Source organism: Cricetulus griseus, chromosome 2 (genome assembly GCF_003668045.3).
Source record: "Cricetulus griseus strain 17A/GY chromosome 2, alternate assembly CriGri-PICRH-1.0, whole genome shotgun sequence".
Lineage (NCBI taxonomy): Eukaryota > Metazoa > Chordata > Mammalia > Rodentia > Cricetidae > Cricetulus > Cricetulus griseus.
In genome coordinates this window covers 172,999,039-173,071,127 of record NC_048595.1, presented here as the reverse complement: position 1 = coordinate 173,071,127, position 72,089 = coordinate 172,999,039, and the positions used below count along the sequence as shown (strand labels likewise).

The 72,089-nt window shown below is 44.3% G+C and overlaps 1 protein-coding gene, 1 long non-coding RNA gene and 2 pseudogenes across 3 annotated transcripts in view; 1 reads left to right on the top strand and 3 right to left on the bottom strand.

Moving 5' to 3' along the window:
- Positions 1 to 28,518, bottom strand: part of Ccbe1 (collagen and calcium binding EGF domains 1) — a 222,269-nt gene extending 193,751 nt beyond the window's left edge. For both annotated transcript variants that reach the window (XM_027402710.2, XM_035440101.1), the window contains exons 1-2: positions 28,239 to 28,518; positions 27,726 to 27,806 (exon numbers count right to left, since the gene is read on the bottom strand). In XM_027402710.2, coding sequence (XP_027258511.1) covers positions 27,726 to 27,806; positions 28,239 to 28,372 — 215 coding nt within the window. In that variant the 5' untranslated portion in view covers positions 28,373 to 28,518. The remainder of the gene's footprint in view (positions 1 to 27,725; positions 27,807 to 28,238) is intronic.
- On the top strand, positions 18,729 to 19,591 carry LOC107979853 (annotated as a pseudogene).
- A 396-nt stretch (positions 28,519 to 28,914) lies between the features above and the next one.
- On the bottom strand, positions 28,915 to 33,339 carry LOC113834340 (annotated as a pseudogene).
- Positions 33,340 to 45,089: 11,750 nt separating this feature from the next.
- Positions 45,090 to 54,825, bottom strand: LOC118238338. Its single transcript, XR_004768326.1, has 2 exons — positions 54,245 to 54,825; positions 45,090 to 45,291 (listed from the first exon to the last, which is right to left on the bottom strand). It is a non-coding gene; the product is annotated as an uncharacterized LOC118238338 (long non-coding RNA).
- Between the last annotated feature and the right edge of the window lie 17,264 nt (positions 54,826 to 72,089).

Genomic DNA, 72,089 nt, shown 5'->3' with positions numbered 1-72,089 from the left:
GAAGGCACATCACACCCTTTTGTGTGCTTAGAAACACTGCTCAGAGATTCTGCACTACACTTAGGGGCTGTTTAAAACAGTGACATCATTGACAAACTACAAAAACACAAAAAGCATAGTTCTATACAGACTGCAAAAGGAGGGGCATTTTCACAGTGTGAGAGTTAAAATAAGAGAGAGCATTGTCTTCCTTCCTCCCTCCCTCAGCTGGAGACACATACACAGGCACACTCAAACCATCCCCTGCTACACATGTGTCCCTTAATAACTATAAAAGGACATCAGGTCATTACATGTTAAGTTCTCCAAGTGTATAAGTTTTGAAATGTACTATTTTGGATATGATTAGTAATCTATAAATAATGAAAATCAACTATGCTTTAATCACTATCCACAATCTCAATGTCACCACTGGGGTACAAAAGATATCCACAAATTTCCTCCCCTGTTATACTAATAGACAGACAAACATTGTTACATTGTTACTGAATATGACAGCAGCATGACATAAGTTATATAAACAGGGGCTGAAGACACAGTGCTTAAGAATACTGGCTGCTCTTGCAGAGGGTCCGGATTCAGTTCCCAAGATCCACAACACAGCTCATAAGCATTTGTAACTAGTTCCAGGGGATCTGGTGCCATTTTCTGGCCTTCTTAGGCACCAGGCACACACCTGGTACATATGTGCACATGCAGGCTAACACTCATACATATAAAATAAAAATACTTTGTAAGCTGTAAAAACACACAGCAGAGATCGTAGCATGGTATGTAAGGGCATAAATAGGCTGAAGGGCAATGGAGAAGGAGAGTCTAATTCATGAGGCTCTGGAGTAACAGGTAATCAACTTCATAGACATGGTGGAGATTGACAGACGAGGAAATAGTGAGTAACTCCAATGACTGTATTTGGGAGGCTGGGACTTTAAAAGAAGCCAGGAACCAAGACCTAGGGTGCAGAATGGACAGGCAACAGGATAAGGAAGAAGTGTATAAGATAGACGTGTATGTAGAGCCTTGGTGTTATCTCTGGCTGTTTGGCTGTTATCACAACATACTTTAAACAAGCAACTTGCAAACACCTAGAACTTGGGTATCTCAGTACTGGAGGCTACAAGGTCAATACCAGAGTCACAGCATGGTGAGGTTCGAGTGAGAGTCCTCTAGTTGCAGTGCTCACATGGGAAAGGAGAAGGACAGCCTCCAGGTTTCTTTGTGAGGACATTCACTAACCTCATCCATGAGGGTAAAGCATTGATCATCTCCCAAAAGTCCCATCTACTCATGTCATCCATCACCTTATAGACAGTTCCACCACCTGGATCTGGAACACATACTTAGACCTTAGCAGGGGCACCTAAAAAGAGACAAGCAGCAGGTGACTGGAGCATCAGAGAGGACATAGAACAGCCCCTCTGCATCTGCCAGCTGAGATAAAATAATGGAAACAAGGGTAATCACAGCTGAGATAAGAAGAGACCCTAATACCCTGAGCATTAGCTGTCCCCCAAGAACCCTCCAGCATGCAACCGTTAAAAGAACAGACATACAGCATAGCCAGAGCCTCGACCTGAACCCACTAGCCACCTCCACACCAGTCATTTAAGCCCTTATGCTGCTTGGAAGTTACTGATTCCTTGATTGAGCCTAACAGTCAAAGTGTGAGCTGAGGAAGAAGCAAGTGACAGACCAGCAATCAGATAAGGTAAGGTCAGTGTCTCAGTTACTTCTCTGTTGCTATGATGAGACACCATGCCCAAGGCAACTCATAGAAGACAGAGCTTATTTGGGGCTTAACAGTTTCAGAGGTCGAGTCCATGACCATCATGATGGGAAGCATGGCAGCAGGCAGACAGGCATGGTGCTGAAACAGTAGCTGAAAGCATACATCCTGATCTACAAGCACAAGGCAGAGAGAACTAGCTAGGCGTGGCATGGGCTTTTGAAACCTCAAACCCCACTTCCAGTGACACACCTCCTCCACAACTGGGGAAGGGGTATTCAAATATATGAGCCTACAGAGGACATTCTCACTCAAACCAACAGTTGGCCTTCTTGCTTACTCTCACAGACTACTGGTTTCCTCATGGCCTCACATTTCCTTCTGTACATCCAGGAGCAAAAGGCAGCCTTGACTCAGAGACATCACACTGCAGCTTCCTACTTATGCCACCTCCCCTTGTCTGTATGGAATGTTCACCAAGGCCAAAACAGCTAAATGTACCAGCTGGAATCTTTCTGCCGCACACGTGATCATCTGCTAACCCTGGTCAGCTCTCAGAGGCCTGCCCTCTGCTGTCCACCACAATCATTCAGGGTACTCTCCTGAAATAGAAACCTGGTCCTGGGGGCACAGGCAAACACCAGATGCAAGCTAGTAACTGCATCTTTAGGTGACAGAGAGGACTCGCCCCATAGCATCTCACTGCAGATTTCACTGGTGATGGCCTTTCTGTGTATAAGATTAAAGGCCCTGATAGTTAATGGCACACAAAGTGCTAGACTAAATGGCAGGACAAAGAATTGTTTTTAACCCATTTGATGTGTTAGGTAACCATTCCTGGGCTTACTCAAGCGAGCAATTGTACCGTGAAACTTCAAACTAAGAGTAAAGGATACAATCTGAATCACCAGTTCATATTTCCCAGCCCTGGTGGAGATGCTTGGTGTTCACGAAGAACAGCTTCACTGGATATGAACAGAAAGGCACGCTTATCCTCAGAAGGCAAAAAGAAAAGCTAACAGCATCTAGTGTCAGGAAGCATTAAACTCCAGAGCAGCATTGTTTACAGTTGATGCATAAACCGGAGGCCAACTTCTTGCTGATTAAGTGTTTCCCACCAAAAAGCAGTTTGCTCACCAGGCAGCAGAGCACATGCATGGAGTGAACATCTGCCTGTCTGTTTTGTGGCTATTGCTATCAGCTGAGGAACTTGGCTTTCACCAAGCAGGGAGCACCGTGGGAGCCCAGCTCAACTACCAGTGAGGCAGCATGGGTGGGATAGAGCCTGTGTTAAGCAGTCGTGAATGAGGTGTGGGGGTGGGGTGCAGTTCAAAGAATCAGGGAATGAATCTCCCAGACAAAAAGCACAAGTTAAGGGCTAATGACCTTCTGCATGAGAGAAATAGCCAGGCATCTTGACCAGCCACTGTGGTTAGTCAGCCCACAGAGCACATGGAGGATGCTTCGTCATATGGATGAAGAGGGTTTGCTACAGGAGCTGTGTCTCCCACAGTGCCACAAAAGCACATTTCTCGGCTCTGTAAGCAATATATGGTCATGGCAGAGAAATCAGAATCCACAGATGTGTTCCTCTGGGACCCAGGAGGAATGCTTTGTCACAGCTATTTACAAAGAGCTAGAGAAGCCAAGCCAGGGCATGAGGCACCTAGGGGTTTGCCACAGCAGGACATCGAGAAGAGCCAGCTTGGGGTTGGGAGTGTCTAGACAGGACAATGCTAAGGCCAGAGCTATCGGCACTCTTCACCATGACTTGTCTCACAGTCACACTCATACCAAATAACGAGACATAATCTTATTCAATAATGTTTATTCACATACACTGAACAACCCATAATAGTATACTCTTACTCAGCATGTACTGAATAACCCGTGTACTGGAGCAGAGCTTTCAAGACAATCCACAGATCACTCTTCCTAAGTGATCCCACCCCCACAATCCTACATCATTGTGGTCCTATAACTCCACTGGATAAGGTACTTTTTAAAAATTCATCAGAATAAGGTCTAAACCGGAAAGTGATTTTAAAAGCTGTGCCACAATTTGGCCTCAAGCAGGGCCCCAAGGCGGGGGGGGGGGGGGGGCCGCAACTAAATAATCCACTTTCATCATTAGATTGGGGCAGGCTCATGATTAGATTGAAGGAGACCCGCTGAGTTTGAGGGAAGCTGGCAGGGCCTGCATGCTTCAAGAGTTCAGGCTCCCAGGAGAGGAGGGGAGGAGAGGATCTCCCAGGAAAACAACAGGGTGTAGGTTCCTTCTTAGTGAAATTTCCTGAGGCCAGCTGCTGTGGAAAGACCAGGAGGAGCAGGAAGAGATAAGGCCTGGAGAGGGGCCGCTTTGAACAGTTGTGTCTTGTGAGGGATGAGGTTATACCCGCCTGAACATAGGGCTAAGGGAAGAGAGCTGTTTTGTGGAATTAGTCAGAAAGGTAATTTGGGGAAGGGGGAGTCAGCTTCACTCCAGGAGAGCATGGCAAATGAGCCAAAAGAGGATGATGAGGAAGAAGAGGAGGAGGAGAAAAAGGAAGGGGAGGGGAAAGGAGAAGGAGGAGGAGGGGAATGGGAGGAGGGAGAAGAGGAAGAGGAAGAGGGGGAAATAGTAGGAGAAGAGGAACAAGAGGAGGAAGAGGAGGAGGAGGAAGCAGCTGGTCCCATTGGCAATTACAAGCAGATTGGCAGAATGCTGGTTTCAAGACAATGAGCTCCTCACAGTAAGGACAAACTGTTCACTAACTTGATGAAAAGACAAAGGTAGGGCAAGGACATTAGTGGGATGTGGGAGGGGCATTTTTTTTTTTTTAACTATTTGAAAAGCACTGGAGTCAGTGAGATGGTGCAGCAAGTAAAGGCTGTTCAATCCCCAGGACCCACATAGTGGAAGAAGGAGAGAAGCGGCTCCTGCAAACTGTCCTCTGACCTCCACCCACATGCCGTGGTATATTTACCCCTCTCCACACACAAATAAAACGTAATTTAATATTTTACATGTATTGTGTGTGTGCACATGTGCACATGCATGCAATGGCATACTTGTGGAAGGTCAGAGGGCAACTTGAGAGGGTTGGTACTTTCCTACCATGTGGGTCCAAGGGTTCCAATCCAGGTTATTAATCTTGGCAGCAAGTACCTTTTTCTGCTGAGCCCTCTCCCTGGCCCCACAGATGGTCTTTATTCACATAAGGTGAGTTCATAGGTAGCACTGGACTACAACATAGAGATAAGGGCTCTAGAGCATGACCTACTGAAATAAAAGGAGAAAGAGGTGGGAGGGCTTCTTTTTAAAGTGATTAAAGTTGACTATTTGGAAAAGGAGATCAGCCCCATGAAACAAGAAGACAAGAAAGAGATCATGGGACTGGAGAGATGGCTCAGCAACTCAGAGTACCAGCTGCTCTTCCAAAGGTTCCATTCCCATTTCTGAACATGGCAGTTCAGAAATGTCTACAATTCCAATTCCAGGGGATCTGATACCCTCACACAGACATACATGCAAGCAAAATACCAATGCACATAAAATAAAAATAAGTAATGTTTTTAAAGAGAGAAAGGGTGATCACAACACTGATGTTGCTTATAATTCCAGTACTCAGGATACTGATGAAGGAGGTTCATGAGTTCAAAGCTAGCCTAGACTATATAGTGAGACTCTGTCTTTAAGAAAAAATGGAGCTTATGAGATGGCTTAACAAGTAAGCACTTGCTATAAAAGCATGAGGGCTAGAGTTCAAATCCCTAGAACCCATGAAAGTAGGGAATAGTAGTACAAGTATGTCATCCCAATGTGAGGTGAGAGGTAGCTCTTGGATCGTGTGTGTGTGTGTGTGTGTGTGTGTGTGTGTGTGTGTGTGTGTGTGTGTGTGTGTGTGTGTATTATAATCAGGATTCTCTAGAGTAACAAAATTTATAGAATGAATGAAATGTTTGTATAGGATTTATTGGAATGACTTCCAGGCTGCAGTCCAGCTAATCCAACAATGGCTGGCTGCAAATGGAAGGTTCAAGCATCCAGTAGTTGCTCAGTCCCCCATGGCTAGATGTCTCCCTGGTCTTCAGTTTATGATGGAATACTGAAGAAGTAGGCTCCAATACTGGTGAATGAATTGATGGTGCTTGCAAGATGAGGGCCAGCAGGCAAAGAGCAGAAGGTGTAACCCTTCCCATCTCAAGGTCTGCATTAGATGCACGTGTTTTCCTGCCTTGAGATCTGGATCAAAGGCATGTATCTTCTTAACTCAAAGGTCCAGACTAGAAGTGGATTCACCCACCTCAAACCAAGCAAAACATCTTTCACAGGGGTGCCCTTCATTTCTTGATTATAGTTCATGATAGATGTTGACAACCAAGAATATCCATCAGAGAGAGAGAGAGAGAGTGTTTACAAGAGGGTAGATAGATATACATGGAGGCCACAGGTTGTCAGATCCCCTGGAGCTGGAGTTACAGGCACTTATGAGCCAGACAACACGAGTCCTGAAACTCCAGTCCTCTGGAAGAACAGCAAGTTCTTAACCACTAAGCCATTTCTCCAGGCCACCTGCCACTTATTTTTGAGAGTAGTGCATAATGAAAGAGAGTGACCTATGCTAGTTTTTTGTTTTGTTTTGTTTTATTAGATTTTGAGGTAGAATCTCATGGATACCCAGCTGGCCTTTAAGCCTCTATGTAACCAACAATGACTTTAAACTTCTAAAATTGCTGCTCCTATCTGCCAAGAGTTAAGAATACAGGTCTGTGTTGCCACACCTGAAAACCTATGCTAGATCTGACCTTGAGAGTTTCAGGCCTTGAGAATTTCTACCTATCACAACTTCTATCTTGGAGTCTTGGATGGTTTGCACCACCATGAAAGGATGTCACACCCAGACTGCTGACACTGAGAGACAAGGCAGAAAAAAGGTCAGTCAGAGGAGAAGGTGACATCCTGTTAGCAACCAACACCAAAGCCAAAAATATTACAATGAGGCCAGTTTGGTTTCCCCTCCCCTGCCAGGCAAACCTTCCTCCTGGAGTCTGCCCAATGTGGAGACATCAGAAGTGTAAGAGACTAGTTTAAGCCATTACAGTATCAGAGAGCTGCAGATATGGGGACCAAATTCTAATGACAATGACTTAGAAATGAGCAAAGGTAACAAGTCCATTTGGGGACACACATCCACCAATGTGTAAGCTATAAGACTTTGAGAAAGCTGACTGACAAATCTGAGACAAAATGAGGATTAAAAATGGTTCCAGATTTGAGATGGCATTGTAATATATGTTGCTAACACATGGCCAGGGGCATAGCGAGTGTCCAATGTGTACATATTACTTACAACAATGATTATTAAAAGCAAAGTCAATAAGAGTATTTTTAGCCCAACCAAAATTGGTGATTTAGTACATGCTTCTTTGGCACTGTCCAGAAAAATTTAACAAGTATAATCTCTCTTGCTGTTACAAAATATTTGCACTTCTAAGGAACCTTGTGTAATTGGCAACAACATTATATAAATAACTACTTTCCTAGGGAAAGGGCGTTTAGGACCTATAAAGTTTTTGGATTTATCACAAAAGTTATTTTCTGCAGGAATTTAATAAACAACAATAGCCATAAAAGCTAAACATCCCTGGGCAAATCCAGCAGTTAATCATATCCAGGTTTTGCTCCAAAGCCTTTTCACTTTCTAGCTCCTCTAAGGCTAACCTTCACTCAGCTGCACACATCCTTATCTTCATCACCCATGGCTCGTCATAAAGGACAAAATAGAAACAGGATGGTCAATAAAAATCCCAGCGTTCAAATGAATTGTAGCTGGGAACAGAAGAGAGAACCTTAAGGAAGAACAAAAGCCTGTCTGTCAGCTGAGCGTCATGCCAGTGACCTCTGTTCCCTTGAGCAGTTCCAGTGCCCAGTGATGAAAGCCTTGTTATCAGTGAGGCAGCAGTGCTCGCTAATCTCCACCAGCTCCAAGTGGGAGAGGCAAGAGAGCTGGCTCTGCATGAGACATATGTACACCGTAGCCTAAGTGTGGTAAGAAAAGAATTGCGTGAGCTTGGATGTCTTCTTTAACTGTTACTGATGCATTCAATACTGCGGTTTTCCTATAGGAAAAACAAAGGAGTCATAGCTGAAGCTCTCACACACGCACACAGACAGAACCACTGTGCTGTCACGAAGGTGAGTGGTCTGTGGAGTCAGCTTTGCTCCAAGCAGCTCCTTTAGTGGACAGCGCTCAGAAAAAGAGTACATACGCAGCTAAGAAAGACAACTTGTGTCTCCTGGCTCCACTCTCTTAGAATTCTCAGTGACTGTGAACATGTACACATTATGGAATTAAAGGACACCTAAGTAGCATGCAGGAAATAAACAAGAAGCATTGGAGAGGTTAGAACTTCACCTATTTTAGCATTAAGAGACTGGGCCTGGTGGTGCACACCAGAAATCCCAACACTCAATAGTTTGAGGCAGGAGGATCATGAGTTCCAGCCAGGCTAAGTTACACATCAGGACCTTGTCTCCAGGAAGATAGAGAAAGAAAGAAAGGGTCTCAGACATAGAATCACAGACAGGCAAAGACAACACAGGCCCAGAGATGGAAACCAATTGACTAAAATGAGGACAGATTAGAATTCTCAAAATACTTCCTGGGAGTCTAACCCCCTTTACCTAGTAGTTGCTCATACAGGAAGAATATAGCAAACCTAGGGGAGGGGCAGAAGGGATTAACTCCAGAGTCTGAAAGGAAAAGCAGAATCTCTGAGATATTTGACAGCAGCAAGGAGAAACAACATGATGGTAAAAGGAGTATTGGATATAAGACAGAGATACAAGCTACATCAAAGGCCAAGAAGCATGCCTGCTCTGCCCATGCCCAGGTCTGCAAACTCTGAGAATAGGCAGTAGCACAGACAGCAGAAGCAATAACCATGTGCTGGACAGCACCTTACACCCCCCCACACACACACACTCCCACCCTGTACATCAGAATTAACCAGCCGCTCTTGGCAGGGTGCAGTCATATCCTAGAAGGTCACTGGAAAAATAGCTCCTGTGAGATTGGACATGTCTATTATGGTGTGATCTTCCCACTACATGTCATTCTTTTTACAGCCTCACTCAGGTAAAAAGTTTCTCTTTGTTCTCAAAGAGCAGTTGTTATTCTCAGGGGTATCGTTCTGTCTTTACCATATGGCTGTGTGTAACTGATCCTTCCTCACTGGATACTAGAAAATTTAGCACCAAACGGCCCACCCAGAGCGAGCCTATGGCTCTTTACAGTGTGCATTCTTAGCCTTGATCCTGGCTCTACTGATGTCTCCAGCCTTATTTAATCCTTCCCTACTTTTTTTTCTCCTGTTTAATTTATGCTACTTTACATTTGATATGTTACATGTCTGGAATAAATCCAAGCATAGATTTAAATAAATAAGATGTGTGGCTGTATGTCTTATTTCAGACAATCATCACACAGAGGGAACAGAATGGGCAACAGCTTGAGACAGGAAAGAGGCTGTTATTGGAAAATAGGGAGGGATAGCCTTCAAAGACAGTGGAGACGCAGCAGCAGCCAGGCTATACAGAGTCTCACAAAGCAGGTATAGGGTGTGGATTTTGTTTAAAGGGCATTGAGACAATTTTCTGTCTGGGTTAGGTATAGGACATCTATTGTTAAAGGTCAGGATTGCACATGCTGTCACATGGGAACAGATTGTAGGGACATCAGCAAACAAAGAGAACAATTGGTGTAAACCTGTTCAAAAGCCCATGGTTGAAGAGATTATAGGCCATGGGTGGGGTGGGGGCTTACTATTATTGTTTTGCTATTATTGTTGCTGCACAAGATCAAGCCAGGCAAAATTCTGATGGGAGAAAGGCTCATAAACCCCACCCCTAGCTGAGGAGCTATTGTCTATTGAAAATATATATATATATATATATATATATATATGTGTGTGTGTGTGTGTGTGTGTATTTATATATATATATGTATACTTTATATGTATATATACTTGAAGTATATATAAATACAGACATTTATAATGTTAATTGCTAATGTTAGCTTCTCTTTAAAATCTTAGAGGTGGTGGGGCAGTGGTGGCGCACACCTTTAGTGCTAGCACTGGATAGGCAAAGGCAGGCAGATCTCTGAATTCAAGGCCAGCCTGGACTACAGAGTGAATTCCAGAGTAACAAGGGCTACGCAGAGAAACCCTGTCTCAAGAAAACAAGCAAATCGTAGGGATGACCGTGAAGATTCATTACATTACATTACTTGAGCAAATTTGAAATCCTTATACTTAAAAGCTACACGTAGTATAAGAACACACCCATGTGGCAGTTTTGGCTTTGAGGTCAAAAGTGTGGGACTTCTATGTGCATGGGAATCTTATACTAACCTTGGGACCTCACACACATGTGCATGCATGTCTCCACACATGTGCATACACAAATACTGACCTACAAATGCATACATTAAAATTAAGTAGAAATAAAAATCTGCATTTTGAGAGAGAAAATATGGCCACCTTTTCTCTGCTGTCACAGTGGTTCTCATGACCATGATTCATTTAAGGGACACACCAAAAGCAAAGGCTGCTGGGGATTCACTGTCATCTATCGTGCAACCCCAAGCAGTGAAAATGCTTCCTGGAGAGAAGCCTGCTGACTGAGTGAGAAACTTGACTGAGAGTGCAGAGTGCTTAGAGGGAGTTGTTTTCAAAAAAGAAAAGAAAACCTGATAACTATCTGGGTAAGGCAAGGGTAGCCCTGTTCCATGTTTGCAGCCTGGGTGGGAGAAAGGGAGTTCTTTTTAAAACCCATGCAACAAAATGATATCGCTAACTGTCTTGTTTCACTGTTTCCCTTGAGGGCTCCAAAACCGTGGGCTGTGATGAAGAGCTGTGATGGAAGCAGGGACTCTGCAGGTTCCACTGTGTGGCCAGGCTTCTCCAAAGATCGGAAGAAACTTCAGGGCAGTTAATTTGCCCTATCAGGTAAATAAATTCAAAAGGTTTTACCCATGTTGAAATGTAAGTTTGCAATTTAAAACAATAGGAAAATACATAAGACATATATAGTAAGTCCAGGATGTTTGGATAAAGGACGGGAAGGGAATGTTACAAGGAAGCTCAGCGTGTGCAGCTTCCCACCTCAGTAGCTTCAGCTTTGCCAGATAGATCTGACTTTCTCCTTTAAGAAGCTGATGCTGACAGCAGGACATCTGAGAGGAGTTTCAGTGAGGGTCCAGAGATGACGGTATGCCAGAGGCCGTGAACCAGACCAATGGCTCATCGAAATGAACACTTTGTGGGTGGGGCTGATTGGAAAAAGGGTATACTATGTGTCACACCACAGCACCCAAAGCCTCTAGGATGAAGATGTGTTGGAAAGTTGGAGGAGTGAGGTAGCTGTGTGGCTCTGTGTGTGTGTGTGTGTGTGTGTGTGTGTGTGTGTGTGTTGTTTTATTTTTAATTGATTGGGGGGGTTCTTTTGGGTGGATACAGTAAGGGTGAGGGGAGGATATGGAGGGACTGGGAGGTGTGTGGCATTAGGGTGCATGATGTGAAATTCCCAGAGAATTAAAAAATAATTATGCTATATATTTTTTAAAGAAGTGGATGGCTGTGAGACAGCAGCTCAACCCTGAGCATGCTTCACTCTCCTCTCTCCCATGGGAGGGTGGAACAGCCTGGATATAACACAGCAGAGCTGTCCCTGTTGGCAGTAGTTGAGGAGGGGTGCTGATGAGCTGTACCTGAAGATGTGAGAGCGGGAAAGCTAGCCCCACTGGCTGTCACACAGTGGCATTGCACAAGGGAGATACACCCCCTGGCCCCTTGCTCCTGGTCCTGGGGTCACGAGAGTGGGAGAGCTGGTCCTGCCCCTCACCAGCTGTAGCACACAGGAAAGTGGGTCCTACACCTCACCCTGGCAGCACACTAGAGCTGACCCTGTTGGTGGGGACACGGGTGAGCCAGTCCTGTGGGCAGGAGAGCGGGAGAGCTGCCCCCACCCTAGTATGCCATGTGGTGGCAATGGTGAAGGAATTATGCCCTCCCCATCACCACCCCTTACCACCTGCAACAGGTGGGAAAGCTGGCCTTGAGGATATAAGAAGGTTAGAGTTGGCCCTGCCCTTCACCAAGTGCAGCAATCAGGAGCTGGCAGTAGGGTGAGAGAAGGATACAGTAGAGCAGTAGAGCTGGCCTTGGTGGTGTGAGTGTAGGTAGCTGGACCAGAGGGCATGAAAGCAGGAGAACTGGCCCCACCCCTTGCTGCCTGCTACACTGGGTGAGTTAGCTGGGGCAGTGCTGGAGAGCTCACCCAGGCCCACAACCAGAGTTATGAGCTAGTCCACCCCAACATCCCCCTCATCTATGAACTGCTGAAGTATGTGAAGGAGCTGGATATGCAGATCCAAAGCTACAGGATCTCCATGACACAAGGCAACAATAGGCTATCCAAGAGGAGTTCCAGTGAGGTCCTAGTATCAATAGTGTAGCAGAAGCCAGAGGCCTTGAGCCAGACCAATGACTCATTGTGATGAACACTTACAAGTAAAGATGTATGGAGTAAAGGGTATACTGTGTGACTCACTGGACCACACTACAGCTTCTACAATGAGATTTTGTTTGTTTGGTTTGGTTTTTTGTTTTAAATTTTGTGGGGTTTTGTGGGGGGGGGGAGTGTTTCAGGGGCAGAGGGTGGAAATGAGGGTGGAGGGGATGAGTGGGATCAGGATGCATGATGTGAAACCCACAAAGAATCAATAAAAAAATAAGACGAAGAAAGAGGAGGAGGAGAAGGGTAAGGGGGTAGGAGGGGAAGAAGGGAAGGGGAGGAGGAGGGGAAGGTACAAAGAGACAAAGAAAGAAAAAAGAAAGGTGAGTAGAGATGGGGAGCCCAGCATCCACACAGAGAGAAAGAGCTGAGCCTGTGTTCAGGAAGCACCAGCCTGCAGGAGGCATGGGCCTGGCAGCAAATGGAGCCTGCTGCAAACGCAGACGCCTGGGGAGTTAAATGGCTGCTTCGTTTTTGTTTCTGCTCTTGCTTTTGTTTTTCTCGACACAGCCTATTAGGGCAAGAAACTCTCAAAAGCATCCTAGAGTGCCCCAGATGGCATCTTGTTTTAAAGCCGATGAGAGATAACTGTGTCTGAGCTTCTTTCAATATCTTCACAGCCAAAGGGCTCATTCTGATGTCCAGCTAATCCCTGGTGCTGTAAACTCAGCCTGCTTCTGTTCACCTTGCTCTCTGAGAAGGAGCAAGTGATCAGTCACACTGCCAGCCCTAGAAAGAACTCTAAAGTTACACACACACACACACACACACACACACACACACACACACACACACACACACACATTCAGAGAGAGAGAGCCTAAGGATTTCAGAGGACCCAAAAAGCCACAAATTCCACAGTAGTGACAGGGAGGAACATAGGGATGTGCCTCACAAGAACTCAGCAAGCTGTGATCTGGGTATGCAGGACATCTCATAGCTCATCTTGATAAGGTTAGCATCCTTGCTCTAAGAGTCAAAAGCCATAGATGCTCAAGTTCCTTGCCAAGAAGTAACATGGTATTTGCATTTGAGGATAAGGCCATCTTCTGGTATGCATAAAGCATATTGTAAGTGATCTAGATAACTTATATTACCTAGTACAGTGAAAATGCTAAATAAATTGTTGTTCCAAGGAACAAAATTACATTTTCTGTACAGGTACAAATTCTTTTCTGAATTATCTTTGGCCCATGGTAATGCTAAACCTTTAGCTGTAACATTCTAACTATACATGAAATTGGCACTTAAGTTTAAAACCTAAACATGTATGAAATTCTCAAGGAATAAAAATATATTTTAAAATAATAATTTTTAAACTAAACATGATGAGGCATCAAGGATGGTGCCTTTAATATTTGCTGATCTCCTTACAATGAGCTCTCCACTAAACAGATGAATAACCATGGTGTTAGCAAAGGAGTGCCATGCTACAAAAACTTAGAGCTACTGCATACAGTAAGTAACCCCTCTTTATTATTAAAAGAAAATCCTGCAGAACAAAAACCACTCATAAGTAGCAACTAAGTACACCTGACCACATCCGAATAGGAAAGGTCAGGGAAAATCCACCAGATCCCTTGACAGCTCTTCACCGGGTGGGTTGAGATTGCAGAGGAGTCTCCATGCTAAGCTGCATGCCATGGCGTGCAAAATGTGCAATGAACAGACATCGTCATTAAAGAAGTAAATACAGTTCTCAGACAGGGAAGTGTGAAGAGGAGCATGAGACGGGAGAAGAGATCTGTGAGATGGGGAAAAGAACTCATGAGACATGGAAGCAGAAGGGGACTGTCAACATCAGGGAAGAGAGGCAGAGAGAAGGAACACAGGGTAATAGCCATCACAACCCCAGACTGTGCACCAAGAAACACTGATGTGCAAACATGTTGAGTCTGAGTCCTTTAGTTCAATACCGAGGAATGGTGCGGCTGGGTCACAGCATAGAGTTTTAGTTGTCTGAGAAACCACCACACTGATTGTCACCAACAGTGCACATGGTCCCTTTTTGGCTGCACCAGCACTTGTTGCTGTTTATTTCCTTAATGATTGAGTTAGTCAATCCTTTAAAGGCTAGACAACAAGAAACTGCTTTTTGTTTTTTAAACAGGCGGTATCTCAGTATGTTGATACATGTCTGTAGTTCCAGCAACTCACGAGACTGAGATATGAACATTGTTTGGTTTCTAGGGTTTAACACCACCCTGAGGAGCATAGTGACACTGTGTTTCTCAGGAGGGGTGAAGGAAGGAGTCACTGAGAATCAGGGACAAGAGATGTAGCTTGAATACACAGGTAAGTGAAAAATACTGGAGAGTCCACACTAGAAGAACACCAACTGAGACTCACAAATTTTCACCTCAACCCCTGCAATAGCCATAATACAGAAACAGCTACTGGTCCCCTGCCCCAGGATAGCAGGGTGGCAGCAGGACCTCCAGAGCCCTGCTCTCAGGCCAGGTGCCCTTTTCCATGGACCTCACTTGTAAGCTTTACTAACTATAATCTACACCTCTTTCAAGACTTGCAAATGTGCTTCCCTAAAGTTGAGGACCTCTGGGAAAGGACTCAGGAAGCTGGGAGGTTTTAACAAGGATACCCAGTAGACTGGCATTGTGGTGGCTATACTTAGTGATCAATTGACTACATCTAGAATTAACTAAAAGCCAAGTTGCTAGGCACACCTGTGAGGGATTTTTCTTTAATTGAATTATTTGAAGTGAAAAGATCCACCCTAAATCTGGGTCTTTCAAGGTGGGAAGATCCACCTTAAATCAAGGTCACATCTTCTGGTGGCAGCCTGTATAGGGGACATGGAAGAAGGACATGCTTGCTCTTTGCCTGCTTGCCCTAGTTATGGCTAATAAGTTCATTCACTTACTGGAATTACAGCATACTTTTTCAGGGTTCCAAAGTATACTGAAGACCAGCTGAGACACTCTGCCCTGTGGACAACTACTGGATTCTTGGACTTTCTGCTTGTAGATAGACATTGTTGGACAGCCTTAACAAACTCTAATAAATCTCAAATAGATAGATAGACAGACAGACAGACAGATTTATTCATTCATTCTACCAGTTCTGTTCCTCTAGAGAACCCTTACTAATACAGATGTTTTTGTTAACATAAATGTTTCTGGCCCAGCTCCACAGCCAACTTGTCCCAAATGAACACACAGATCTATATTAATTATGAAACTGTTGGCTGGTGACTAGGGTTTATTATTGGCTAACTCTGTCTTAATGTCCTAATTATTAACCTATTTCTATTAACCCATGTATTTCCACATGGTCGTGGCTTACCAGGGAATTCCAGACCTGCAACCCGTTTGCCTGCTACATGATGACTGCTCAGCATCTCCACAGAGAAGAGAGCAAGTTCCTGTTTGTCCCTGCTTATATCCTGATTCTGCCCAGCTATGTCACTTCCTGTCGGGCCAATCAGACACTCAGTGTTTTATTCATTAACCAATAAGAGAAACATATATACAGAAGAACATTCCCCATCACATTCACTTAGGTTCCTCCCTGTCTTTGCTTTATGCATTGGTTCTAATAATGCATTGTATATAATACCAAACTCTGAAACTGTATCAAAACTCAGAGGTCACTCCCTTAGGAGCCAATCCACATTTATCCAGCCATAAATTCAAAGAAATCCCTCATGAAGACCCTCAGACACCTCTATCACAAAGTACAACCAAATTTATTTCTTAACTTATAGTCATTTTATTTCTATGGCTTTGTCAGGAATAATCACTGGTAGAACACTCAGAAAAGACCATGCAGTTGTACATACCTAACCACTTGCTGTAGCTGTGGATTTGAGCACTGTCTTCGAGAACAAGGGTAAATAGAGCTTGCATTTGAAATACCCAGTCAAAGTGAAAATGTATTGCTTCAGGTTGCAGGATGTTAAAGCCCATAGCCAGTTCTGTGTTCACTGGGGTTGAGGGCCTTGCATTCTGTTGTAAGAAGGGAGGGCTTCGGAGTAGAGTGGCTACAGATGAGTGGGAGGAGAATCTCAGTGGCATGGACTTTGTGGAAGAAAGCGATTGTGTTTTATTCTCACAAGGAAAGAATAACACAGCTTGACACTACAGCTTTCATTTATAATACTCTTGAGTTGTGTTTACATCTTGAGAGAGTTCATGCAGCTCAGCAACAAAGCAAAACTTTTTTAATGCACCACAGGTCACCAAGTAGCTGCAGACACCAAGCCAAAAGCCACAGAACAAAATGGAAAGGGGTGGAATCTGAAGCATGGGATTTGGATCTGATCAGCTTAAACTCAAAAGATCTCACTAGGAATGCTCTCCGGTTGATCCATCTCAACCTAATGCACAGCCCAACTACCCTCAAACCTTCCAGCAAATGGTAGAAAGTGGATGCAAGGGGTAACAGAGCAGAACCAATGGTTAAGGATGAGTGACTCCAGCATAGTGACACTAACACATGTTGTAGCCTATGTTTCCACCAAGGGCTCTGGACCTTTCAGTCATTGCTAACATTATGAAAGGGACCTGGACATCATGCCCACAAAAATGAGAAATAGACCCTTTCCCAAGCTTCCACTGAGGTAGGTTTGCCATTCCTTTACCCTTGAAGCTCCATGGTGGTCAAAGTGTGGTATGCACTGGATTATACCTGGTACCCACCTCCAGAGTTTATGCAAGAAAGTATCTTCTGTGGGCCACAGCCTAAATGCTGGGATCCTCCCTCATCTCCTTGAGTCTTTCCAATGTGCAGTCAGAACCATTCATGTGTTGCTAGAAGTTGGCAGCCAAGTGAGAGATGGGACTACAGTGATGCAGTAAGGCTTAGCATCTTAAAGCCTCATTGGGGACACCAGGGAACTTTGCCCAAATACAAACTATGGTTCAGTGGGTAGAGTCAGGATTCCAGTGTCTGCATCTCTAGGAGTGATATCTTGTTGACACTTTCTAGAATAGATTATACCCTCCAACATCTGGCACCATCTGGACAGGGTCCATAGAAACAAAATCTATAAACACCACAGTTTACACCATTTTGGGTCACAGTCCAATCCTTTTTTTTTTTTCCCAGTGATATTGCTAAAAGTGAATTCGTTGTATGGATAACCTGAAGCCACCATGTTGCACAGTAATAACCATGAAAATCAAAGAGTATTTGGTGCCCTTTTATTAAAGGGCACCAAAGAGGTATGGAATTTTGTTTTTTAGTTTTGCTGACAGAGTTCTGATATATGTTTAGACAGTAACCAAAAGCTCTCTAATTGGACTTAAGACCCAGTTAACAAGAGGGAAATCATTCCTGGTACAAGGAACCTAGCTAACCATTCAAGGCTAGTGAAATTATGGTATTGAAAGAGAATCTACAACCTCTAATTTACTAAACCAGCATAATCCCTAATAATAATCTATAAACATTCTTTCTTTATGCCCACAGACAAATGTACTTTTTCAGCCTTTCATCAAGGAAACTTCTCATTGCAACAGACAGAGACCACTAAAGAAAACCACACAATCAAAATGCAGAGTTGTGGAGCCCAGTTCTAGTGGATACATGTACAAAACATTCCCACACCTAAGGCTCAGGGGTCATTGAGGAAATGGAGCAGAAAAGATTTTTAAGAACCAGAGGATCAGAAAGTTTGCTGTGAGAATGTGTCTCCTAGTAACATCCATGTGACTGCCAATATGCATACCAATATGACTGCCCAAACATGAGCTGAATGGGGATGACACCAATGAACACAACAAATTGAACTGGGAAAAGCCCATGAAGCCTCAACCCTACACAAAGGACTATAGGCAACTCTACACAAAGGACTATAGAGCAGGAGAGGTGGTCCACCTCAGAGAAAATTGGTATTAGTTGTCCAGTGATAAATGGTCAGCTCTGAAAACATACACACAAGTAACATTATGCAAACTAAGCAAGTTATATTAAGGAGTATGACGTATGAGTGTGTGTGTGTGTGTGTGTGTGTGTGTTTAATATCAGTGGAAAGGGGGCCATGAATGTGAAGAAGAGTCGGGAGAGGTATATGGGAGCATTGGAAGGGAGGAAAGGGAAGACAGAAATGTAATTATATTATATTATAATCTCAAAAATAAAAATAATTAAACACACCAAAAAAAAAAAGATTTTGGTATTCTTCAATTGCCAACAGTACAAAAACAAGCCATGAACTAGTTGCCAATCTCGGGTGTATCCCAAACCCCTTAACTAGGTTCTACATGCAAAGAAAGCTCCAGCTGTCACCCCCTCACCAGCATCTTCTGGATCAGCCACAAAGGCTTACAGGTTGAGTCCCCTGCTATTCCCAGAGAACTAAGGAAGCTTCCTTCCAGATGGGACAAACAGATCATCCCACAGTTTCAGAGAAGAGGACAGATACAAACAAATGTACAGGCTAAGAATGTGTGTGTGTCTTCTACTTCAGGAAAACACCAAATGGTGTATGACGCCAGTGCAGCAGGAGGGCCTGGAGGGCCCGGGGGCGGGGGCAGGATTAGGAGGCCGCGGAGGCAGTGGTCTCAGGGGGCCAAGGTGGTGATTGTGGTCGAGGATATGGTGGCCGTGGGGCTCTTGGAGGCAAAGCCAAAGACAAGGAGTGGATCCCTGTCACCTAGCTGGGCCGTCTGGTTAAGGACATGAAGATCAAGTCCCTGGAGATCTACCTGTTCTCCCTGCCCATTAAGGAATCCGAGATTGATTTCTGCCTGGGCGCATCCCTAAATGATGAGGTTCTAAAGATCATGCCAGTACAGAAGCAGACTTGGGCTGGCCAGCGGACCAGGTTCAAGGCTTTTGTCCTATTGGGGACGACAATGGTCATGTTGGTCTTAGTGTTAAGTGCTCCAAGGAAGTAGCCACTGCCATCAGAGGGGCCATCATCCTGGCCAAGCTTTCCATTGTCCCTGTGTGGAGAGGCTACTGGAGGAACAAGATTAGCAAGCCCCACACTGTTGTAAAGTGGCAGGCCAGTGTGGCTCTGTGTTGGTGCATATCATCCCTGCCCCCAGAGGCACTGACATCATCTCTGCTCCCGTGCCCAAGAAGCTACTGATGATGGCTGATATTGATGACCGCTACACATCAGCCAGGGGCTGCACTGCCACCCTGGGCAACTTTGCCAAGGCCATCTTTGATGCCATCTCCAAGACCTACAGCTACCTAACCCCAGACCTCTGGAAAAAGACTGTGTTCACCAAGTCTCCTTATCAGGAATTCACTGACCATCTTGTGAAAGCCCACACCAGAGTCTCTGTTCAGAGAACTCAGGCTGCAGCTGTGGCCACCACATAAGGGTTTTTGTACAAGAAAAATAAAGTGAATTAAGTCTGTTAAAAAGAAGAAGAAGAAGAAGAATGTGTGTGTTCCTGGTCCCTGAACTCAAATGGATACAGTGAGATGACCTATTAGGCCCAAACTTCTGACACTGTGAAATGACATCATCTACAAAGTTTGTGCTTTAGACCTGTACAATGTAGTTTAGGAAAAGAAAAAAAAAAAGAGGAAGAGAGAACAAAAAACAAACAAAAACCTTCTGTTTTAAGCAAATTCATGACCTTGTTGAGCCAAATTTAAGCTGTCCCTGTTTGAAAGTGGCCTGCAGGCTGCAGGTTGGACACACCTGAGTCTAGCTTGGGTTTCACCAAAACAGACAAGGTAACAATGTACTGATTTGCCCCGGATGCTGCTATCCACCTGTCAGTCACATGGCCCAGAATTAGCTTTCCCATTTTTGTAATTTTTAGAAACAAGAAGCTTATAGTGTATGCTAACGTCTAACAGGACAGAGGGGAAAAACCAAAGCCATGTTTGATCATCGCCATATGTGGATTTTCCTGTATCTGCTTCCAGCTGCAAGAGTTGCTTTATTTGTTGTTTTTCTGAAAATATACATTTTGGCTACAAGAAACTTTAAGATATTAGTCCTAGAAATATGACATTACTCAGATGTGTACCAAAAAAAATTAAAATGTCTTTTCCCGAAGATAAATGAAAATCTGTAAATCCCAGCAGAACAGAAGTTTGCCTGCTCCCTTCAAATGTATTTTACATGGGAAGAATGAAGCTTGGCACACTGTAAGCACCCCACAGACATGTGCTGACTAAATGAAAAGTGCTAAGACTTTAAAATTAGCAAACAGATTCATGGGAAAGGGGGCTAACTTGGCAGAAGAGGACTTGCAGATGTTATAGCTGTTCGCTTTTTCATCCCCCAAAATAAAAGCGAGAAAGTGGAACAGAATGAGAGCTTTGTTCTCAGCCCCACAACACAGCCCTAACAATGCAGCAGTCCCTCTCATTCATAAGGGCATCCTGGTCCAGCTGAGCAGGAAGCAGAAGATCTAGGAAAGCCGAATGTGGATGAGGAAACAGTGAAATGAAAACCTTCTCCCTAGAAAACACAGCAGCTAGAATAAAGAGGGTGCGTCACCCCAACTTCATTTAGAAAAGATGAAGTGATGCAAACTGCAGGAAGCCAGGGAGCAACCGTTTCAGTGACAATCAGTAGTAAGTAGATCGGATCTCCAAGGACACAGCGACAGCGGTGAAAGCATAGCCATGAGGCTGGCTAGTTCGATTGTGAACTGAGGAGGCGTGAAAAGCGATACAGAATCTCAGTTTGGCCATCATTCTCACCTCACCCTTGCCTCCCCTCTTCTGACACCTCTTCCTGTGAGAAGGAAAGAGACTCTCAGAACTACCTCCCTTCCCTTCAAACCATTGTCTGCATCAAAGTATGGGCAGGAGCCCATGTGTCATTTTCAGGAGTAATTTAGCATAGCAAGTGGGAGAAGCAGACCGTAACCACCAGGCAAGAACACACAGGCAAGAACAGAGAAGCAGGTCTGGTTGGGAAGCACTGAAGACAATAGTATCACTTAACTGGGGCAACTAAATCTCCTTCCTACAGCAGCCTTCTTCCTATTGGGTCTGGCGCAGCACACCTGTAATTCCAGAACTTGGAAGGCAGGGGTGTGAAGATGGAGAGTTCAATGTCAGCCTGAGATAAATACAGTAGGACCTCCTTTAAAAGATTAAATAAGACAAAGTGTTTTCTCATTTCTCTGCTTTTAGAAATTTAAACCTTTTTATACTATGTATACATGTAGCGAGTGCTCGTGTTACAACATATGTGTGGCTGTCAGAAAACAACTTGCAGGAGTTGGTTCTCTCATACTATGTGGGTCCCAATAAATGAACTCAGGTCAAAAGGGTGCACAGCCGTCATATTCACCTACTGAGACATCTCACCAGCCCCTTGCTCAGCTTTTAAAGGACACAGGACCCATACATGAGTAACGGAAATCCTAAAATGCTTAACACTTTAAGTTTTGTCTTTTCCTCTTCACACTAACAGACATTCACTTGGTCATTTAACAAATGTATGTGGATTGGGCACTCATTTCCAAATCTGGAGCTAACCTGTGAGGTCAAGGCCACATGAGTGAGTGAGAGAACAGATGATGCACAGTCGAGGAGTGTTGACAGTCTGGAGCTAGAGGGAGACTGTCTTCCCTGGATGGGATTCAAACCCTGATGTACTCTCTCTCCATTTTGCTCTTTACTGGTTCCCACTTCCTCCCTTCTGACGGCTCACAGACAGACAGTTGTGGAAGCATGCTTCCTGAAAGGGAGACCTGTGTCCTGAATGCAACACAGTCATTCAAAGAGGTGTCCTGCGTCCCACTCCTCCAGCTATGCAGGCCATAGGATGGAGGCAGCAGAAGGAAGAAACAGAAAAAGGGAAAAAACAAAAACAAAACCAGACTGAGGATCTCAAGTCTTATTTCTGCAATGACCACCATCCATGGCCCTGGAAAAAAGCAGCAAACTTCTCTGGTCCTCCTAAATGGAATCAGCATCCAATTTAAGCTGGCTATGATGTCCACCACTCTGCTGTGATAGGTAGAGAATCTTCCGTGGTCAGGAAGGAGGCCTCAACATGTAAAGATGCTCAGTGTCATCCCACACCACATTTCTGGGTTACTCTACACTTGGAAAAGCATCTAGAAACATGGCATGCTGAGAAAACACCGCTGGCATGTCTGGTCTAGGTTTATGCTCAAAAAATCTCTACTGGGCTCTCCTGGAAGCCATAAATACCAAATAAAATCCCACTGCCAAATGTTGTTGGTCAGGAGTATCCTGAGGACACCCCAGAACAACACAGCTCTTATCATTGCTCTTACTTCTCCTCTAGAACTTGATAATTAAGCCCCAATTAATTAAAACACCAAACATTTTGGCCACAGGAAATCAAGAATTAATAAAAATATTATATATTTGAAACTAGACGGTGGTGGTGGTGACACACGCCTTTAATCCCAGCACTCGGGAGGCAGAGGCAGGAGGATCTCTGTGAGTTTGAGACCAGTCTGGTCTACAAAACTACACAGAGAAACCCTGTCATAAAAAAAAAAAATACTTTGGGCTGGAGAGATGGCTCAGCAGTTAAGAGCACTGCCTGCTCTTCCAAAGGTCCTGAGTTCAATTCCCAGCAACCACATGGCGGCTCACAACCATCAGTTATGAGACCTGGTGTCCTCTTCTGGTGTGCAGATATACATGGAAGCAGAATGTTGTGTACATAATAAATAAATAAGATCTAAAAAAAATACTTTATATTTTTTAAATCTCAATTTAAAAATTCACAGAAGTCACTGTGTATCCACTGTGCAACTTCTGCAAGCCACCGCCAGGCTACACTTGAGGTACAGGGGTGATGGGGAGTGATGTTGACTCAGCTCTTCCTGGCAGCATCTTGAACTTCTCAAAGTACATCACACATGCTAACTCATTTGCAATGCTCACAGCCAACTCTAAACATCATTAATGTGATCCTTAGATTCCTCCAAAGCAGAAAATGAAAGCCTGGATCTTAAGAAGCCAGTTCAAGGTCAAAAAAACCGAAGGAATAGAGCTGAGATTCAGAGAGGAGCAAAGCGTATGTGACTGTGTGCTCTGACATTACTAAAGCCCTCAATGGGAAATCGGCAACCTGCCAGGACATTGCTCCCCTCAGAAGCATCCTCAGCCAAAAGCCCAGGATTGTCAATCCCTGGTTGTTAGCCTAATTAAGTGGCCCTCTTGCTCTACAAGTCCTAAGTAAACACATCTGCAGAAATATCACATCAACCTCCACATTCCCACAGGGTTTGGTGGCATAGTTGCACTATCTTGAGTGAAACTGGAAGTTCCTGCATCCTATGTCATTTTTCCCATGGGAACATGAGCCACCTTGAGCTAGAGCACTCCCCAGTGAGAAGGCAATGACAGGGTGAGAGTGTGGGGAGCGAGGCATCTGTGTCACTTCTCTTCTGTGTGGAGACTCAGGGACTAAGACCAAAACCACAGGTGTTTTTCTCAACTGTGTTCACTAATACAGTCTGTGGTGAAGAGCCACCTTGAATAACAAGGTCAAGTCTGCACTTGCCTGAGTCATCATTCCTAGCTGCTCTCATCCCCATCATTAGTACTGTGTGAACCACACAGCTTTGGATCCCATCATAGCCACTACTACACACTGGCTCCCCTTACAAAGGCTTTTGTCCAAAATCAAGCCCTTAGACTATTTGTATCTTATTCTTTTATGTGTGAATATCCTCTAGAAGGATTCTAAGTTTTTAATAGATATGTAAATCTTTTGACCAAAGAATCAAAAGAGTTCATGTTTGTTAGGCATAGACTCACCCAATAAAACTGGATTGTTTATCTACGTATAAATATTTTAACACTCCATTTTACTGATGTAAAACACGATAAAAGGAAGATAAGCAAAACTTCTAACTACGTGGTTGGAAAGGGGAAAATCAACTTGGGGGTGGGGGCTCAGGGAGGGTGATAATGGTAGTTCCAGAAGAGTAATGCCATAATGGCTTTCTGTGCCTGTTTTATATGCTTGCCCTGGCTGTCATGAATCCTTGCTTCAGATAAATCATACCCAGGCTCTGCTATCTTAACTACTGGTAAGAGAATGTCCTATGCTGATTATAATGCTGGGCAAATGTTAGTTTTAGACTCATTAAGCTGTCACTGGCACTCATGCAAACAGTATTTAAACTTCAGGTACTTGGCAGTATGCATGCATGTTGGCAGCAGAGATTCTAGAGACATGAACCCAGGATTGAGATAAGGAAGGAAAGCTCTACATGCATGAGCCCTTCTGTATATATTATGATCATTTAAATTCAAATGTTTGAAACAGACCTCAAAGGCAATGACTCCAAAGGATGAGCAAGGTCACTGTGGGTCTCAGCATTCTCCTGAACTGTCTGAAACATCCAAACATCTGAGTTTCCTTTTTCTACCCCTGGATCTAGAACATTCTCCAGTCCAGTAGGTTTTTCTGAGATAACGAAAGACTTCAGGGCTTAACAGTCAGACAAACCGGAGTTCAAATCCTGGTGATTGTGTGTATGAGAGCTTGGGCATGGCACCTTCAATCTTTCTGATCATTTTGCTCCCACTCCACAAAACTGAGATAATAGAAATGTTCCAGGTGGCTCTATGCATCAGAGACAATGTAAACTAAGTTCCCAGAATCGTGCCAACTCTAAAGTAAGTCTTCATACTATTGTTATTTAATATCTGGCATCAAGTGCTGAAAACCAGACAAGAGCTGCTTAGGAAAGTATCCAGGGGAAAAAAAAAACAAAACGATTCTAACCCAGCTCCTCTCTAAATTTCACAGTGACAAAGCAGGGTTTCCTCACCCCTCTGTTTGTTTTACATACATTCAGATCCACGCCAACAATGACCTTTTGAGGAAAAAAAAAAAAAAAAGAATCCCTTCAGCAAGTTCTGAATCCTTTCATATGCTAAAAAACGTTCACTACACGTCTGGGAGATAGTATTTTCCCAGCTCGGAAGCCATTTTCCGACAGGTGCCACAGTGCTGATAGCTTGAGAGAACCCCCAGAAGAATGGTCTTTCCCCATGGGGTGGTGGTGGCTCCCCTTTTAGGATAATGTGCTGAAAGCTCCTTGCTCAACCACAGAGGCCTCCCTGCCTCTGAGGATCTAGCAAAAGGGTTTACACCATGTCTGGGGTCTGAAGACCCTGGTTTTCATGTGATGTTCCACAGACTCCAACACACATCTCATTAATACACAGTTGAGGGGGTCTCAGGAGGGTCTGGTAGTCTACCCAATCCCCAGGAAATGTCATAAGAGTTGGTGAGCAATACTTGAAAGAGAAAAGGACTTCAGGGCCATACCAGGGTCTCACAGCATTCTGTCATTCTTGAACTTCAAGAACCAATTAGGCAATTATCAACTAACTTTAAGTACAAAACTATCTGGCTACAGTGGCACACACACACACACACACACACCAGGAAGGCTGGAAAAGGATGATAGTATGAATTTGAAGCCAGAGGCTAACCTGAGCTACAGAGTGAGAGACCCTGTCTCAAACACTGAAACAAAATAAAAATAATACAAGGCTAACAGAATATGCCCAGAACTCTTGACTTCCATAAAGAAATCAGCAAATTTATAAACTGTACTAGCCGGGCATAGTACTTGGGGAGGGGAGGGTTTCACCTCAATCCCAGTAGGATTTTGAGTTCGAGACTAGACTAGACTTTATAAATGAGTCCCTGTCTCAAGAAACTAAAACAACAACAATGCTATTAGCGTACTTGGAGACTGATGTCACTTTCTCAAGCTAAAAGAGCCCTTCCCATCATACAAATTAAAATTCTTTACTTTTTCTTGTTAGAGCTGTAGATCCAGCAGGCTGCTTCACTGAGTAACTGGTTAGTGAGAACACATGTGCCAAGACACACTGTTAATGCCTCTGAATGAGATAGGGTAAGCAAAATGCCACACTACTTTAAGAAATCTGGAAAAGTTGGCTAAAAAGAGCGTAACAAATAGAATAATCAGGCACTGATGGTTTCTGAAAGCCTGACATGCGTTCTGTAACTGTCACTGATTTATGTGACGTCTGACCTTTAAGGGACTGAACAAATGAGCAAACCATTTCAGGAACACGGTCCATGTTAAATTAGAAGCTTTATATGGCAGTGATAGGAAAACAACATGTCCTAGGAAATATTGTGGCCACATGGATGAAACACAGGACTGGAACCAGGCAAGCAACCCTGCAGCCAGTACTACCAAGTCGTTTCACCAGCTGGATGACCTCGCTCATCCAGCACACCTCCTAGAGTCTCTGCCTGCCGACTGAACATGTCCCTCACACGTAGACTACAGCTCAACCCTCCTAACCATTTCACACAGGAGCCGTAGCCCCTTCTGGAACTCACATAAGTGAAACAGCTGACACCCATCATCCTCATTGTCAATAGATAATCTAAAAGCACAGTACAACTGATGGTTCGTACTTTCATATAAGCCAACTGACCTGCCCATGGAAGCACTTCACACCTGAGCCCTGTGAGTGAGGCAGAGCATTTCCTGCATAAAAAGCACTGGAATTTGCTGGTTGGCCACAGGATAGGTGAGACAAACTCTTCTTTGAGTTCATTTCTGGGATTTGTCTTATCTTATACCACCCAAGTTGTTCCTCAGGCTGGTACAAGTGCGTTAACCCAGTTCCTTGTATAGATAGGGTCTTTAAAATAAAATCAGACAAACAATAAACATTTAGGGATATGTGCCCCCTCCATCCTGAGAGACTGGAACGGAAGTCAAGAATTCGATGATGCAAAAACCAAGTCACTTGTTACTTCCAAAAGGCTTCAAACAGAGAACCTTGGTCCTCTCCTTTGGGGACGGGAGCCACCTGTTCTTGTTCCCTGATTGCACAGGGAATCACCTAGGAAGCACTTCAAAACCACGTTTCTTGGCCCTGTGTGTGATTCATTTTAACAAGCACCCACGTGGCTGCCAACAACCCCCCCCCCGCCGGGCTGTAGAACATGTTTTCTTAAAGATCATTGCTTTTCTTGAATCTCAAACAATCTTGACGTTTGTTTTCACTCAAAGCAACCATCCCGTCTACCCACAATTCTCTCCGCCACTACTTTGCCCACAGAGACCGTGACAGTTGTACACTCTGTCCCAACACAAGGTCAAAAGCAAGCCAAGTGCCAAGTGTTTCCTTGTTGCCGGCTGTATTTTCAAAACAAAACGCAAATGAGAAGGAAGCCATTCCTCTCCATTAAGTTTACATCCACAATCCAATCCATTCTCATCAACTCGCAAACTTTTTCATTTCATCCTCTGCCACCCAAGTTTTTCGCGGAACAGTACATGTTCTCAGATCTTCCGGCACACACTGGTAGCAAACTCAGTTGCTCGGCTTTGCTCGTGGCTCACGAACACAGTTGTTGGCACTGAGGAGCGCAGCACCCAATACCACCCCCACCCGGCCACAGACACAGCCCGGGCTCCACCAGGGCGACTCCAAAACCCTGCTTCACAGCGGCTTCTGTCCCTCCAGAGACTCCGCAGGGCCCAGCTTTACCTGAAGCACGTGGTGAGCTCGCCCGAAGACTTCAGACACGGGTATTTGGTCGTGGCGATCTTGTTTTCCGAGCACACTTCTCTATGAGGGAAAAAGTTGGAGAGGAAACTCTGTTGAAGGTCAGAGCGAGAGTGGAGAGCTGTATGCGCTGCGCTCTGCCTCCAGACGCACTGGCTGCTACTTGTCCCGGGCGGACTCGGTGGCAGAAAAGAACCAGGAGAGCTTCCCAGAACCGGGCGACCCTGGTCCCAAGTGACTAGAAAAGCCAAAGAAGTCGACACCGGAGCGCGACGGGAAAGCCGGGCGGAGGGCATCCAAGCGTCCCGACCCACAGCTGGGAGCAGAGCGCAGAGGCGGTTCCGTAAGAGATGAAAGTCACCTGGGCCAGCTAAACGCCCTGCTAGTGGCCCAGAGAACAGGGACCTCTGGGTCTGCCACCTGGGACAATCTACACCCCGCCAGCCAGCCCTGAGCGCACCCAGCGCGTCCTCCGCAGGGGCAGGTGGCCCTTACCTGTCGCGGTCCTCTGGCTCCTCTCTGTAGGTCCACGTGTGTCCCAGTGCCAGGAGTAGCAGCAGCGGCCCCAGGCTCTTGCCCAGCTGCCCCTTGGCTGCTCCTCCCCGGCACGGAGGAGGCGGCGGCACCATCGGGGAAGCTCGCGGCTTCTTCTCGGCTCCTGAGCTCTCTCCCTGCGCTGTGCCCAAAGGCTCCGCGACTGCGGCCGCCTTCCCTCTCGCCAGCAGGGGGTGCCGGAGAGCTGGGGCGTTTGCACCACCTGAGGGCCGTACTCAAACTTGGGGCGAGAAGGGGAGAATCAAGCTGTCACAGGGGTGCCTGCCTTGTGCGGCCAGCAGGAGGATGCTGGAGTCCTAGGAGTCTCTTCTGGACGTTCAGGCTTGAGTCACAAACTGGCTGAAATTGGCTTCAGGCTGCACCCTCCTCTCTTCCCTCTTCCTCTACTGGGAGAAACGCGCGCGGAGTTGCGGCAACCAGGCGCTCCTTTGCATTTTTTGCTCCAAGGTCTCAGCCTGGGAGGAGGAGTTGTTGGCTGTCACCAGGGCGAGAGGAGGAGAAGAGCGGGGTTAATAGCTTCCTTCCTGTTGTCAGTTAACTTCCATAGCGAAGGGTCAAGCCAGTGTTTGCCTTTCGCCCGTGAGGGCCTTCTTACATGCTTTTCTTCTATCCCGGGTTTTCTCTTATAACATGAAAGAGTGGGCAGAGGCTACAGGGGGTCTCCTATATCGCCCTTTCAAACGTGAAATAGCCCAATCAAGAAAGTGTAGTCAGTTTTCATCCATCCCACTCCTTTTGGAGGAAATTCTGTCATTTCATTCGTCCACATCCCTTGCTGTGATTTTCTTGGAAAGTGCAGTTCAGGACCAGTGAGGTCTCAGCTGAGGGGTCCAAGACGTTTTGAACATCCTGTCTCTAGTACCCAGTAGGGGTCTTGACTAGATTCGTTTTCTCGGCCAATTAAGGAACGAAATGGCAGGAAGGATGTCTGGGGCAGGCAGCAATGGTTGTTAAAACTGAAGAAGCACTCACGCTCCCACAGAGGGGCGACTCCCAAGTGCAGATCCTCAGAACCGCTCCAAGCGTCAGGGGTGAGGAGGGGAAGTGTGTGTGTGAGGGGGGTCCTGGTCTTCCTCTCATGATTTCCAACTGGCAAACTTAAAAGGGGGAGGTGTGGTTGACAGGTAAGCCTGTCTTCACGAAAACTGAGAGATAACCAAGTCAGCCAGAACAGGGATCCCTATACATGTGGGGGTGGGGGTGTCTTGATTCTAGGTGATGAAGAAGCAGGGAGTTTGCCATCTGGTTGTTTACCTATGCCTGCCAAGATATTTGTCTGCTTTCCTAACCTTTGCAGGACCCAGCGTCAGAGCTGGAAATACCTTGGGGGAAATCACTGAAGACACCTGGGTCCATGTGTCTCCTTGATCAGGGAGATCACCTGGCACTGCATAGAAGATGAGCAAATCCCTGGTGTCACCTGCTAGTTCATGGTGCCCTGTTCACCACAACCCCATCAGTTCTTGTCAAAGAAAGATCCAGAAAGTTGTGACCCAAAAAATAAGTCAGAAAAACAAGAAGTTAAATGTGGAATCACTAACATTGATCAGTTCTGGAGCTCAGGCCTGAGAAGGTAGCTCATTCACAAGCTACAGGTATGCCCTGTACTGGCTAGATAAATAGGTATTGCGAGTTACATAATAGCCTGCTCTGCTGAGAAATGTCGCACATAGCACCTATACAACGCCATTTTTATAGCAGTGGCATTCTTATTCCTCTGTTGAATATTTTGCATTCCTCAGAGGTCTTCTATGGCCATGATTTTATTTGACCTTCACAATACAACCCTACACATTATGCTGGTTATATTAGCCAGGTAGGCTTTTTTCCCCTATAAAACATTCCTAGAAATGAAGAGCATGAAGCACCCTGAACAGTAAAATTCAGCGGTGCTACTCCCTCGCTGACACAAGTGTATTTCCAGGTGGTCTTCGGGGGACTCTCACATCCTTTGGAACTTGAGGGTGACTTCCGTGGATTCAAACTCAGGTGATGGTTTGTAGGTGGGTGGTCCCAGCTAGCATTCTAAAACCATGTTTTCTTGTCTTTAGACTGGGGAGTGGCGGGAGTACATCTCCACAGGTATTAAGATGAAGTGAATTGTGCAAAACATCTCTTGAGAGTTCTCTGGGCATCATCTTAGCACAAATTATTCATTGCACAGACAGATTTTTAGTTTTCAGGGGTTTTTTTGCTTTCTAGATATATAGGAGCCTATTTGCAGCAGTTATCTGAGTTCTTCAGGTGAGACCTTGATAAGCGCATGAAAAATGGACTTCAACTGTGCCGTAGAGGTATTGGATGCCATCTTGGAAGGAAGAGGACCAAGATGCAGATGAGGGTTTACAGTTTTATTTTCTTACCAGTGCCTCTGTTTTGATAACTTGTTTTGTTTTCTTTCCCATCTTTATTCATTTTAGATTTCTACTGTTTCATCGTGGATGCCATTCTATAAGCATTAGACCATGATGCAGGAGATTACTCATCTGCTGTATTCAATAGCACTTACTAAGCCATGTGTGTAGGCAAGTCACTTTTCAAGGAAGGTAATGAATGATGGAACGACAAAGAAACCAGACATGGTGGTGCACACCTGTAATCCCTGCACAGGGGCAGATGGATGGAGAGTTTGAGGGCAGCCTGGGTTATACAGTAGTACCAGGATAGCCTGAGCTGCAGAGTGAAATCCTGTCTCAAATCTAGAAACCAAGGATTTAGAAAAAATTTAAGGCCATGTCCTGGGAAAAGATTTTCAAACTACCATCCGGGTTCTGGACAAGATAGGAGAGCCTGCTGATATCCAGTCCTTGTTGGCATCCTCGTGTTTTTCCTAACTTAAAAAGCCAAAGCCTTTGGATTTCTCACTGGGATCTCTCATCACCTTGACACTGGAGTTTTACCAAACTGGCTGAATAGTTCTTTCAGATCATCATCATCCACTTCCTCCTCAAAGTTTTTGATATAAACATTGGTGAATTTCTCGGCCTTGTTCTTGAGCTCTGCTTCCCCCTGTTTTCAAGACTTGAATCTGCCCACAAACACTTTGCAGTCATTGAGGAGCACGCCATCCATCTTCTCGATGGCAGCCTCCTGGGTCTTGAAGTGGACAAAGCCATAACCCTGAGAGCCATTCTCATCACACACCACCTTACCGGACAGGATGTTTCCAAAGGCTGAAAAAGTATCATAAAGTGCCTTGTTGTCGATAGATTTGTCCACGTTCTGGATGAAGACATTCCTTCCACCAGACTTTCCCAAAGAGGGATCCCTCTGAGACCACATGATCGGGACTGGCTTTCCCTTAACCACATCAATGTTCATCGTGTCCAAGTCTCTGTCGGGGTCAGCTGGATGCTGGAAGTTGATGTAGGCAGTAACCCAGAGATCCGCAGGTGATCATATCACGGTAGACCCGGAATGACAGCGCAGGCCACGCCGGAATGAATTTTCATAAATTACAGCTTCGGTGAAGTCCTAGTGCAGCGTTCATCTCCCCACCGCACACCCACCCTCCAGGCCCACCACTAGGACTTCTTACAGGACCCACAGCAGGACAAACAGGGCTCCAAGGAGCCATGGCGCCTGCAGCAGTGCACCGGTGCCACCAGAGAAGCTGGGAGAGGCCGAAGCAGGCTCTATGGTGCCTGCTTGCAATGGAACCGCAAAAACCCCAAGATAAAAGGCTTTCAAAAACAATAAGGCCCTCTCCTGGAGTTTGTACTCTCTGGCTTTCCTAGCTTGGAGCTTAAAAATAGAAAAGTAAAATAGGGAATCCCTTTGCGAAGGGGGCAAATTTTTTCAAGAGGCAGACAGATGCTGCACTCACTATGGCCTGAGGGGACCCACTTTCTCGAGAGATATTGGCCCTTGCTCTTGTATCAGACTGGATCAATCTGGTTTCGAACAGTTCCAATCGGTTCAGACCGGTTCAATCTGGTTCAGACCTGTTCAATCCGGTTTTGACCTGCTCCAACTGGCTCAGACAGGTTCAAGCCTGTTTTAATTGGTTCAATCAGGTTCAGACGCGTTCAATCCAGTTTTGACTGGTTCAATCCGGTTTTGAGCAGTTCAAACGGGTTCAATTTGGTTTTGACCAATTAAAACTGGTTCAGACCAGTTAATTGCAGTTAAAACTGGTTCAGACCAGTTAAATCCGGGTTTTGACCAGTTAAAACTGGTTCAGACCAGATAAATCCGGTTTTGACCTGTTCAAACGGGTTCATACCGGTTCAATCCGGTTTTGACCGGTTCAGACCAGTTCTGACTGGTTCCAACCGGTTAGACTGGTTCAATCCGGCTTTGAGCAGTTCAAACGGGTTCAATTTGGTTTTGACCAGTTAAAACTGGTTCAGACCAGTTAAATGCAGTTAAAACTGGTTCAGACCAGTTAAATCCGGGTTTTGACCAGTTAAAACTGGTTCAGACCAGATAAATCCGGTTTTGACCTGTTCAAACGGGTTCATAACGGTTCAATCCGGTTTTGACTGGTCAGACCAGTTCAGACTGGTTCAATGTGGTTTTGACCAGTTCAAACCGGCTCAGACCCGTTCAATCACTTGGACATTTTGTATTCCTGCACTTGAGTCTCAGGATCCCTTGGAAACAATCTGACAGTTTCTTATTGCTGACTATGTGCCCTTCAGTCCCCCAAAGGAGGACAGCACTGTCTTCTGAATACCCATATGCCTAGGGGCAATCTGTGAATGGAAACCCAGGTAACATCCAGGCCCCTGGGTATCTATGCAGAGAAGACAGGGACTATAGAATGTTAGGAGAGCTGCACAGATTTTGGACAGCCCACATAGGGAGAGGGGGGGTTGGAAATAGTTGCAAACAATGAGGTAAGAATCTAAGTGTCCTTTGGGGACACTGTAGCCATGCCTGCGAGGGCATAGTCAGGGTGACATGGGAAAGGTTTAATAGTGAGGGTGCTCACATGGCTGGTCCCTTTTTCTGTTTCGTCTTCAGCTTGCTGTACTTACTGCAGTCCTGCTGGCTGGCTAGGTCTCTCTGTAGGTAAGGCTTTTCCCTAATAAATTCCCTTGTATTTAAAAAAAAATCTAGAAACCAAAACAGTAGTAACAACAAAGAAAAAGCCAAAGGTGAAAGCAGAACCATGTCGGCTGTGTGCACTTGTGTGAGCCACCACCTCTTTGGCCCATCCACTAAGCATCTGTGGGGATAAGTGTCCTGAGAAGATGCCAGCCAAGCAAACAGTCCATATTGGCCTAGGAAAGAATGTCATGGTATGTGGCCAGAACACTTCTGTAAGAGAAGAGCTGTAGCTGAGACTTTTTAAACCCTCCTTTTTGGGGGGGAGGGGGGCTGAAATTCATCCAGCTTGGTGTGCTGCGCTAAGCAGGAAGAACACGTGGATGGTCATGTATGAATACCAGTCTGTGAAAGTTGAACAGTCCCGCCAAAGTCAAGCCTGCCTTTGTGCAGGCTGCAGTCTGCATGGGAGTTTCCAGAACTGCATTTGCAAGTGGCAGGAACCTCAGGAGTTTAGGTTTTTCTCTCCTCAGATTCATACTCTCCACCACCCTACACAACACAGGCCTGTTGACCTGCCCTATCCCCGCATCTGCAAACAGCTGGCATGAGAGAACTTGCCCATAGTCTCTTACACAGGAGTGTCGAAGAGATTAATGATAGGGACCTTGCATACCTTAGAGGAGGCTGTGTGGTTGTTTCTTTCAGTTCACCATTTGGCAGGGTTTCCCATTCAGACCTGTCAACTTCCCTGAAACAAACCAGAGAGGGGAGAGTTATACAATTTACCATATCCTAGGGGCCTGGGCTGTGAGGGAACTTGAGAGTACACTGTGTGCTGTAGGTCAGAACCCAGGAGGGACAGGTATCTTAGCAGCAAGGCTTAGAGCTTCCTGGGAGCCAATGCGGTAACTGTAGAATAGAGGCCAGCACTCTAAAAGCAAAGGAAAAAGGAAAAAGAAAAGTTAGGCAGAGTACACATTTTCAGAGGAAGCCTCAGTAGTCAGTTTTCAAGAATCCCCACATCTTATGGAGACAAAACTAACATACAATTAGAAACAGGAAGTTGCTATTGAAGATACTTTCCTCCAGAGGATAGGTTGCCACTATTGGATAGATTTGTGTGCCTAGTCTATTCCTGCATATGCTAGAGCAGCTCAGGAAAAGGAAAAACCAGGACTAAAACTGAAGCTGGATGGACATTGCCTGGCAGGCTATTACTGCAGAGGGCCCTGCATTACATTAGACCACAGGTCAGCTCTTGGACCCTCAGGAACCAAGTCAGGATGTTTACATGATCGGTTACAAGAGTCAAGGAAAGGAAAAGCTCATAAACTTGGTTTTTTTAGAAAATGACAGGGCTGGAGAGATGGCTCATGGGATAAAGGCACTTACTATTCAATCCTGGAGACGTGAGTTTGTTCCCTAGAACCCATGTAAAGGTGGAAGGAAAGAACCTACTCCACAAAATTGTCTACTGAATTCCACCAATGAAGAGACAAAATAATAACAAATTTTAATTTTAAAATAATGGAATACACACACACACTGGTCTCCCTGAAATGTAGCCAGAATGGCTTCACAGAAACAAGACAGAATAAAAATAAGGAAAATAAAGTTCACCATGTAGTGTGATCAGTTGGCCTAGGATGAGGTGTCCCTAGAATAAGCACATTTGCCTAAGAACTGTCTTTCAGTTTCAGTTTTGATTGACATGCAGCCAGGTCTGCTTAGAGAATTGGAGTTACACCCTAAAAGTGTAAAAGTGTTCTTGTCTACACGCCATTGTGAGGGACTGCTTGAGGCAAGAACAGCTAGAATACATTTAATACTGAAGCCCTGGTCTGGGGTGTGTTCATTATCTCTGTTTAAGCCAGCCTTGGTTTTAACTTGCACTGGCTCTAAAGGTTTACTGAAGCTCTAGCGCTGGAATCTCCTCCAAAACTAGGAAGAAATATCAGCTTCCCCATCCATAATGGAACCAACTGCTGGCCAATTTTGAAGTAAACTGTTAAAAAGATGAATTAAGCCACTGGGAAAAAAATTGTAGACACTTAAAAAAGAGAGAAACAAATTACACCTTAGTCTTCAGAATGCAAAGAACATAATTTGTGTGATTCAGGTGTCATGTTTGTTCGTGTATGTATCTATGCACACACAAACACACACACATGCATGTTCACATACATGTACATATATTCTGTTCAGTCTCATATCTAGGAGCCCAAAGCTTCTCTCACAAGACGACCTCCTTGCAGAGGGAGAAATCAACAGTCTCTTCATCTATAAGATTAGACCTAGGAGTTTGTGTTGGAGAAGTGTGTTCTCATTATTCCAGTCTGCAACTCTTTTCTCCTCTAATGGTGGCTGCAGGATGCATAGCTAGGATGAGGATGACACTTTATCTTGCTGCCCCCCATGAGTACAAACAAGGAGGAGTAAGGAGGCAATAGCAGAGCCAGGCTGTACACTCCCTGGTGATGGGGGAAGTCCTTCTGTGTATATGTTTGTCTTACTGGTTGATAAATAAAGCACTGTTGGCCAATAGAGAAGCAAGTTAGGCTGGACTAGGAGTCAAGGACGATTCTGGGGAATGTAGTAAAGACAGAGTCTCGATGTGAGCCCAGTTAGAGAGGACACATGCCTTGATCAGATAAGTCTTTAGATCCTTTAGATCTGATCCTTGATCAGATAAGTCTTTAGAAAATATATAGATTAATAATTATGGTTAATAATTAAGACTGAGATGGCAAGTAAGAAGTCCTAGTCATTGGCCAGCAGCATTGTACCTAATATAAGTCTCTGTGTGTTATTTGGGGGCCCACGTGGCTGCGGGGCTCAGGCGGCTGATGGAAAGATTTATTGTTACACCCTGTTTTCTAGAAAACAGCATTAAGGTCACACCAGGCTCTGCCATGCTAATCCCAACGACTCTGCTTCATTCTTACAGATCTGATCCCCTTTATGTTCTTTCACTCATGAAAAAGTATTTAGTACTTCCTGAGTCCTATGAGATTCTCAAAGTCAACTTGACAGCTAATAAGAGCAGTGATCTAATGTTTTCATATCTGAGGGGTTGGGTAAATAACCCCATTAGTAGAGTGCTTGCCTAGAATGCATGAAATCCCAGGTTTGATCCCTCACACTGCAAAAATCAATCACTGTTGCACACACCTGAAATCCCAGCATGTAGAAGGTAAAGGCTGGAAGAGCAGGCATTCAAGGTCATCCTTGACTCTAAGACAAGTTCAAGGCCAGTCTGGGCCACATGAGAACCTGTTTCAAACCAAAAAACACAAAACTTTTCTGATGTGAACAAATATGTCCACTCCCATGTTTCTGAGGATTGAACCCAAGACCTTGTTCATACTAGGCAAGTCTACTATCACTGAGCTACATTACTAGCCCACCAAGACATCTTTTATAGTAGAATAAATATAGGGACTAGAGAGATAGCTTAGCAGTTAAGAATGCTTGTTGTTCAATTGTGAGGACCAGAGTTTGAAATTCCAGCACCCACATCAGGTAGTTCACAATCACATGTAACTCCAGTTCCAAGGGATCTTATGTCCTCTTCTGGTCTCCAAAGGCACACACACACATGCACACACACACACACACACACACACACACACACACACACACACACACACACACACACAGAAACTCACACAGAAACACACATACACACAATCAAAAATCTATATATTATATAACTATAAAAATCATAGCAGCACAGTATGCATATTTGCTACAAAATAAAAAATATTGTTTCCTTCTGGATATGGAATTGACCTTGTTTCACTTCACTTTAAAAAATTGCTTAGATAAATGGCATTATAGATGGGTGGATGGATGAACAGACCCTTGATATACAACTCAGATACGCATTTTACTCTCTATGTGACCCTGATCACCTTGCTTAAGCCTCCTGAGACTCAGTCTATCTGTAAATACAAATAGCACTGTCTAGCTCAAAGCATTGTTGTGAGGGCACATATTAAGCCTATGGTGCCAGAGATCACAAATGAAACTTAGTCTTATCTTGATCATGTTTTTCAGTCCACCTGCCTCACATAATTTGCTTCCCATAAGAAATTTGCTTTGACAAATATATGGCTATGAACAGAGACACCCTGTCACAGGACTGCCTAATCTAAGTAACAGAATTGACACTGATGTCATTAATACTATGCTTTATCAGATCACACAGAATGACTATGGCCCTGAGTAAGTCAAGCACAATAACAATTACTAGAAAATAAACTATAATACTTCCCCTTTGAGAATAGCTGTGCTTCTGAGCTCTGTCTGCCTGAGTTTGTATATTTCAAATCAAATCATGGTTCTGGAAATGAATAGTTTAAACCATCTATAACCAGTTCCATCCCCAATGTCTCCAGTATCAGGGGTTGAACCTTGATCAGCATGCATGACTGGGCAAGAGTTCTACCCCTGAGCTACAGCCCCAGCCTTAGGATACTCTCTTCAAACCTACACACTAGTCATTTTTTATTATTCTCTGTTAAGCTGGGGGTGGGGCATCAATAGGGGATGAAGCTCCTGGCCTCATGCATGCTGACCATCTATTCCACTTCTAGCTTAATGCAGCTCTTTTGACTGAAAGAACCCTAGAGAGTTTGCAGCAAGGGTAAAGGGCCTTGTCTAAGGAGTCCACTGACCTCCAGAAGAGCACTTGTGCTTAATGGAAATACAGAAATTGGCTCAGGTTTGGAATCCCAGCTACTACAAAGGCTGAGCCAGGAAAGCAGCAAATTTAAGAGCAGCTTGGGCTACTGATTGAGTTCAAGGCCAACCTAGGAACTTAGTGTCTCGCTATGAAAAGTAAAAAAGAGAGCTGTGCATAAAGCCCACTGGTTTAGCATTTGTCTAACATACACAAGACTCTGGGTTCAATCCCTAGATCTCCAAACAAACCAAACATTTTTTTAAGCCATAGTCATACTTTGTAGAAAATCTTAGCATTCATATTGAAGGTTGTCTAGTGAAGTATCAAACCCATTTCTTAACAAAATGGAGGCATATTCATGATGACGCCAAGAATGCTGCATTCCTGCAAGCTGTTAATAGGGAGTGATATTTTTAGAAGAATTTGGCATAAAGAACAGTAACAACAAATAGTTCTGGGGGACTTGGTAGTGTAGACGTTGTTCTGTGTGTCTTATAATTATTGCCTCATTTAATCCTTGTTGCAATCTTATGTTCATGGCTCTATTATTTCCTGCATGTTAGAAGTGAAGAAACTGAAGCAGCAGTTTTAATTGAATGCCCGAGGCATAGAACTGTAAAGATGATGTGGGCTGTACATACTATGTTCTCAATCGCACACCAAACTACTTCCTGGAAAAGTGAGCCTAGGGGTAGTTTGATCATACCCCCTATGTTTGCCTGGGGAAAATGTCCAGTACTGTGGCTGTAAACCTAAGAATCTGGTCCTTCTTCTGTGGCTTTGTGTCACTCACCTGGACTGGTTAATTTCTTACCTTTGTGTCCTAGCTAACCTCTCTTTAAAGAAAAGCTGAGCTGCATGCAGGGGGCTCACCCTTGGGGGTAGGAAGCATGACTGGGGCACTGGCTGCTGAAGAATGGAGATCAGGTCTCAGTGCATTTGAACTACAGGTGCTTTGGCAAAGGATCTTTCCAGGCCCATCCCAGACTCAAAAAGAAAAAAAAAAAAAAAAAAAAAAAAAGGCTTTGTCAGACCTAGAATTCTCTCTGAAGCACAGAGATTATACAAGCAACCAGGACAGATTTTTTTTATAGAAAGAAATAACCAGAAAAAATGTCTTGAACATTTCAAGAGTCTGGCATACTCCTGTGAGTATACTTGGGGCTGGAGAGATGGCTCAGAGATTAAGAGCACTGATTGCTCTTCCGGAGGTACTGAGATCAATTCCCAGCAACCACATGATGGCTCATGACCATCTGTTATGAGATCTGGTGCCATCTCCTGGTGTGCAGATATACATGGAAGCAGAATGTTGTATACATAATTAATAAATAAAATCTTTTAAAAAAGAAAAGAAAAGAAACTGATACTTGGAAATTCATAAAGGAGGGTGAGCAATCAAAACCCAAACTGACAATAGATAGTTGTTTTGAATCACCCTCCTCTCTCTCTGTCTCTCTCCCTTTCTCTATCTCTCTCTCTCTCTCTCTACACACACACACACACACACACACACACACACACACACACACACAAAACCTTTCTCTCCTTTCATCTCTCCTGTCTGTATCCCCCAAGCCCAGTCTCAAGAATGCACACCCCCAACTCTCTCTGCAGTAGATGGTTTGAAGTCCTCCAGTCCTCAATTTTACCAACAGTGCAGAACTCCAAAGGAATGCCAGATAAAATAATCTGACTTCGTTTATTCCACTCGTTGCACGATCGGGAAAGTGTTTACCTTCTTTCTGCTTCAGAGATGTTTAGACCTGAGTGTGTGTCTCTGAGATGTTTACTCAGTTTCAAACCTCTGCTGAACATCAAGATCATTAATCAGAAAGTGAGCCCTTTGGAAGCTTCTTTCAGTTCCAACATTTATCTGTTGTCTAATTATAATGAGCCTGAAAGTTGTGCATAGGCAATTTGACATGGATTTGGCTCTAGCATCTTCACATACTGAGAGAAGACTGATGAGCCCTGACCCTGTATGTCAGTAACCCATCATTGAACCCTCCCAGTGACCCATTCTCAAACAGATCCCTTCTCAAGCCGGCATCATCTTTTGGACAGTGGTTCCTCATATCCATTGGGGTCTTTTTCTCCCCTTGTCTGCTTGTCTCTCTGCCCATTCTCCATCATTGATCATCTTAGCTGTTATCCCCCATGTTGTCAGAGATTCTTAAATCTTTTAGGTCCAAGTTTTACTGGGTTTTTTTGTATGGTCTATTCTTTCTGCTATTTTCCCCTAAAGTACCCTCCCCCCTGCCACTATGAATTTCTTTCTCCAAATCATCAGTTATTGACGGGGGGGGGGACGGGAGGGGGGACGGGGGGACGGGGACGGGGACGACAAGCAGTGGGGGTTTGGTCATCTCTAGAGGCATTTGTTGCTGTCCCCTAGGGCTGGGGAAGATGCCTTTACCTCAGGCATCTTGTAGGTAGAAATAGGCTGCTCACAGTCTCCAGCCATGCCCAGGGCTGCCCCTTCCACACACGCGCGCACACACACACACACACACACACACACACACACGCACACGCACACGCACACGCACACATGCACACGCATGCACACGCACACGCACACGCGCGCGCACACACACGCACGCGCACACACACACACGCACACGCACACGCACACGCGCGCACACGCACACGCATGCATGCACGCACATGCACACACACACACACACACACACACACAGACGCACGCGCGCACACGCACACGCACACGCACACACACTGAGGAAGCTGGTTCATGATGTTGGTAAAGATGAGTTTGAGAAATCTGTTAATGGCCTACACATCCGCCTCTGCACTCTTATCACCTGTTTCTGATTCACAGCTGCTTAAGGCTTTTCCTTGGCAAGCCTGCCTTTTATCTCTGCTTTCATTTATCCACCTTCTTTGCCTCATGTTCATCTTCTGGACCCTGTCTCCCTCCACCCCCCATCTTGGTCGGATCGCCCCCCTGAGGTTTCTCCTTGTCTTTCTGCCTCTTTTCAAGGCTTAGTTGAGCAACCACCTTATCTTGCTGCTGTCCTGGAGTGACCTCAGGATCAGTGAAAATATTTTTCTTAGAACTCTTGTTTATTTTCCAAGCCTTCACAAATCCAAAACAGCCCACAAGCTCCATGCTTCTGGTTTCAAAGTCTGAACAGGTCCCATGGGCCTGACCTGTGCAACTGCACTGGCCCTCAGATCTGATCCCCACTTCACCCCATCCCCTTGATCCTTCCTGCTGTGTCTCCCCTGCTCACCTGCTGCAGGCAGCTCTGTCTTTTCTTCATGATGATGATGTGCATGTGGGGATTGCATTGATTGACATGGTAGTACCAGCTCTTCTCCCACTTAAGACTTTCTTTAGGGAAAGTGATGAAGGCCGAGCAAATGCTAAGTGTTTGGAGTAACTAAAATGAGACCGAAACTGATGGCTAGTCTTCACTGTCAACCTGACTTGATCTGGAATCACCTGGGGGATATACTTTCCAGTGATGTTTAACAGAGGAAAGAAGAACCGCACTGCATGTGTGTGGTAATAAAAGGGGGGAAGAGAGAAATCAGCTGAGCATCAGCCTTCACACATCTCTGCTCCCTGACCATAGATACGATATGACCACCACCCCTTGTGCTCTGGGTACCATGCCTTCCCTGCCATGATGCATTGTTCCTCAAATAAACAAAACAACCCCCTTTTTTGAGTTGCTTTTGTCAGTTCTGTTTTTCACAGCCACCATAAAAGCAAACTAATATAGAAACTGACCCCCAAAGTTATCTTCAAGAGGTAATGGATGTGGGAGCTAGGGAGATAAAGCCTCCTGTCTCCTACAGTGGCTGTAACAAGTTTCAACAGCAGCTTTCATAGTGCTGGAAAGTGCTAGGCTTGCCTCCGTAGGAGAAAAGTAATCACTAATCTTACCTAGCTAGTTGGGAATAAGACTATGCTAAAGGCCAAGCTTTCATAATTAATAAATAAGTCTCTGCGTCATTATTTGTCAGCTGGCAGCCCAAAGGAAAGTCGGACTACACAACTCCTAATGACTTATCATATCCATAGTTTAATGCATCTTCCAACCCTCACCAAAGGTTATTTCTATTGGCAGTAGTTGAATATTGACAGAAACCAGCAACTGGCCAAGGTGCAGAGGGGAAAACAAAAGACTTCAGAATATTTGCCTAAATAGAACATTTCTATCCCATTGTAGAAGAGGGAGGAGAAAGAGTGTGAGAGCCAGAGTGTAGATGACCACAGGGGAAAAGTGTCTTCTGGGCACAGCAAAGAAGCTTTGCATATGAATGCACAGTGATTGTGATAATATGCACAAATCTTGTGCAAATCAGATCAAAGCAGCAAGGAGAGGAGAGAGGGACATGAAGTCTCACTCCTAGGCAAGGGGCTAGGCAATTTCTAGCTGCTGAGAGAGGGAGAGACAATTTTCTCTAGGAATGTGTAGCCCTGGTATGTTGACCACTCTCTAGTAGAAGACCATATATTCAAGAGCATTTAAGCAACATGAAGTGGTGTTGATAGAAAAAAAGGGGGCATAGAGTTGGGTGAAAGAGAAAGGAATAGATCTGGAAAGAGTTTAGGGAAGGGGTGACTATGATCAAAACATGTATAAAATTCTCAAAGAACTAATAGAAGTATATGAAAGTGAAAAAAGTTATAACCAGCTTAGCGGATGATTAAACAAAATGGTTTACAGTTCTACAAGCCAATAGTCTGAAACCAGTCTCATGGGGCTAAAATCAAGACATCACAGTTCCTTCCGCAGACTCTGGGGAAGAATCACTGCTTCAGAAGGCTGCTTGGAATCCATGACTCCTGGCTGCTTCTTTTAAACACAGCTACAGAACTTTTGGCCTCATTTCCTATTTCCTTCATTGTATCTCTTTCTTGGCCTCTATATGTCCTTCTATTTATTAGACGGCATCATGACAATGGCTTGGTAATGTAAGAGTCCCTTTGCCATGTAATGACATATTGGCATGCTGTCAGGAGTTGTTCATACCTGTCTTAGAAGACAGAATTCAGCCTGCCTCACACCTCTCTTTGGTTGGGGTAGAGGGGTAGGGAGGAAGCTTCAGGGAGTTAGAGATCCCAGTGGAAGATAAAGAATAAGACATTCAAAAGGCACAATGTCAAGTCTGGCATAGGCTGGGCCCCACTAGAAGCTTATTTTGGTAGGAATAGAGGGTGTGTCTGTATAGAGATGGGGCATCCCAACACTGAGTTGTAAAGAGAAGTTTGAGACCTCTTTTAGACATTAGGAGTGTGGGGTTTTGTCATGGAGAGACTCTGAAAGAGTCTCAGGTGCTGAACTATACAGAGCTGTGCAAGGTAGTCTGAAACACTGAGCACACGCAGTGAGGTCAGTCCAAAATGAGGGATGAGGAACACCTGCAAGATTTCAAAGACTCAGCATGGAAAAATCCATGCAGTACCTGATTACATTTATACATGGACGGTGCTGTAGATATATTTGATTCAATACAGTTTGTTCAGATTAACATCACTTGTTTCTTTTTGCTTAAAAAAAAGCAGGGAGGCTGATGGCAAATTAAAGCATGATATGTGGCTCATGTTATAATTCCTTCGTGTCCTGCTGATCACAAGGCTCAAGAGGAAAACAGATTGAGGGGTTAAAACTGAAAAACAATCTGGACATGAAGTGATATGAGGGGGCTGGAGAGATGGCTCAGAGGTTAAGAGCATTGACTGCTCTTCCAGAGGACCCGGGTTCAATTCCCAGCAACCACATGGTGGCTCACAACCACCTTGAATGAGATCTGTTGCCCTCTTCTGGTGTGCAGATATACATGGAAGCAGAATGTTGTATACATAATAAATAAATAAAATCTTTAAATAAATAAATAAAATCTTTAAATAAATAAATAAAATCTTAAAAAAAAGAAGTGATATGAACTAGTGTTGTGTCCCTGGTATAGAGGATGGGAGGGTAACCAGAGAATTCTGGGAGCCATGAACAGGTCTAGGTGGCTGATGGAGCAAGTAAGAGAAAGGACACTTGCCTAGCCTTCCATGGCTGAGTGTAGGATGGAAAAGACAGGTTCTTTTTAAGCAGAGAACCTGTCAGGTCATTAGTATACAACAGCATCCATTCACTGGGCATCTGTGGGGATATAGCCAATGGCTAGCGACCCACTCAACCCCATTATGAAGTTTTTTCAACCTGATCTGATCTTCCAGTATTAGAACCTGACACACATGTACCTAGGGTGGTGAACTGGCTAGTTTTATGTCAACTTGACACAAGCTAAAATCATCAGAAAGGAGTGAGCCTCAGTTGAGAAAACGCTTCCATAGAGCCACTGGGAGGTGTTTTCTTAATTTGTGGTCTCAGACTGAGCAAGCCATAAGGAGCAAGCCAGTAAGCAGCACCCTTCCATGTCCTCTGCATCAGCTTCTGCCTTCAGGTTCCTGCCCTCACTGCTTTTGATGATGAACTGTGAGCAAAATAAACACTTACCTCCCCGAGTTGCTTTTGGTCTTGGTGTTTCATCACAGCAAATAGTAACCCTAATGAAGACAGGTGGGGACTGGGATCGATGTGAGTAACACCCTTCTCTGTCACAGTAAAACACTACCCTCCCTTATAGTCTGTCCTTGCTTCCCACTCTAAGCATCCTTCTTTGACCAGTACACAGCCCAGGCCAGAGCTGTGGGGATGCTGAGCAGTTATAGTATTGTAAACCATCTTATCTCCATCCCATATATCAGGGGCTTCTAGGAAAAAAACAGTCTTTTAGGCTGTGTTTGGATGTATCCAGGTCTTCTGAGTCCAGTTTCTAGAAACATACTTGATGTGTTGAGTGTAAAGAAGCAGTAAAATAACTGGGCATTGTTATTTTAAATTTAGAACTATCCCAACTTCAGCCATACCTCCCCCCAAAAAAAAATCACATCACATATTAATTGATACAGGGAAATAGAACTCAGAATTCCTGCTTCCAGACCAGGGCTTTTGTTAGTTAAGTTTTGAGCTTGTTTTTGTTGTTGTTGTTGTTGTTGTTTGCTTGTCTGTTTTCTTCTCTGCTTGCAATACTTGTTTCCCTCTCTGTCTCTGTATAGAATGACAATGAAGACACAATGCCCTTCAAGAATTTTACATCTGTTCTTGATATCTATTTATACCTAAACTCTGACACCATTCAAGAAATTGGAGTACTGTGGCATACACCTTTAATTTCAGCACTCAAGGGACAGAAGCAAGCAAATCTCTGTGGGTTCCAGGCCATCGTGGTCTGCATATAGAGTACTAGTCCAGCCAGGGCTACATAGTGAGACCCGATCTAGAAAAGAGAGAGAAAATAGTCATCTATTGTAGGATTTCATGGGGAAAGACAGCTGCTAGAGAGATTCATGGATTCTGATTGCTGTGCACGGCATTAGAAGCTACTGAAGCTCCAAGAGTGATCACAGAGCATATCTGTGGTTCTGACTCAGAGCCTCGGGGTCTGACTCACACCTGAGTTACCACCCAAAGGAGCCTAAATGCATTTAGATCAGTGGTTATCTTTAACATGTTGTCAAACAGAAAGAGAAAAGTTGTGCAAAATGGTTCTAATTCTGTCGGGAGACTCCAGAAGAGAAAGGACCCTGCTGTCTTTGAGATGTCTAAGTGGATAAGCCTGGTGACCTGAATTTAGTCCCCAGAACTCGCATGGTGGAAAGAGAGCAAGAGAGTACCAACTCTCACAGACTTTCCTCTGACCTACACACACACACACACACACACACACACACACACACACACAAGCACACACGAATGTTAAAATTTTTTAAAGAAAGAAGCAAAGGAAGGACGAGAGGAAGGGAGGGAGGGAGGAAAAGAGAGATCTTGAAGGAAATTTGGATTTAAAAAGGAAAGGGCCAGGAAGTGTATTCATTTTCCTTGAAGCATCTAGTCTGGGGCTTGCGCTCTGGTGTTGGCAAAGTGGTCTAAGTCAAATGCACGAGTGAAGGGCTGCATGGTGGATGGCCATTCCATGGTGGGGGCACAGCGCAGCACAGAAGAGAAGTCAGGCTTCCAAAGGCTCCCAATCAGCGATGGCTCCAGCCTCAGCCTCCTGTCTAGGATGCCTCTGTTACAGATGAACTGTGAAGTGAGGTGATGCAGTTGTATGCAAGTGCAGTTTGGTCGACTCACCACAAGAATCCGGGCATGCCACATGACTTCCCCTCCCCTAATACTGACATGAAAGACAAGCATTCAGAAAAGACCACAGTAACCAGAGACTCCTGCGTGTGGCCCCAACACGCTCCAAGGAGTGCTGCACTGCTGTGAAAGCCCTGGAACTCCAACTTTTATGTCTTTTTCACAGCTTGAGGGAAAAAAAAAAAAAAAAACTTGCAATGTTCAATCAAGTCTCAAAGACGAGGGGTCAGAAAGCAAGTGGTTTGAACTTCCTAAGCGTCCTTTCCTGCACAAACCATTCCCTTTCTCTTGAGAGACCAAATTGTTGTTCTCAGATCTGTGAGTAGTTAATAAATCGAGATGGGCCGAGTAGCATTGTAGCCATGGGAAACTACCGTTGGGCAATGTCAGATGAGCTCTCTGGAAATGAAAGTGCCTGTGAAAGTAGAAAAAATGTCTTTTTTTCTCAGTGACAAGTGTCCCCTCAACACTATGAAACTGGCAGCTGTGGCCTGTCACACCTATTTAGGGGCTGATGGCTTCTCTTTTACCTTGACGTCTCTGAAATACAAGGTCAAGAGCTACAACAAGCAAACAGCAGCGCTGGCTGTAGGTCTAGGATGCTGTAGTTTCTTAAGAGGAACTTTGGTATAGAAAAAAATATCCCATGTTAGAAAGAGCTTTAGCTTCCCTGAGAGCAAATGGAGCTCAAAATACATTGCAAGTCCTCCTCCCAGCCTTTGCTGATCTGTTTCCCCAGAAGAGGGGCCTTTCCCTACAGAGGTCTGGATGTCCCCCCACCCCAAGGACCATTATCTTGCTTGTGATACGCTATCTAGAGCCAGGCCAAGGATTGCCCTCCCAGTCTTCATGCTCTGGGAAGTTAATGTGCTCTGTCTTCCCAGTACTACTCTTAAGGATGAGCTTGTGACTCAGCAAGCTTGTGGCAACCTGTAACTCGCTTTTCACTGTGTCCTAGCACTGTGCCAAATGATCTTCTGTCTTCTGTGTCAGTTCTCAAAATAATCTTATGAGGTAAGAAACAGAAGCCCCATCGTCCAGATGAGGAAGTAGAAGCATGGGAAGGACAACTCCTTTGAGCAGTGGAGCCTGGACTGAAGGCAAGCCATCTATTCCAGGAAAGGCCAGGATCAGTCCTACCCTATCTGGATGCCTCAGTCTCTTATCTGAGGTAGCTCTTTAGCAGGGTCACTGCCCAGGCCCTGCAGAAATCTCCCGTAGACCTCACAGTGCTATTTCACTGGTAGGTTCTGTTTCTGTCATTGGTGTCTTATAGTGGCCTGAGTCACCCACTGAAAAGCCTATGTTTTTTTGCCTCAAATAAGCTGTGGGTTTCCCTGAGAAAGAGGGAATGGTCTAAAGTTCATTCAGCCATGAGTCCTTCAGAGATCACTCAAAACAGATTAGCCAAGTGGGTTGAATCATGGCACCAAAGCTCAAAAGGTTGTCCCTACATGACCAGATAATTTGGCCAAGCTCTGTGGCCAAAGGCTGTGTACATAATTACAGGCAGCCATGTTGCAGATTCCTAGAGCTAAGAGATCTTGGAGGGCAAATGGAAATGGATGGCCACAAGCATTTTCACACTCACAACAGCCTCAAACACATGCAGAGGGGAGGGAAGTGTGTGTAAATAAATCTGGTCTGAGTTTAAGATTTAGGAACAAGTCTTTATAGTGAGCTGCAGAATAACCAGGGCTCATAGTAAGGCCCTGTCTCAAAAAGCAAAAGAGAAAACAAACAACAACACAGAAAATCTAGGAGAGGGGACCTTATATGCACCTTTTAATATTTTACATGGGCCTTTTGCAATATATGTTTCCAATGAGTGGCCTTTGTTGTATAGGATGCACTTTCCCTCATTGTTAAATGTCTCTACCTTCACTGTAATCAAAGAAAAGGATCATATTATATGAAGCTACCTGCAGAAGCTCCCTCCAGTTTATTACTAGCATCACTATAGAAGCAGTAAGGGAGGCCCGCTGTCCTGGGTATCACAGCTGAGGGACCAGATGCAATGCTCCCTCTCTGCTAGTCTCATCTCTTCTAGAGCTATGTGCCCCCCTCCCCGCTGTGCTAGAGGCCATAATACAGACCACTGTCCTGACCCACCCTCTGGGTTTTACCTTCTTATTCTTTGCTATCAACTCAGCCTCTGGGAGTTTCAGGCTACACTGGAAAAGAAACCCAGACAGCAAAAGCTTGAGTGGGTATGGAGCTGCCCTACTACTAAGAACTTAACAGAATCCCAGAGATAGATCAAAGTAACTCAGAGAAAGAACTCTCAATGTTCTTATCACAAAAAAATGATTAGTGTTTAATATCATAGGTAGCTCAAATATCCTGCATTGGTTGTGACTCATGTAATCTATACATGAGCCAGAATATTATTATCCCAGTATGTACAATTTTTATGGGTCAATTAAATATATATTTTAAAAAAACAGGTGGTAAGCTAGAAAAAGAACTGACCACAACTGGAACAGAGGCTGGGAAAGCTGATTCACTGATGGGCAAAGAACTGAGCATAAACAGAGAGCTAAAGGGTCATAGCTAACTGTAGGACCAGAAATAATGATTATACAAAGTAAGGGACTCAACACCCTCCTCGTGAATCTGGACTAGCTAGCTCTCATGGCCCAGCCCCTCTGAATTACAAGTCTCCTTGAAGCTGTTTACTGCTCAGCTGCCTCACCAGACATTCTCAAGGAGGGAAAGGAAATAGAATTAAAAATCTATCAGTGGCTTTCCGTATTGGCACAGTTCCACTAGAAGCCTGAGTGGGAGAGGACTTTGGAAGCGAGGGCTTAATGAGGAGTTGTGATTGTTGGAGGTGGCCTGTCCCCCCACTGGGAAGTTACTGTAATCTGGGAGAGGTCTGCCAGAGGTGATGGTGAGCACCCTGGAGGAGAACCGATGGAGAGGGAGACTCCTGTGTTCTTGGGCTCTGTAGTGACTGTCCCTTTGCAGGGAGTGCCTCTTCTTGGGGTTGCCACTTCTCATTTTTAAGGATGGAAATCACCCATAGAACAGTGGCCCTCCCCCATTCCCCAAGGACAACAAGGGGCAGAACATCATCCCTTGCCCTTCTAGCTGAAAGGCTTGACAAGCTGTTTGGAGGTGATACGTAGCAACCCTTCCTCATCTCCCTATCTAGGAATGCAATCCAAAGTTTTTCCTAACACTTCATATAATTCAGCTGTGAGAGCCAGATGATCTGTTCTTTTGTTTTGCTGTTAAAGAGAGTATTTGTGAATGTGCGCAATATATTTTCAGAACAAAGCTGAAACAGTGATCCTCATAGCAGCTCACTGGCACAGGGAAAAACTTCCACAGTGGGGCCTGAGACGCCTGTTTTCGCAGTTACCAGAGCTGGCCAAGGTTGCTTCTGCTTACTCATCTTCCTCTAGGCTCCCAGTGTTTTCCTGGAATATGCTCATGGTGTGTGTGGGGAGTGGGGGGTGTCTGGGGATGTTATTTATAATCTCACATAATCCTCATTCTCATACAGAACACATGCAGATTTGCTTTGCACGGGGAGAGTAATGGCCCATGTGAGAAGGAAAGAATGCAAGGGAGGCACTTGGCACTCCTGGCCCCCAACCTGAATCCAATTTAGAAGTCTTGGCCTTCTGACTGTGGGCAAGGAGGTGATGGACCCATGACACAGTCGAGTGTCTGCCTGTCTTTGGAAGATGAAGCTCAGTCTGGACCCAACCTTCAGTAACGACATCATGGCCAATCTATAGTGAAAGCAGTAACAGGGACACAGGCTCCGGATGATGAGGGCAGGGGGCTCTTCTGGCACGCTTTCTCCTTAACAGTTCACACAGCAGAATTTACCTTTGCATCATTGATAAATTCTGAAATGGTCACCAGCTGAAACATAGCTACAGACTGTCTTTGGAAAAGAGAGAAGAAACAATTTTAGGCTGTAATTCAAATAAGCAAGACCTAGGAATAGCCCAGCTTCTGGAATTAGCCATTGTTCATACTGATGCTATGACACTATCCTGGGGTTACAGGCAGGCAGCATAACCTAGCTGTCCTCTCATTATCAAGATAGAAAAAACAATTCCCATGGCCATGTGGAGCTGGATAGTACACAGGAATCCAATAGGACAAGCTACTCGGTATGGAAAATGGGCTCAGACTAGAAAAATAATCAAAGTATATAAAGTTCTTGCTACACAAATGTGATAAAGTGAGCTCAGATGATTTGAGAACTGCAAAGCTGTTTGGAAGCCACTTGATGTGAGAGCCACAAAGATTATATATATATATATATATATATATATATATATATTATATATATGTGTGTGTGTGTGTGTGTGTGTGTGTGTGTATGTGTGTGTACACATACACACACACACACAACACACACAACACATATATAATATATATATATATATTATATATATATATATATATATTCAACTTATTAAGGGATGCTATAGGGAAAACAGTCGAAGACTCACAGAACTGGGACCAAGGAAGTTGGGGACCAACTACATGCCACTTCACACCATCTGACCCAGTCTTCACAATCTAAGAAAGTGCACTGAGTGACCTCTGTCTCCTTTTAAGAGATCACATCTGCAGACAAGAAGCCACACTCTAAGACTGGTACCCAAAGCTGTTGGCAGAATGAATTCCCATAACACTCAGGTCCCCAGAACCCACACACCACTGGATTTGGTAGTGTACATTTATAAACCCAGGGCTCATCTGGTGAGATGAAAGGTGGTAACCTTAGAGTTCTTGAAGTTCACAGACCAGCTAGCAATGGTAAACCAGAAATCTTGTTTCAAAAAATATGGGATGTGAGAACCAACATTTGGGGTTGCCTCTAAACTACACATATGTGACATGACACATGTGTTGTGGCATGTAAAAGCGCGCGCGCGCACACGCGTGCGCGCGCGCACACACACACACACACACACACACACACACACACACACACTCACACACACACTCACACTAATGAACAACGTGGAGAGCAGAGGAAGCCTTGAGTGAACATATATTGTTGACACGGGCACAGCCACCTCAAGGACATCAATGCCTCAAACCCATCAGAACTGGCAAATCCTTCCTCCCTCCTGGTGAGGCTCAGAGGCAATGGCAAAGCTTTCCTCTGGTCCAAGAGTGAGTGTTTAGGAGCCATTGACCAGGGTGAACAGAAACTAGCAACTGAAGCTTCTTCAGCCAGGACAACTGCTCCCCTACATAGACCGTCTACAGAAGCTAAGTAACCCTTCCCTCCCTGTGAGAGAAGATTATCAATTCCCAGAGGTTCCAGGTTGTTGCATAATTGGCACTGCTCCAGCAGAGGGAGCATTACCCACCTGATCTTAGCCTTTCTGTATGTGTGTCAGTGTGTCTGTCCTGTCCTTTTTGTAATTCCCTCATTTCCCTAGTCAGGTCACTCCCTAAGCAGTGCTGGACTCAGCATAAAAGAAAATCTGTGCTCAGTAACCCTCTGTATCACTTAACTCTTTATCTTAGTGTCCTGTTGCTGTGAAGAGATACCATGACCACAGCAACTCTTAAAAAAGAAAGCATTTAATTTGGGCTTGCTTGCAGTTTCAGAGATTTATTCCATTATCAGCATAGCAAGAAGCATGGAGGCACATAGGCAAACATGGTTCTGGAGAGGTTCCTGAGAGTTCTACATCAAGTACCACAGACAACAGGAAGAAAGATTCTGGGCTTGGCCTTTGAAACCTCAAAGACTACCAGGGGTGACACACTTCCTCCAACAAGGCCACACCTACTCCATCAAGGCCACACCTCCTAATCCTTCTCAAACTGTGCCACCCCCTAAGACTAAGCAGTAAAAAATAATGAGCACATGGGGGGCATTCTTATTTAGACCACCACACTCCCCATGTCATTTTCCTCTCAGAACATAAAGTCAAGGACAAGACAATTAACTTTGTAACATTCAGATAGTGCCCAAACTTCTACTGGCAGGCAAACTGTCAACACAAAAAGGCAGTCTGCTCTCATATGTAAGGAATATCTTACCTATGTGTCAACACTGAGTTTGTTCCAGAAGGGTTTTCTGAAAGCATTTCACCCGTGAGCCTTTTTAACATACAGATTCTCACGCCACCGCAGGAGCATTCTACAAGCAGAACTGCTCTAAGAAAGCACGTAGAGTTCAGCTGCAGACCATGTCTGTCTGTAATTGATTTGTTAGCTGACAATTAATCAGTGAGCTCTGGTGCTTATATAAATACTTCTTGAAAGTTCCAGACCCTCAATAACCTCTTATCAACAATGATGAGAAGAGAAAATGCCAGAAAACCCAGAGTTAGAATACACTCTTTGATGACTCGGAACATTGTCAATTGATCTGCAGTTAAAATACACTAGGACAAACTTTTCTAATCAAAGTCCCAGTTCTGGGAAATATCTTCTTTTTGGCTCATTTGGAATCAAAATGGGTTCAATCAACAGGCAACATATAATTCATTAGAGAAACTGGTTTTCAGTGGTTCTATTTCCCTGTATTTTATAGTAACTTGACACAGGTTAATACCAGTAATGTTAAAAATCAGAGGTTTAAGCCGGGCGTTGGTGGCACATGTCTTTAATCCCAGCACTCGGGAGGCAGAGGCAGGCGGATCTCTGTGAGTTCCAGGTCAACCAGGTCTCCAGAGCGAGTACCAGGATAGACTCCAAAGCTACACGGAGAAACCCTACCTCAAAAAACAAAACAAACAAACAAACAAACAAAAAATCAGAGGTTTACCCATGCCTAAAACTCAGTAATTAATTTAAGAGGTTATCTTTCTGATGTCATGCCATTGTATGTAGATGCTACACTCTCAGAATGCTGATGTGATGTTCTCCAAGTTTGGAATTCAAACAGAATTTGGGTTGGTGAGTAACTAGAAGGGAACTTTCCATTGTTATGTTAATTAAAGCCATTCCAAAAGTGCAGGAACATGCTCTTATTATTTATTCACTGTTTCCAGCTAAGCAGTGGGAACAAATGCTCAGATGGGCTATTGTAATTAAAGGACTTTAACTTGCTACTTCCTGGTATGTCCTTCAGAAAACTATGTTGGCAGTTCAGATTCTTTAGATGGGAACCTCTACAGAGATAGGGTCATTTTGGATGGAATTAATTAAAACCAAGTCACACTGGGGTAGGATGGAATCTGAGTAGAATTGACTGGTGCCCTTATAGAGAGGAAGGAAAACACACAAGGATGCATGTCCTTGTGTTAACATGAGCAGATGATGAATTGATTTGTAGTGATGCCAGCAAAGAAAGGATAAGGACTGGGGAGATGGCTTAGGGCAGGCCAAACAGACACAAGGACCAGAGTTCAGATCCCTAACACCTACACAAAAGCCAGGCAAGGGTGGTGGCCTGCCTGGAATCTCAGCACTCCCTTGGGAGGCAGAGACAATAGATCTCCAGGCAATCCTGAAAGTCCTGGGTTCAGTGAGGGACCCAGTCCTAGTAAATCGAGTGGAGGATGATCAAGGAAGACACCCAGTGTCGACCTCTGGCCTCTGCATGCATGTGCACACAAGTGTGTGTAGGAGAAAGAAACAGAGAGAGAGACAGGCAGAGAGACAGAGAGAGAAAAAGAGAGAGAAGGAGAGGGAGAGAGACAATGCATATTTATACACTCAACACCACACATATAAATTTAAGAAAATAAATGCCAGTCAGGTGGTAGTGGCACACTCCTTTAATCCTAGCACTCAGAAGGCAGAAGGAAATGAGTAAGTCTCTGAGTTCAAGGCCAGCCTGGTCTACAAAGAGAGTTTCAGGATAGCCAGAGCTACTCAAAGAAACCCTGTCTTGAAAAAAGAAAGAAAGGAAGAGAGGGAGGAAGGAAGGAAGGAAGGAAGGAAGGAAGGAAGGAAGGAAGGAAGGAAGGAGAGAAAGAAAGAAAGAAAGAAAGAAGCAAGAAGAGAGAAAGAAAGAAAGAAAGAAAGAAAGAAAGAAAGAAAGAAAGAAAGAAAGAAAGAAAGAAAGAAAGAAAAGAAAAGAAAAGAAATGCCAACAACTGACAGATTGCAAAAGCTAAAAGAGGCAGGGGAGAACCGTCTCTTACCACTTTCACAGGAACTTGATCCTGCTAACACTTTGGCTTCAGACTTCTGCTTGCTACAACCATAAAACGGTGACCTTCTATGTTGTTTTAAACTGTTGGATGTATGTAATACTTCTCCAGGCAGCTCCAGGAAGTGAATACTCCAGTCTGCATGCTTCCTTTAACTCATCAATGTCACTTTGCAGTGAGTAACAGGTTGCTTGTGGTAAGCATTCAAAACTTAATCCTTAAGCGATCTGCAACTGCTTGCACTTTGAACCCCATCCACAAAAGCATTGCCACACAAAGTGGCCAACCAGAGGCCTACAGACCCATGTCTCTGTACAATGCCATATACAGCCCCCAAAGTACTTTCAACGGAAAGCTTTGCCATCAGGAGCTGTCAGATTTGTTGATTTAAAGCTGTAATATGTCTCTTTGTCTAGCTGTTTAATCACCAAACAGAACTTTTATCACACTGTTAGTTCTTATGAAAAAAAAATCATTGCAAAGTATCACTGAGAAACATAGATTACTTTTAATTCCAAGATAATAAAAATGATAGGTACAAACTTTTAAAGAATTATTATGATTTTTTTGTTGGCACTCGTGAATTCTGGCCTCTGTTCTGGTTATCCTTACTAGAAATGACTGCCTTGATCACATTTTTATTAGCAAAAACATTTAGAATGTACTTCCATTGTCCCTAATTGTGTTTTAGTTATTTTAAAGATATATATATATATATATATATATATATATATATTATAAATGGTGCAAGATTGACTAATGGTGATTACAAAACAGATTAAGTGATTAAGTCAAGGACTGCTATATATTAGGTTACTTAACTACTATTAACATTTTTTATAAAACATATTTTATACATAATCCAATTAGTACTTACCATACGTACATAGTTGTGGGGTAATCTCCTAAGGCATGGGCAACCTACCAGTGGCCACCCCTCCAAAAAAAAGTGACTCTCCCTCTCACAGTAGCCATTAGCTCCCAAAAGCTCCTAAAAAGGACAAGAAGATGGGAAGAACATGTGTTATGGGGAAGCTAGGGGCAGTTGGGAGAAAGGAGCAGGTGTGGGCATGATCACGAAACATTGCATGCACAAATGGAATTTTCAAAGCATAAATTAAAAATCAAATCAAATATAAGCACACTTTATTGTATGGGAAATGGTTAATGTGCGGATAATACAATGAGTTTTAGTGTGATCATGGGTTAGCCTATGTTAATAGAATAGCCGCTTTCTAGCTATGCCTCAACTGAAATTACTCTACTTTAAAAAGCAACGGTCTTGACCAGAGTGACTCCATGTTGAATGAAAGTGCCAAGGAAGAATGGACTCTATCTATAGCTGTTCACACAAGCAAGCAGCCAATCATGTGTCAGTGCTGTCGGAGACACAAACTGAAAAAGATTTTGTATCACTGGTTGACACCTGAAAGTATGACCACAGACACCAGAGACACCAGACCCCAGACAGCTTCTCTGTCTTGGAGACTCCAAGACCAAAATGTGCCAGGAAGATTGACTCCTCACTTGTTCTCTTGTCATGAGCCTTGTTCTGGGAAACTGCCACAGGAAAGGGCTCGTTCTTGTCCCCAGATCACAGTTCCAGGGCAGTTTCTCCTAGACATGACATGCAGCCCACTTCACAATGACCCACAAAACAGCCTGCCACCTGGACCTGGACCTGACAACTCTGTCCCCGAGCATCTCTTTGCTTGCTGTTACTTCTTATCTGGTCCCTAGCAGACTCACTTTGCTCCTGTGTCTGCCTCCAGCTTCAGAAAAGCTCTCTGAACTCCAACAACTCTTTAACCCTTTCCTAGCAATCCCTTTCCTCTCTCACACACACATACACACTGTATTATGAAGTATGATATATTAATTTTTATTTATTATGTATATGTATGTGTGTATGCAAGTAACGGCACACACATGCCACAGCATACATGTGGAGGTCAGAGGTCAACTTGCAGAGGTCAACTTGCAACTTCCTTCTGTCACATGGGTTCCAGAAATTGAAGTCAGATCACCAGACTCAGCAGCAAGTACCCACCCACCTATGCCAGTCCATGAAGTGTGCTGTATGACTGAAGAATTAATATTAATCATTAACATCAGAATCACAGAACCTGTTGCTAGCAGGCAAGTATCAAGTGAAACTGTGATTACTTGGCAAATTGCAGTCAATAAAACTGGCCATAGTTTGTGGATTTGTTATTTAGTAAGTTCCGGTGTCATGGGAAGACACACATGTGCCTGACTAACTTTCTGACATAACACACTCATGGCACTCTTTGCCATGTGATTTTGCAGAGCTATTCTCCCATTGAGTCATCGTGGCTAGATCATGTGGGAAGAAGTGACAGTATCCCATTTGGGAGTCTTGGCTTTAAGATGCTCAACCTAAGGGACTGGGCATGTAGCTCTGTTGCTAGACTGCTTTCCCAGAATGCATGAAATACTGGGTTTGATCTCCAGGACACAGGAAAAACAAAAGACAACAACAACAAAAAAAAATGGTCCTGGTGGTGTCTGCTTCAGACCTGCACATCTGCAGAATCTTTCAGGGACAGCTAGTGCCTCTTCAGCCTGGGTGAAAGAATACACATATTGCAGATCCAAGTCCAAGTCCAGTGGAGAGCCAAGCCCCGAAAGACCTGCCGCCTGAAGCAGGGCCATCTGCTGGGTCCAACCTGGAACAACCACTTAGTCAGCCCCAAAACATGAAAGCAAGCGTCTATTGATGAAAGATCTTGAGTTTAGATGATTTGTTAGACAGCAAGTCTAACTGTGAAAATGTCACTGAGAAAGGCACCAGGATTGGGCTGGATAAACATGGGAATCCCCTTGTTCTTACAATGCAGCTTAAATATACTGCTAGTCTTTCATTACCCCTGAATCCTCACATGATGTCTTTTTTGTCTGTGTGTTTATATGTCAGTTTCCAGAGTATGCATTTATGAAAATACATATTTGACAAAATGGCTGAAAACTATGACTACCCCTCAAACACCATTGAGTGCATATTCGGCTGTCACACACACACCTTTCACTCTATCACACTCTGGCTCCCATGGAAGACTAGTTTAGGGTTATGTGGGTTTCACAGCCCCCCCTGAGAAATTCTAAAGCTATTCATCAGACTGCCCTATCATTTCTATGGAGCAGGGCTCCAGCTCCAACCCTGTAGGCATTGGGAGACATGCCTTTCTGTGGAAGATGTCTGGTGTGTCATCAGACAGTGGTATTCAGCAGACCCTCTATCTATCCACTCCATGACAGCAGAGTCCTCTCCCCTGCAGCAGTGGTAACAACTGAAAACTGTTTCCAGAAATGTCTAACTGTTCCTGGAGGCCAAAGTCATTCTCAACTGAGAACTCTGTTGTTCTTCTAATCTTGGAAGCTAAGCAGGGTCGATCCTGGCTAATACTTGGATGGGAAAAGTGTGTCCTTATGGGAAATTGGAATTTAGTTTGGTGAAGTCAAATATACAATAGACATCATCTGGCTATATTTTAAGATGTAGTCACACAATAATTTAGCCTCTACTAAAAATAAAAAGATCTAAAATACAATCCTAACCACCAGAATATCTAATGCTTATGGTAAAAAAACAAATATCTTCTTATGGATAACGGTGGGAAAGCCCAAAGCATATTATTGTCTTGGCAGGCGGACACCCTCGGTTGATCTGCATCTATCTACTCCAATGATGGTCAAGGCCTTCCTTATTACACCATCAACAGGCAGCTTAGGGGGATAGGCGATACCTCCGGCATTGTTTTTAAGACACAGCCTCATAGCCAGCTTAACACTCAATAAAAATGAACAGGGACTAGCCAGTTCTTAAGCATGAGTGAGGAACTTCAAATACCCCCTTTTCTCCAAGATTCCATTTCTATCAAAGGATGAAGCAAAGCTTTCATTTCCTGGCAGTTTATATACTTTCTTAGGAATGTGAGCAAATGCCAGTTAAGTGTAAAACCTGACTATAGACATGTGTTTAAAATAAATGTCAGGAAACATCTTGTATTCATGATCATAACCTCTTCAACATAGCAGACACATTTGAACTACCTTCACCCAAAATTCTCTGTTACTAACTTTTCAAGTCCAGTCTGAATTTAGGGGCACTCGTTAAAATTATTTGAACCTCATTTTCCTAATCTGTGAAATGGGAAGATTCAACTAAATAGTAATTGTATTTTGAAGTATATTTTTGGCATTTTTTGGCTGGGCACTCACCCACACAATAAAGAAATCACACAGGACTGGGGAGATTCTCAGTAATATTTGACTATGACAGCTAAAGGTGAGTTGCCTATGGTTAGCACACAGAGGAGGAAAAGAGTTCAGCATGGCAGGATGGTTCCTTCCATCCTTTTTGGTGGTCTATTGGGAGATCCAGGTAAAAGATAAATAGGGGAAAGGGTGTGGCTTCATGGAGAAGCATTTATCTAACATGCCCAAGTTTTTGGCTTTCATGTCTTGTATGAGAGGGAAGGAGCGGAGGGCAACAATATGGCTCAGGCTTGTTGGTTTGTATGTATAATCCTAGCATGTGAGGGGATCACTACTTTGAGGTCAGCCCTGGCCATATAGTGAGAGTGAGTCCCAGATCAGCCTGGACCATAAAAAAAGACCCTGTCTCAAAAAGTTAAAAGAAAGAGACACTGATTGGTCATGAACCTCAATAAACTTAATTAAAGCATGCCCTTCAAAAGACAGCCCCCTTGAAGGTATAGTATGACAATCACTAAGTTACTGAACAAATAAGAAAAGAAACTCCAGAGAATTGGGATGGGCGGCCAGGACTGGCTGCTACACCCATAGGCCCACAAGTGCATTTATTGGATATGAACGTTTTTGATCAATTTAAGGAAGAATTTCTGTAACAGCTATCAAAACCTGGTGGGGCCTGGTGTTGGGGGTGCACGCCTTTAATCCCAGCACTCAGGAGGCAGAGGCAGGTGAATCTCTGTGAGTTTGAGGCCAGCCTGGTCTACAGAGCGAGTTCTAGGAAAGGCTCCAAAGCAGTACAGAGAAACCCTGTCTCAAAATAAAAAACCAACCTGGTAAGAATAGTTGTTCTATTTGAAGGCATTCTTGTTGGCTCCCCTAGGAGAGAAGCCTCCTCAGCAAGGTGAAGGAAAAAGCCCTTCCTCTGTGGGTATACCTCAGCAGCATCTGCAGGTGTTCCTTAGCAGCATCCAGGAGAGTAAGTACCTAGGCAGCGTCTGTGGGTGTACCTCAGCTATGTCTGTAGGTGTACTTCAGCAGTGTAAGTTCCTCAGCAGTGTCCGTGGGCATACCTCAAGATTGCCTGTGAGCACTTCCAAACCAGGCTCTGGAAAGAGAATGATATGTAAAGAGCTCTTTAGTCAAATGGGCAAGGGCCTCAGCATTGGGTGGTTGGTCTCAGAAATAGATTCTACACCCCCAGTGTCGCGACCACCTCGACCAGCAAGGAAGACGCAACGCTGAGACTCTTCCTTAAGCAGTTTACTCAGGAACCTTGAACAATCTTCTGACCCCAGGGAAAGCCCACCCACAGCTTAAAAGCACTCTTGCCAGCCAACCCCAGAACGCCACGTGGCTAAGGCAGATAGGCTCACATTTGCTGATGCAAGTTTGAATCTTAGACCAAGCCAAATAAGGAGTTGTTTATTCCAGAGAGCGCTCACCCTCGGGATGGTGGAAGGCGCAAACGGGTGCCATCTTTAAGTCACGGCGCATCGCAGCTCTCCACACCCCAGTCCTTCCTGGTTGGACACATTAAAGAAACCTCTGCTGCTACCTCATGACACACCTCACCATCTCAGGAAAGGAGGCTCCAGTCTCTCTGTAAACTCTTGAAAAGAACCACTGGGGGTGTTTAGTTAGAATGAAGAGTTGCCATGGAGTTTCATCTCCTAATTTATCCCTTATTTTACTATCCACCTATTCTACCACAAGGGAACTACAATTTATATCTAATTTGTTTACCCTAGAGATTTAAAAAGTAAACAACTCCAAATAGGCCTGATTGCAAGAAATGACCTCAGGGAGACACCCAAAATCCTTGCAGGCATGTGCTCCACAGTCCTGCATTCTTGTCTCTTATGGGCACAGCAGAGATATTTCATTTAGTTAAGTGAATGGAAAGAGCCAGCATTTGGAAAAAGTGCTCGCCGGCCTTGTTTGTTCCCGTAAACAAATCTACTTCTTGTTGCTCAGTAAAAATCGAAACTGACAGTTTGTAAAACCCAGAAAACAAGAACTCTTGGACTACATTTGGGGCTGATAGATACTTCCAGAGCTTATGGGAATCCTGGGGGAGAAGCCTATTTAGGATTCCACAGTGACAGTGAAAATCTCTCTCTCTGGAAAAACCTGCATAAACTGGCCAGGAGTTCTTCCATTCCAAATTCCAGTTCAAATCTACTGAAAGATGTTGGGCTTGTAGAAGAGGATTAGCAGTTTGAAAATCCATTACCAATGACTATAATTAACAGGGAGATCTGGTGAAACTGAAAGAACTTGATGTTTAATTGTCATTTCAATTCTCTTAACCGTGGGTCTGAGGTATATTTTAAAAGATGCACTTGACCCAAGTGGAATTTAACTATGTCTCCCCAGGCCAAGTAAAAAGGAGTATTTGACTAAGGGATTGAACAATGCAAGAAAGGATAAGTCATTATTCCTAGATCTCTCTATGAATATAGATCCCTGATTAGGGATACACAAACTAGATGGGAAAGAATGAGGTTTGTGTTAGACTACCAAACTGGCCTTCCAAGATCCCCTGCTTGTGTCTGTTAGCTTTTCATGCTGTGACAGATGCCAGAGAGAAAGAGTTTCAAAGGAGGAGGGCTTGTTTTGGGTTCATGGCTTCAGAAGTATATGGCAATTGCTTCCATTGCTGTAGTGAAATAACAATTTCTGGCCATGGGAGTACGTACTCAAGCAGTCTTGTCCATCTCATGGCACCCAGGAAGGAGGGGGCAGGAAGGTGTCAGGACAAAATTACTCTCAAAAGTGTCTGATAATCTACTTACTCCCTCTTCTCATAGCATGATCTAAATCTGAATCTATCAATGGAGTGGTTCGTGGACTAAGAGCCCTCAGGGTCCAGGCACCTCTCAACAGCACCACCAGCTATAGCCCACGCCTTCAACACATGACCTAACAGTGCCGTCACTCCCAGAACTGAGGTGTTGCCACCACCCCTGCAGTATATTTTGCATTACAGATCTCAAAGCTATAATTAAAGTCTTTAGTTAATTGACTTCAAGCTAATAAAAAAAAAGGGGGGATAGTCAGGGGGACCATGTGGTGGAAGTCAGAGGGACCAGAAGTGTGGTGGGAGGACTAGATACATGGGTATCAGTTGGGCAACAGATGTAGGGTGCCCCTTGCCCCCGAAATGCAGACTTGATTCTATTAATGTGGGATTCAGATTGCTGTCTGGACACTTCCTCAGAGCCCCCAGATTGGAGCCCATCTGGCCAGCATCCGATCCAAGCAGAGAATGTCCTTGCACCCTCTTAGACTTCCATCCTACAAAACTGTTAGAATAAAAGTTGTTGTGCTGTAGCAAGAGGAAATGAAAACAGGCTCTTGGCAAAGTCTGGATAAAAGTCCTAAACTTTAATACCTACACCTATATATACATATAAACATGCAGATATGTAAATTTTATCATAGAAAAGTTGAAATGACACATTTATCATTCTCTTCTCCATTTTTGCATCTGTGTGTATGAAAGTGGAAGAGTGGGAAGGAAGGATGAAATCATTGAAAAGGCTTGTCTTAAATTGTGGCCGGGAGTCCATTAGCATGAGCAACACTTTGGCTCTGACCAGGAGTGCACATGTAGATTCCACACCAGACCTGGTGAGATAAACTCTATGGAACCCAAGAGTGTAATTACTAAAAAGCCCTAAGATCCTAAGGCTTTGACATTTGAAATGTCACTTCAGCAAGTCCTGTCCTTCCTCAGAACAGACTCTAATACCTCCTTATATGAAGCCAGACAAGGTTTACTTGTCCATTGTTAAGACAGTGGTTCTCAACTTGTGGGTTGCAATCCCTTTGGGGATGAATGACCCTTTCACAAGGGTCACCTAAGATCATTAGAAAACACAGATGTTTACATAACAATTCATAACAGTAGCAAAATTAGAGTTATGAAGTAGCACTGAAAATAATTGTATTGTCAGGGGTCATCACAACATGAGGAACTGTACTAAAGGGTCTCAGCATTAGGAAGGCTGAGAACCACTGCACTGACACCTCTCCTGCCTTTATGATCCTCACTTAGAGAAGGAAAAGCAGGCTGAGGTGGGTGGAGTCAGGGCACAGTGCTGGGGACAGTGCCTGGAGTCCTGCAGGACACACTTCAGGAGTTGGAGCACCTGACTTTTCATCTCAGCTCTGCTGCACTGAATTGGGAATCCTAAGCATGCTAAGCATGCTACTCAAATGCTCTATGCATTGATTTTCCCATATGTAAAATACAGATGATAAATTAGTAAATACAAACATGGTTCTGATGAGTGCCTGACACCTGAGAATCCCTCAGCAACTCTGAGAAAGAAAGAAAAAAATGAGAGGGGGGCTAAGGAGAGTGCTCAGTGGGTAGAGTACTTGCTGTGCCAATGTGAGGACCTGTTCAATCTCCAGCACCCATGTAAAAAGCTGGGCATGTTGGAGCATAGTAGCAATCCCAGGGAGAAAAAGGAAGACCCTTGAGGCTCACAAGTCAACTTGCCTAGCCTATTTGGTGAGGCCCTGCCACTGATTTAAATCACAAAATTATAGTTAACTTACAATCATCTAACCTGATGAATTAGGTTCATATTGGTTTTTAATCTATTGTAACTAGTTATAATTGCTTGGGGCATCATTCACCAGAAAAGCAAACTATTGTTTAAAATGGCCATAGTTTGCCCTATTGTGTGCTTAAAAAAATTACCTGGGGTTTTATATAATTGACAGAGCTGTTTGTTTCTTCTGTATAGAGAAACCTGAACACTCATTGACCTTTTACAAATGAATAATTGGATTTATTTTAACATGATAATGTTACCATGCATAATCCCCTCAGATAATCCCCCTTTTAATTACAATGCCACCAAGGAGATATCAGGTTCTTTGTATTTTGTTGTTTGCTTTTCCCATGACCCAAGGAGGAAATATTCCCATGGAAATTCTATCTAAATAAATGTGGCAATTCGTTTAAAGAAGCTTTGCCCTTGTGGTGATGGCATTATTGTGAGAGCCTTACTTAGGTTTCTTTGCTTTCACAGCCTCTACCCATTTAAAATGTGTGTAGACAGTTTACTATATCCTGTGATAGGAAACAGTGACAGACAGGACAGACCCAGGCCCTCCTCTCATGAAGACTAGAAGCATGTGTTTGTTGGAAGTTATTAAATCCAGCCACCAAGCTGGGTGCTTACTTGTATTATTTATTGTTATATATGTATGTGGTGTGTATGTATGTGTCTGCACATACACATACATATAGAGAGGTTAGCCTCAAGTATCATTGCTCTAGAACCATCCACTTCAGATTGTTTGTTTGTTTGCTTGCTTGTTTTTGAGATAGGGCTGCTCACTAAAATTATACTAGGCTGGTGCCACAGAGACTCGCCTGTTTCTACTTCTCCAGTGCTTGGATTATAAGTGTGTACTGCCACATTCAGTTTTTTCTTTGCAGATGTGGGCAAGACATCAGTAATCTGTTGAGCACCCAACTCTCTGCTCAAGTTCTATAGAAAATGTAAGAGAAAAGAAAACCTAGGTCTTGGGGAAAGGGACTTGATAGTCTGTCTTTCAAATTATGATCTACGTTTGAAGCAGCAAGTGAACATTGAAGGTGCCTTTCAATGAGAATTGAGTGAGAGATGCGTCGTTAGAGGCTAAGAGGAGCCAGTGAGCAATGTACAGGGAGAACCAGAGGCTGGCTTAGATGTGGAGGGCTGGCTCACAATTTGGGTCAGGAGGTTTTTGTGCTTGTACATTACTCACTGGCTTGCCCACATCTGCATTAATTGTCTGATCCTAAAAAAAGTCTCACAGATTCATAGAAAACCTAGGTGACATGGTAACCAGAGAATATTCTCACCTGGCCACCTCCTCTCCTTCTGTTCTTCACTGCCATGAGGAGGACATTGCTTATGCCCTACAACTATATCTGTAAGGCTTGCATAACTGGTTTGCAATGACTCCAGAATCCTGGTTTACATAATGAAAAATGGGCTTGCACATCTACCTTAAGCCTTGAGCCAAGGCCAAGGCTACAGATCACTGGGGCATCTATTTAGTGTAAATTTGAAGGACAGAAACTTAAGAATCTGTCATTGGCTGTCCCCTTTGATAGCCCACAGACCTTTTCATTCTCCCTCCATGCACTTAACACGGCAATGGGAGGCCATTTATCATCCTTCGTGCTCCACAAGCTCCTAGACAGTGACATGACTGTTGATGGCTCTGGATTTATGAGGGGATTATTTCTGGGAACCTCTTGTTTGGAAGCTGCTGGAACTTCTTGAAGTGTTGATAGGCACTGGCTCCTCAAAATGGTTCACAGCAGCCAGGAAGTCTTTCTCCCATTAAGATATTTTGGCTAAGCTCAACTTCTAGATCCCACCTTTCTCATTGCTTCCTTTTGAAGTATCAAGTCCTGTGTAGCTGGAATCATGATACTGTGTTGTGTGTGTGTGTGTGTGTGTGTGTGTGTGTGTGTGTGTGTGTGTGTGTGTGTGTGTGTGTGTGTAAAAATGTCTAGATAGAGAAAGTCTTTGAGTTTCGATTATTCTCAGGTTTTTTCCATGGTAGCTGCTATCTCTCAGACTTGCCTAGGATATCCTGCCTTTCTAGTCCTTTAGAAGAATTGAAGCAAGCCAAAGGATACTGTGTGGACAAGGGAGAGGGCTGGGATGTTTCCTGCAGATGAACACTGACCTCCCAGGGACTATCCCCTTAGGTGTCCTCTGGAAGCCTGTACCCTGGTAGACCTAAAAGCCTGTCATTTGCTAACATTTCTCTTTTTTCATCATCTCTGACAAGCTTGCCCTGTGTCCCATGCACACTGCTTCTCACATAAGATGTAAACCAGAACCCTCCATTCCTCGTTTCCTTGGTCTCTCACACAAGACTATAGCAAAGCATGCCTCTGAACTGTTAGGAAGGGCTTTGCAATATGTCTTCTTGCCTCTGCCTCTCCATCCTTCAGACATCCTATTAGATAACATAGTATTTATGTCTGTACTTATGGCAGAGGATTCCAAGTGATCACAGAGGAGAGGGATTACAAGGCCTCAACTAGTGGCTTAATGTTTCAAAATGCTATTACTTAATATCCTAAGTGTTTACTATGTTTTCTTCCCTCTTTATGGTACAGTATCTTATATTTCAGCTCCCAAGTTCCCCATCAGTTTAGGGGATGTGAACAGCTCAGACCCCTCCTCAACACACATCTCTTCATTTAGAAAATGCACACCAAGTTCCTTTTAGCCCTTTGCCTTGTCTACAGCTCTTCCAACTTGTGTCTCGTGCAGCCCCAAGGCTTCTCCTTGGATTTCCATTGTGGCTGGTCATTATTTCCTAAGTGAAGACATTTGTTATGTGACTCTGTGACTCCTTTCTTTCTTGATATTCCCATATTCCAAGTCGTTTCCCCGAAGGGCTCTGAGAAGCTCCTATGACTCACATTTGACAGTTTAGCCTTACATTCAAGTGGTCAGACAGGATATCAGGCCACAAACTTAATCATCAGATAAAATTATGCTGAAAATTTCATGGACACTCCTATCTACTCTGTAATTCCTGGCCAAGAAGAAAATACTTATTTAGGGAAAGTAATTGAATTAAATTTTCCAACAAGCCATAGAGATGAGATATGCCAAAGACTTAAGAAAAACACTGGCCACCATATGAACTCAGGTCCTTAAGGAAAGTCCCCTACAGGGTCATTCTGAACATACTCACCATCCTGTGGTAAATGTGACTATGGCACAAGCTTGGTGACACATAAGTTACTTCACAGTGAATAAATCTGCTGGAATTTTAAAGACTGTTTCTGTGCTAAAGTGTCTGCTGACATTTTTTCAGATGTGATATATCGTACCATCGACACGCATATTTGCTTGAAAGCTGACAAATGGGATGTAAGTGAAGAGCTGTGATGCTCAAAGAGTCATCTGCCTTGTGCTTTCTATAGGATGCAATCAGTCTTCATCTCCCTGGCACTACCAGGGATCACCACAGAAGCATTGCAAGACTCAGATGACTCTCAACTCAAACCCCATTGTGTAGACCACACCCCTGGTCACCCTCTTTGGGGCATTTCTCTGAATGCCAAAACTATTCATGAGATTAGAGGACAAAGTGATAGTCAACATTCCTTCCTTTTGAAAAGGAGTGTTTATTTTTTTCCTCCTTTTTTATTAAACAAATGCTGATTGTTTTCCCTTCTCCTTTATATCATTTCATCCTTCCTTCTCTTTCTTCAATGAAAGTCTAGATGGCTAGAGGGTTAAGTCAAGCCTGGAATGATTTCCTTCTGATGGTTAAAATCTTAGCTTAATTTTTCTTATTACACAGAATTTTTTCCTACTTATTTATAATGTTTATAGACTTTATTTTTAAAATAGTTCACAGTGAAATTGGGTGGGAATTACAGAGAGCTGCCATAGACCTCAACTCTATGCACAGCCTCTGCCAATGTCACTATCTCTCCCAGAGTGGCACAATTGAGGAACCCATATTAACAAGCAATAATCACTCTGGGGCGTCATCGATTTTAGACAATCTGTGGATTTAAACAGGACAGGAACTGCCACTCCAGCATTCTACAGAATAGATTGGCTATCCTGAAACACCTTCCCTGTCTATTCATGCTTCCCTTCTCTCCAGCCCCTGAAACCACTGAACTTTATCTCTATAGTTTTGCCTTCTCTGGGATGTCTATGCTGGATATCACCCAATGTGCAGTCTTCCCAGACTGTCTTCTCTCTGAGATTCCTGAATGTCTGCCCACGGCTTAACAGGTCACTGAATGTGACTCCATAATTTGGCTGTTTCAGTTTATTTATTCACCTAAATAAGGAGGTATTGTTTGTTTCCAAGCTTTAACAGTTACAAATTAAGCTACTGTAAACATATGCGTGCATGATTTTGCAGAGACCTAAATTTCAAAACAGTTGAATAAATATCAAGGAATGTGATGTCTGGATTTATTCAGATAGGTTTAATATTCGTTTGGTTTTTGTTGTTGTTGTTGTTTTGGTTTGGTTTTTAGTGCATTCCAGAGTGTTTTCATGTTCAGATAATCATACCTACTTTCTTCAAACACTTGGATTTCCATCCACTTCTCATCCTGGCCATATTTCTTAAACTTCCATCCTTCAGCCTTACTAATGCCATCACCCCTGAACCATCTCAACTACACAGATTAGGAAACTGAGATCTGGTCACTACCTGGGCAATTAAACTAAGCTTTTGACTTGGTTTGCCATTCCCCTTGGAAGATAACATGAGGACCCCACCACTTAACTTTGGTCTGTGTTTCTTAGTGTAACATGCAAATCTAGCCAGAGACATCCACTTGGCATTGAAGAAGAACCTGTGGTTCTTCTACTTTCCACATAGATGAAGAGTAGCAAGGAGACTGAGCTGAAAGGTTTTATGGAAATGCCAGCTGGTTAAAAAACACAAGTCAATAAAACTGTTCACTAGGGTTGTATCCTTCTCTCCCTTCCAAACTTGATCTCTCTCTCTCTCTCTCTCTCTCTCTCTCTCTCTCTCTCTCTCTCTCTCTCTCTCTCTCTCTCTCCTCTCATCTCCCCCTCCTTCACATCTTCCTTCCATCTTCTCCCCTTCTCCTTTTTATGGACATAGGCACATGTGTTCATTACTCATTGCTTCTGCAATAGTGATTGCTTCTGCAAGGCAGACAATTTGTGACTCACTTCCCTCCAAGATGGCCACATCAAGTAGGCACTATCCCCATGGGACACTAATAAGGAGATTGGAATTCAAAAAACTTCCCTTATGTAATTGAGTATTGAAGGTGACAGCCAAGGCTACCCAGTCTCAAAAAAAAGTTACATTCAGATTACAGTGCCCCAATGTCTTAGTTGGGGTATCTATTGTTGTGATAAAATACCATGACCAAAAGAAACTTAGAGAAGACCAATTCTTGGGTCACAGTCCATCAGTAAGGGAAGTTAGAGAGGAACTCAAGGCAGGAACTAAAACAGATCCATGGAAGAACATTGCTTACTGGCTTGCTCAACCTGCTTTTCTATACCAACTCAAGTTGGTTTGGCCCATAGTGAACTGGGCCTTCCCTCATCAATCATTCATCAAGAAAATACCCACAGACTTGCCAACAGGCCAGTCAGGTGAGAACATTTTTTACTCAATGAAAAAAATCTATTTTCTCAATGAGGTTCCCTCTTTCCAAGTAACTAGCTTGTGACAAGTTGACAAAACACCAGCCAGCACACTCATTTTGTCTCATTGCAGACATGGATAATGTGTTTTCCCCTAAGGTGTTGCAAGCCTTATAGCTATAAATGTCTGCAAAATCCTTCACCCAGGTAGGTTTCCTGATTCTGCCATGCAACTTTTAGGTATATACTAGGAAGTTGCTATAAGGGCAGAGGGAATTTGCAGTACAAATGAAAGATGTCTTACAGATCACAATGTCTAACACAAAGGAATAGTAAAAAGAGATTGATGGGACTCTATCTGCAAGTGAGGTTCTATCATATTCCAGTATACCAATTTCCAGTCGTCCAATGGTCCCGGGTCGTCTTGAACACATTTTGGAAGATGGGTTTCATATCTAACATGATGACTGTCTCTCTGTTTCCAGAGAATTAACAACAGGCTCAAAGCTAAAACATACAGTCCCCACCACTAAAGTGGAAGACAATTCATACTTTGCTGTTGCCAACAGACTCTTAACTTCCATAAAATGTTATTCCAGGGGCTAGGGACACAGCTCAATTGATTAAATGACTGCCACACAGCCATGAGGACCTGATCTTGATTCCCAGAACCCACATATAAAAGGCCAGGTGTGGTGGTGCATTCTTGTAACCACAGTGCTAAGGAGAGAGATATAGGTGAAGCCCAGAATGTCCTGGCCAGTCAGCATAACCAAATGGCAAGTTCAAGGTCACAATGAGAAACCCTTGTCTCAAAAACAGGCAGACAGACACTATTATGGTGAGCAAATGTATGGTGTGATATGGGAGAGAGGGAGAAAGGAGAGAGAGGGATGGAGACACACACACACACACACACACACACACACACACACACACACACACACACGCCCACAGAGAGGGGGGGGTCCTGTCCTGTGGACAGAGGCATATCTGAAGAGGTGAAAGAGGTGAGGAGCAACCTGACTTGATTGCCACCCAGGGCCATGGTGATATCTGGGCCTGGCCTTCTGCTGGGACCCATGTCTGGGTTCATGGCCCTGATGCAGCCATGGTCTGTGTTGCTGTCTGAGGCACTTCTGATACCACCAAAAGCCGAGAGGATAGAGCTGTACAGAATTGGTCCCACCCCTCTCTGAATGCAACACTGGGGAGAACTGTTCATGCCCCTCACTGGTTGAAGCCCTCAGGAGATGGGGTCCTACACCTCACCTGGGCAGCACAATAGAGTGACCCTGTTGGCATGAGCAAGCTGGCCCTGAGGTTGTGAGAATGGGAGAGCAGATCCTGCCCCCCCCCTCAGTCTTCCATGTGGTGGCATGGGTGAGGGAAAGATGTCCTCCTTTCTTTAACCCTCTACACCTGCAGCAGGTGGGGGACCTGACCCACCCCCTTACCAGCTGCAGCACTCACAAGAATGGGCCCTGTGCCACCTGGGTCGCACAGTAGAGTTGACCCTGTAGACAGGGTGTGGGTAAACCAACCCTAAGGGGTATAGCTGGTACCATCTTCCTCCTCTGTGGTGTGGTGATGGAAGTGAGGGAAAGATGCCCTCCCCTTGCCCCTCCTCATCTCCCTCCTCACCTCTACTGACTCCAGCTGGTAAGGGAGCTGACTCTCCCCTTTATCAGCTGCAACACTTGGGAAAGCAGGCCCTGAACCTTGCCTATGCAACACAGCAGAGCCTAGGCAACACAGCAGAGCTGACTCTATTGATGGGGGCCCAGGTGAGAACATGAGCTTCGGAGAATGGGTCTGGTCCCTCATTGGCCCTGTGGTTATGAGTGGGACAGCTGTCCCTGCCCCTCACCAGTTACAACACTCAGGAGAACAGGCCCTTCACCTCTCCTGGGCAGCATAATAGAGCCAACCCTGAAGTTTGGGTCTGGGAGAGTTGTCCCCATTACTTGTCTGCCATGCAGCAGTGTGGGTGGTGGAGAGATGCTCCCTGTTACCCCTTGCCCCTCACCGCCTGTGACAGATGAGACAGCTGACCACCCCACACACACACACCAGCTGCAGCCCTCAGGAAAGCGGGTCCTACTCCTCACCTGGGCAGCACAGTAGAGTTAACCATAATGGCAGAGGCACAGGTGAGCAGGTTCTGAGTGTGAGAGTGGGGTAGCTGACCACATCCCCCTCAGCGGCCATGTGGTGGTGAGGGCAAGGGAAAGAGACCCTCCCCCACCTGTGTTGGGTGAGAAAGCTGACCCTCCCCTTACCAATGGCAGCAGTCGGGTAGTGAACTCTGCAACTCACCTAGGCAGCACAGTAGAGCTGACTCCATTGATGGGGGTGTAGGTGAACCACCCAGAAAACATGAACATGTGAGATCTGACCATCTTTCATCTGCCACATGGTGCTGTGGGCAAGGAAGGGATGCCCCAGCTTCCCAAGCTCCCACCCCACTGCCTGAGGCAGGTAGGGAAGCTGACCCTGAGGTCATAAGAGTGAGAGGACTGTCGCTGACCCTCACCATCTGCAGCACTCTGGAGAGTGGCCTCTACACCTTGCCTGAACAACACAGTAGAGCTGGCCCCGATGGTCCAGGTATAGGAGAGCCAACCCTGAGGGAGTGAAAGTCGAACTGAGGCCCGCCCCTTGCTCATCACTGCAAGGGATGAACTAGCCAGGGCAATGCTAGAGAGTTCACCATGGTGGTGAAGACAGGAGAGAGCTGGCAGGAAGACCAACCCTACAAATACCCAGACATAGACCAGGGTTATGTGTTGTCCCAACCCCACATACACCTCATCTGTGATCTGCTGGAGCCCATGAAGGATCTACAGGATCTCCCAGCAAAGGGCAACAACAGGATATCCAAGAGGAGTCCCAGTGAAGGTCCAGCATCAATAGTGTAGCAGAAACCTGAGGCCTCAAACCAAACCAATGACTCTTGCAATGAACACTTGCAAGTAAAGATACCTAGACAAAAGGGTTTACTTTGTGGTTCACTGTGTCACACTACCGCTTCCATGACCAGATTTTTCCTTTCTTTCTCTTAAATTTTATTTTATTTTACAGGAGGGGGGTCTTGCAAAAGCAAAGGGTAGACACAAAGGGGCAGGAAAATGAATAGGATGAGATGCATGATGTGAAAGACACAAAGAACAAATAAAAATGAAGTCTAATTTTTAAAAAAAGTGAGGTGTGTTGGAGTGTCTGGAGATGCTAGGAAGGGAGAATGGAGTGGACGTGGTCAAGATGCATTGTTTACATGTATGAAATTTTCCAATATAAATAAAAGATGTGCTTAAGTTTTTAAACAAAAAAATCTTAAAAAAAGAAAGAATGGTTCATGAGGAACAACACACAAGATTGACCTCTGACCCTCACACACACACACACACACACACACACACACACCATGTTGCTCCCTCACACACACGAGCAAA